This window comes from Marmota monax, unplaced genomic scaffold (genome assembly GCF_021218885.2).
Source record: "Marmota monax isolate L192 unplaced genomic scaffold, Marmota_monax_Labrador192_F-V1.1 WCK01_AAM20220418_F8-fsc00375, whole genome shotgun sequence".
In the NCBI taxonomy this organism is placed as follows: Eukaryota; Metazoa; Chordata; class Mammalia; order Rodentia; family Sciuridae; genus Marmota; species Marmota monax.
The window spans coordinates 466,781-538,869 of record NW_026694675.1 but is presented as its reverse complement, the minus strand read 5'-3'; the positions used below and the strand labels follow the sequence as shown (position 1 = coordinate 538,869).

The following is a 72,089-nucleotide window of genomic DNA, read 5'->3' as shown; positions in this document are numbered from 1 at the left end:
AATATATCCACATCACAATCCCCTGAAGCTATAAATGATAGTTTATATGCCAGAAAAGGATATATTGCAGATGTGATTTAAATTAAAGATCTGTAGATGGGAAGATTATCCTGATTTATCTGTGTGAGCTCTAAGAGCAGTCATGTTTCCTTGTAAGAGGGAGGCAGAGGGAACATGCAGAGGATAGGAGCAGGCAATACAACCGTGGAGGCAGAGATTGGAGTGATGTGGTCACAATCCAAGGGATGCCAGCAGTCACCAGGAGCTGGAAGACAAGAAAGGATTCTCTTCTAGAGCCTTTAGAGGTTTGATTTTAGCTCACTGAAATGGATTTTGGACTCTTCTTTCTTTCTTTTTTGTTATATAGGATCTCACTAAGTTACCTGGGCTGGCCTTCTTTTGAGGGGTGGACACTGGCAATTGAACCCAGGGTCAATTTACCAGTGAGGTACAACCCCCACCATTTTTTATTTTGAGACAAAATCTTGCTAAATTGTCCATGCTAGCCTCAGACTTGTGATCCTCCTGTCTCAGCCTCTCGAGTAGCTGGAATTACAGACACATGCCATTACATCCAGCCAAATTTTGATTTCTAAACTGTGAGAATGTGTAATGTGTGTTGCTTAAGAAATATTGGGGGGATGGAATACTGGGGATTGTACCCAGGGGTACTTTACCACTGAGCTACATCCACAGTCCTATTTATTTATTTTTTATTTTCAGACAGGGTCTCGCTAAGTTGCTTAGGACCTGGCTAGGTTGCTGAGGCTGGCCTTAAACTTGAAGTCTTTCTGTCTCAGCCTCCACAGTCACTGGGCTTACAGATGTGTGCCATCATACTTGGTAAATGTATTGCTTTAAGCCATCAGGTTTGTGTTAATTTGTTAGAGCAGTCACAGATGCTCCTTGACTTATGAAGGAGTTACATCCCAATAAACTATATAGGTTGAAACTATTGTTGAAAATTCATTTACTACACCTATCCTACCAAACATTATAGCTTAGCAAGACAGTACCTTAGAGTATCATTTGTTTGTCTTCATGCTCATGTGGCTGACTGGGAGCTGCAGCTGGCTGTCCCTGCCCAGCATCATGAGAAAGTCATTTAAGTCTTTTACTGTTTGTTAGTCCAGGAAGAGAGCAGAATTCAAAATTCAAAGTATGATTTCTAGTGGATGTTCATTGCTTTCACACCATCATAGAATGGAAAAAATAAAAGTTGAACCATTGTGAGTCAGGGACTGTTTATACAGAGTACAGAACACGTTCAGGCAGTTTTAGGTTTTGCACATGCTCTGACACCAACATAGATTCCAATGTAGATTATGTACTGTGAAGACAGATGCCTAGCTTCTTTCTACTACTTCCTCATCTCCCCTTTAGGGTTAGAAATCCGAGGTCATCTGTCTTGTCTCCATCCATTGTTCCACAAAGAGTATACAAATCTGGCAGTGGACAAGGCTGAAGAGAAAGTGGGCAAATGGGATCTAGCTTACTTGACAGTGTCTGGGAACCAAGGCTCAAGTAGAATTCAAGACCAGCCCACAGCACACAGTAGACATGGAAATTGATGAAGAGAGAACTGCACATTGTGAGGTCACAAGAGGAAGCCAGCTGTAAAAATCATGTGTCATGAGACCCAAGCCCAAGGTGATAGATCATCTGGGCAAAGAGGCCAGCTACTGGGTGCCTGGAGTCCATTCAAAGGTGGTGATAAGCCTGACCCTATGCTGCACTTCCTCTCCCCTCTAGTAAGGTCAGGATGTGTCCCTCAGGATGTGTTTGGAGCAGAGCCTATAGGAAACAAAATTGCTAACACCACATAGCATTTGATGTGTGTCAAGCCTTGTGGTAGGGTGGTTTCCACATTTTAACTCATTTAAAACTCACCACAGCTTTATGAGATAGTACCATTGTTATTTCTATTTCAAAGATAAGGGAAGTGAAGCTTGGGAGGATTATATAATTACTTTAAGGTCACATACTTAGTAAATGGAGGAGACAAAATTCAATCTGTAATTTGAAGTCAAGAGGCTGTGTAGCTGTTTTCAGGGCCTCCTTTGCTATTTTGCCAGTGAATCTCAACCCCAACTAAAATTAAAGCTTTTAAAAAATACTTCCATCCTGGCTCAACCTCAAGAAATAGGTGACGCTTACTCTGTTTGTTATTGTTGTTGTTCTAGGGATTGAATCCAGGGGCACTCTACCACTGAGCTACATCCTCACCCGTTTTTATTTTATTTTTTAAAATTTTTATTCTGAGACAGGGTCTCACAATTGCCCAGGCTAACTTCAAACTTGTGATCCTCCTGCCTTAGCCTCCTAAGCAGATGTAATTATAGGCCTGTGCCACTGCTACTGGCTTATACTGACTGTGTGTGTGTGTGTGTGTGTGTGTGTGAGAGAGAGAGAGAGAGAGAGAGAGAGAGAGAGAGAGAGAGAGAGAGAGAGAGAGAGAGACTGGGGATCAAACTCAGGACTTTATACATGCTAAGCAAGTACTCTACCGCTGGGCTATATCCCCAGCCCCCTATACTGACTCTTGAATGAATAATAACTTCTCCTTTGAATTCTTCTCAAGCTATTTTCTTGTTATTGAAATAAATCTCTTCTGGATGGAATTTCAGGCCAAGTTGGAAGACATAATAATAACTACACTGATCATGATGACAATATTAATAACTCTTTATAGTTGGACAGGCCTCAGCATTTACAAAGGACTTTCAAACACATTCTCTTCCACTTAATCCATATAATGATCCTCTGAGGTAAGAATCATGGTTTCCACTTATGGAGTATCACACTGAGGCTCTGGGAGGTTAATGAACTTGCCCCAGAGATCACACAGTTAGTAAGCAGTGGAACGTCAGTCTTTTGATTTCAAATTCCTGACTCTCAACTTCAGCACACATACAACCTCTCCGGGTGACAGATTGGCAGAAATAGGTGCAGGCAGATAATAGCTACATGCATTTTTCAAATTGACCCTTTCTTTTCCATGCCAGCAGCTCCAGCCCCAGCCTCAGTGTTCTTTCACCTGGGTAATGTAATTTTGTGGGATCCCCACCTCTGGCAGCAGGACTTCGTCCAATTTTTAGTCATGGTTCAGTTTGTCTTCCACCTATCAACTTTATTTTCTCCTTTGTAATGGCATAAACACTATCAACATAAATACACAGAAAAGAAAAATAATAATTTACTGACAATCCTGTCAGTCCGATGAGTCATCTGTTTTCATTTTTATACTCCCCTCTCCAGGGCTTGGCCATATGCATAGATCATTTTTACATACTTGTAATCATAGCATACATGCAAATTTGTATTCTGCTGGTGTTGCTTAGTATTATATCATAATCATTCGCTGTATCGCTACAGTGTCTTCATAATTATCATTTTAATGGCCACATAATATTCCATTGAGTGGGAGCACCATCATTTCCATAAGTATTTCCAATTATTCACTATTATAGACAATGCTGTAATAAACAACCTTACACATAGAGCCATTTTCTTCTTTTAAATCATTTCCTAAATTTCCATATTAAATATACCTTTTGTCTTTTAGTCATATATTTATACAACCATTGATTCAGTCTACAGACATTGTTAGGGCATGGGGCATAGGCACAGAAGGATCAAATAAGGGCCCTGTGCTTAGCCTACTGGTAAGACAAACACCTCAGCAAATAATTATATTATATTCTGAATGCTGTAGACATCCAATGGAAGGAGTGACAAATTCTGTCTCTTGCCCCTAGGGTGGATTTTCATTGTTCTCTTGCTAGGACTTTGTGTCCTACCAAGAAGCTGCTAGCTAGCCTCATTTGTCCAGGCTCTTCTTTCTCCCTTGGCTGGCTTCTCAGTGTCCTTTACCCAGTATCCCCTTCCTTTGGGCAATCAGCCTCAACTCAACCCTGGAATGCACAACTCCCACAACTCACAAGGTTGTTTTCTCCCTTCATTCAAATATGTCTGGCTGACACTTCTTCCTAAGAAGACATGTCAAAGGTTCCAAAGTGTGGCCCTTAGGCCAAATTGGGGCCTGCAATTTTGTTGGTTGGGCGAGGTGTTTTCAGTCTTGGAGTTGGAATGCCTGAGGACTGGGCTCGCCTCTCTGTTCCCCCCCCCCCCCCCCCCCCCGCCAGGCCCTTCATTTCTCACCATCTTACACTACATCAACTTCACTCGGATATTTTTCCTGTCTGGTCTGAACTGGCAACTCCAGCTAGGCTCTACTCCACTGAGCCCGGGACTTGCATTATCTTTCCTTACTTCCTGGCCTCTTTATGTAGGAATTTAATTTCTCCTATTTTCTAACGTTTACACATGCTGCTATTTTTAAATATAAGTCAATTTGCTTCACTAATTTATTTAGTTAGTGACTAGTCAGATAAGGGACCCATGATATACTGTCAGGTCTTCTCCTGGGTGTTGGACATACACAAATGAATGCTATGTGGTCTTATCTGTGGTGGAATTCGCAGTCTGATATCTCCATGTCTTTCTTGGTTTTAGACTGTAAGATCCTTTTAAGGAAGAATCGAAGACAAAGATACAATTGGTTAAAATACATTTTATTTAGTGTCCTGCATAGAAAACAAATCATTAAATATTTTTTGTTTGTTTGTTTCTTTGTTTTTGTTTTCTTTTGGGTATTGGGGATTAAACCCAGGGGTGCTTAACCACTGAGCCACATCTCCAGCCCTATTTTGTATTTTCTTTAGAGACAGGGTCTCACTGAGTTGCTTATCACCTCACTAAGTTGCTGAGACCATCGTTGCCATTGTGATCCTCCTACTTCAGCTTCCCAAGCCACTGGGATTACAGGTGTGTGCCCTCACACCTGGCTTATTCAGTGTTCTTTGGTAATGATGCTGTCAAAGTAAGTGGTATTTTCTTTCCAGGAACATTCTACTTCAGGAGTATGCCCCACTGATGTTTAGCTTTGTGGGACCAGCAAGCAACAGAATCCATATTCCTTCTGCTCTAAAATGGATCATCTGGAAAAGACTGGATGATTATCCTAAGATTTCTCCTTACTAAGGATCTTGTCCCTTTCTTCATCTAAACAAGCTTCTGTTTTATTCATCTGCTCCTAAGCTTTTGTGTGAGTACACATGCTAGTCAGCTTTCCACCATCATGACAAAATATCTGAGACAATAAACTTAATAAGGGAGAAATGTTTATTTTGGCTCATAGTTTCAGTTCATAGTCACTAGGCTCCATTGCTTTAGGCCTCTGGCCAGCACAGTATATCATGACAGTGGGAAAACATGGTGGAGGAGAACTATTCGCCTCATGGCATCCAGGAAGCAAAGTGAGAAACAGGAAAGGGCTGCAGAACCAATATCCTCTTCAAAGACACATTTCCAATCACCTGACTTCATTCAATTGGGCCCTTTGCCTAAAGGTTCTACAATCTCTCAGTAGTGTCACAGGCTGGGGACCAAGACTGCAACACACAAGCTTTTTTGGGACATTTAAAACCCAAACTATAATAGTACAGGCACTCAGGCCTGCATATGAAAGGGCCAGACTCTCCTGCCTTCTACAGGGACCAGAGCTGAAATGTCTCTTTATCTAGAGAGCAGAAGAAAAGAGGATGAAAGAAGAAAGGAAGTCTATCTTTTACATGGCTCATCCCTGGCATCTGATCCTTATCTTGGAACCCTCTTTTGATCTCTTATTTCTATGCATCTGCCCCTATACTTGCACTTGGTTATCCTATTTCTGTGACTTCTCCTTTAGTTTCCTCTGAGGGCCTTTCTTTTTCTGCCTATCTTTCCCCCTATATTTTAGTAACACCTTCATGGAGACATAACATACCATGCAACTCACCCATTTAAAGTATATAATACAGTGCGTTTTAGTGTATATACAGAGTTGTGCTACCTTCAGCACTAATTCCAGAACATTGTAATTATCCTAAAGAGAAGCCCTCTTCCCCTTCCAATCATCCCTGAATTCCTCAAACCCTATCAGCTGTAAACAGTCACTAATCTACTCTTCTGTCTCTCAATTTGCCTATTCTTGACATTTCATATCAATGGAAATATACAATTTGTGTTTGGCTTCTTTCATTTAATTTTTCCACATATTTTTTCATTTCTTTCACATATTTTTTCAAAGTTCATCCATATTATAGCATGTGTCAGTATATCATTCCTTCTTATGGCTGAATAATATTCCATTAAATGGATAAACCACAATTTATCCATTCATCCTTGACAGACCTGGAAGTTGCTTCTCTCTTTGGCTCTTGTGAATAGTGCTATTATGAGATTCACATGCCAATTTTTGTGTGGACATGTGTTTTTATTTCTCTTGAGTGTATATACTTAGCAGAATTGCCAGGTCAAATGGTAACTCTATGTTTAACCTTTTGAATCACAGCCAGGCTGTCTTTCTAAGTGCCTCTGTGCACCTTTAAATATTGCCATTCTTCTTTTCCTCTAAACTACCAATGATATTTTCTAAATTTCCATTTCCATGATAGATTCTGAGCTGCCTATGAACATTGCCACCTGGACATCCTGCAGACGCTTTGATCTAACATTTCAAAATGCAGCTCATCATCTCCTCCTTGCCTCACACTATGTTCCCTTGCCTGTCCTCGTTGCCTATCCCAGTGTGTTATGATAATCTACCAGTGGCCCAAATACCAAAGTAGACTCCTCCCCACATTCTCCATATCTAATTAATTTCTAAGTCTTGAAAGTTCTGTCTTAATTTAAAACAATATTTGTTCTTTTTAGGTATATATGACAGTAGGATGTATTTTGACAAACACACATACATGGAGTACAACTTTCCATTCTTGTGGTTGTACATGATGTGGAGTTACACTGGTCATGTATTCACGTATGAACATAGGGAAGTTATGTCCGATTGATTCTACTGTCTTTCCTATTCCCATCTCCACTCCCTTCCCTCCATTCCCCTTTGTCTACTCCACTAAACTTCTATTCCCCTCACCCCTGCATACTGTGAGTTAGCATCCACACATCAGAAAGAACATTTGGCCTTTGAGTTTGGGGGATTGGCTTATTTCACTTACCATGAAAGTCTTCAGTTCCATCCATATACTGGCAAAGGCCATAATTTCATTCTTCTTTAAGGCTGAGTAGCATTCCATTTTGTATATATACCACATTTTCTTTATTTATTCATCTGTTGAAGGGCACCTAAGTTGGTTCCATCAATATTGCTTCAGCGATATTGAATTAGGCATGCACTCTCCTCCCCTGTACCCTACATGTGCTGTTTCCTCAGCCTCAAAGTCTCTTCCCATGCTCATCCACTGGGCAAATTCCTACTCATTTTTCAGAACCCAGATCAAATGCAACCTCCTCTGTGAAGACCACCCCCCAACTCCCTCCATATTCCTAGTGAGTCTATGCACACACCCCTTTACTAGAGACTTTGTTGTAAATGATGTTTCCTTGACTATGTTCTTTTATAGGCTCCATGATACTCAAAGACAGGGGTTTTATTATTTCATCTCTGAATATCCAGCCCTTAAGCACAGTATATGGTATAAAAAGTTGATATGTAGAGGAGGGGAGGGTCAAAATAAAAAGTGAGTAAGCTTTATTTGCTTTATGGAATGCTGATCATTTGCTCTGAGCCAAGTATATTGAACACTGTATATTATCTCATTTAATACTCACTTAATATTCTCTGATATCTCTGTGTCAAGATGAGGAAATTGGGGCTTGATGAGATCAGGTAACTTACACAATGTCATATATACAGTCAAAGGCCAAGGTGAGAGATAAAAAAATGGACTCTACCCTCTGGGGTAATCTTTTGTGTGTGTGTGTGTGTGTGTGTGTATGTGTGTGAGAGAGAGATACTGGGGATTGAACCCAGGACCTCACATATGCTAAGTAAGAGCTCTGTCACTGAGCTACATCTCCAGCCCTAGGGATAGTCTTTTCTCAGAAGGGCTCCAACTTGAATCCTCACCAGCCTGATCTTGTCTTCAAGCCCAAAGCCTTCAAATAATGTAAGATATATAGCCCATATTCATCTACATTCCCTTAGTAAAAGGTAAAAGTCCAGAAAGAAGTGTCATCTCTAGATTTAACTCAGCTCCATCTTTTCAGTCCAAGGTTTCAACTGGGCCCATCAGAGTCTCCTCCCCTCTGGGTGCTTGATAATCTCCTAGCCAGCTTTATATTTCTATGTCCCAAGAAATATGTTTCACTTGAATTGATCTAAGACAACATGAGGTTTTCAAAAGGAACTTTTCTTAAAAGCTGAGGGGAATACAACTACTCTTTTAAAATTACAAAACCTGAGAAATAAATGAGTTTACATAACCCTGATTCTTTTTCCTAATGGATCTCAGATCTTTCCACTGATGGGCCTGGCTGGCACAGATTATAGGGCACTCAATCCCCATTCCTATTCTTGGCCTCAGTCCTGTCTGACTTGGATGCTCGACCATGCTACTCAGATTCATTGCCTGGAAAGTTTGGGTTGGTGCCACCATTAGGGCTGGTGGGATTCTCTGTCCTTTCCAGAATCTGCTTTACTAATTTAACTCTGCAAGGGGAGGAGAACAATAGGGAGGGGGGGAACATTGCTAGATTCCCTCCTGGTCCTGGGAAAATCTACACTTGTCCTGGATGGCTTTTTGAGCTACCCTGGATCCTGGTCCCATGCTCAAGAAGGCATGGCCTTCTCTACTTCAAAAGAGGTCTTTTTTTTGCACTTCAGGCTGCCTAGTAGGTACTTCTGTAAGTCCTCTGAGAGGTCTCCATGGTTCTGGTCTCTGAAAAGCCCACTTCACCAGTCAGTTCCTCTGGATTTCCTGGGGTTTTCCTAAAGCATATTAGGCAGACACTTCCTACAGTGGTGCCTGGCTCACAACACCCCTGTGTCTGTCACTGCTGATTATATATCCAGTAACGATTCCCCCACTCTTTAGCAAATCAGACGGATGTATACTGGGTCCAATCCTAGGACTCCCTCCCCATCCTGGGTATCTTAGTGACAAAGCAATGGATTTCCCTGACAGGTTGAGTCACTTCTTGATGTGAGTTCTATTACTTGTGGCCAAAACCATATTGACTTGTACTCAATGGGAGTGCCCCATTCATGTACCTTGTGGCCAAGTCTGCTCTACGCTATATGAACATGTCCCCTCTCCATCAGTTATTGTTTTAAAATTTAAAAATCTGTTCTAGATTGGTCTAGTGGACTTCATCCTCCAGGGAATTTAAAACTAGTACTAAGAGACACAAAGTGTGGTATCCAGTCATTGAAGCTGAGTCTCACAAGTGACAGTGCTCATTAGAAGAGGGGCCACCAACTTCTCTTCAGGTCTGCAGAGCAGTCCTGGTTCTTGCTCTTCCTCAGAACAGTTACTCTTTCTGTTGCTTATACCCAAAAGAGCTTTAGATAATGGTATCTAACCAACTAGATATAAAGGCTACAAATGGTTCCTCGATTTATGATGCTTTGACCTACCATGGTTCAACTTAACGAAGTTTCAGCTTTTTGATGGAACAAAAGTAATACACATTCAGTAGAAATTGTACTTTGAATTTCCAATTCTGATCTTTTCCTGGGCTAGTGACCTGCCATACCTTACTCTCTTGTGATCCTGGGCACTGTTGTAGTTCTGTCAGCCAGGCCATCACAAGGAGAGACAACCAATGTTCCACAGTGTACTGTGTGACTGAGCTATTGTTCAGTAGGACAGATGAATTTAATGCATTTTTGCTTTACAACATTTTCAACTTACGATGAGTTTATCAAAATGTCACCCCATCATAAGACAAGGAGCACCTGTAATCCTACCCTTCTATGACACAGCTATTATTCTAGCCTTAGAGATTGTTTTCATTTACCATATCAATGCTGATCCATTGTTAGTGGTTGCCTAAGTGTACTCTGTTAAGGACTTTGAGGTAGAGTCAGCACTGAAGTTGTGGTGCAATGTCCAACACAGGCACAGGAATGGGAAGTGCCATAAAGTTTGCCAAGTATCTTCAGACCCTATTGGAGTAGACACCTGAGACTATTTTCTTGGGTAGCCTGTGTGGCCTCTTTCTGAAGCCTCTTTGTCTGCCTAGTTCATTAACTCTGTGACCTTGGACAAATTATTTCCTTTTTCTAATCTCAAGTTCCTTGAGCATAAAATAAAAGGTTGGATCAGATGATCCTTTCTACTTGGGAGATTCAGATCTGCTCCCTTCAAAGAGCAGTAGCAGACTCCCTGTCTCTTCCTGTTTCACACTCACTCCATTTCCCTCATTATACCACTCACTGAGTTCCAGTGTCTTGTGGGAGGAAAGGCTCCAGTTCCCGGTCCATTGGCCCAGTAGAGGGGATTGACAGATCTTGAGCCCAATGAATCATCAGGCCTTTCCCAGTTCAGGTTATGATCTCCACCCACTTCCCCAGGGTTTCTCTGATGATTCATTCAGGTGCCCCTCTCCTATCCTTGGGAATGACCTTCCAGAATTTTATCTCTCCAACTTTGCAATAGAAAAATATTTCACATGCTGAGTGATGGTAACAGACAATATCCATCAACACTCCCTCCTCGGTCCCTGTCTCTATCATCATCCATGAGGTATGCCACCTCAATCAGGCACCTCTCAGCTGTTGCAGGCCCTCCCCTTCCTCTCTCCCTTCAGACCCAGCCCTGCATTCCCCAGGGTTACCTCTATTAAGCGCCAACTGCCTGTACCTCTCCCCTTTGCGCTCACTAGGCTCTGGCCTTCTGTGGTAACCCAGGCTTTCCCTCCTCTCCACCCTGCCATGCAGCTCCAACCTCATTGCCCCCCTCATGGGCCTCTCCCTCTGCAGCTGCTGCACTCTGAATAAGCACACAAACATGACCACATGTATTAAAGTGAAGCTCTTGTTGGACAACTGCAGATTTCCTTGGGCAGCACTTCAGTTTGATTTTTCTCAGGGTTCCTATGGAGCTTGAGTTCCTGCCCAGACTCACCCCACCCCCACCCCAGATGTCTAGCCCTATAGGGAACCAGAGCCCTTTGCTTCCCTGGTCAGTCCTGGAGGACCAGCCCTCCACCCCACTCCTAGAACTTCCATGTCCACCAGTTGGGGATCTAAGGAACAGAGAGGGCAGAATGAAGATGCCCAAAGGAGGCAGGGAGATGGCAGTCCTCCCCATGCGGGGTGTGTAACTCAGAAATGGGGACACTGAGGGCAGAAAGCCAAGCTCCTCCTCACTAAATCAGAAACCAATCTTGCAAAAAATACATAAACAGATTACCAGTGAGTCAGGAAGAGATGCTAAGGGGCTGGAGAGCTTAGCTGTCCTGGATCCCACTCTGGGTACTTCTCTCAAACCCCAGGCCCCAAGGTGTAACCAGGAGGGCCTGGAAGAGAAACTGGATCTCCATAGCCTAAGCCCCACTCAGTCTTTCAGTTGCTGAGCTTGGTCAGTCAGGGGACTCTCACTGTTACCCACCTCCACTCTCCACGTGGACTCCCACTCCAGCTCGTTTTGCTTTGCAAGCCTAGGTTTGTGCCTATCTCCCCCGAGTACCTCTGCCATCTCTTCCCAGTCTTTCACCCATGCCCAGACACATTTCCAATACCCCCCAAATACACTGGCCACCCTGTCCCTCCCTCTCTGGGCCTCTTTTCCAAATGCCCACTAGGAACATTGAAAATGGCCCCAGATTACATTCACTTAACCCCTCCCCAACCTTATTCTTTTTAGAAGCCAAGGCAGATCTTTCAGTTTAAGTCGTTTGGGCCTCAGCCTGTCCCAAGATGCTGGGAGCCCTACTCAGTCCCCTGGAGACTATCTATTTGCTGTGGACCAGAATTGTAGCACCCAGGTTCTGGGCCTCAGAGAAGTTCACTCAGATGTACCTTCCTATCTTTGTCCGTTGCTGCCATCACGAGCACAACCATTAGAAAATTGCAGAGAGCATTCAGATACCTAGAAGGCCCACAGGGATCCTCATAACAGTCACTAAGTTCCACTGGAGGTCAGGTGGTCACAGCCTCCAACCTTGATCAGAAGGAGGAAATACTGGCCCAGTCCCTGGACCAGAATGGAAGTTCCACCTATCTATCTGTTTTTTAAACTGTATTCTCAAAGCCTACAGTGTCTGGCACATAGAAGGCACTCAAAAATATACAAATATGTTCATACAAAAATATCTACATGAGTAAAGCCGACAGCAACAAATGTTTAGGGCCTGTGATAGAGCCTCCTCATGTAACAAAAACCCCAAGGTCCATGTGTTAGTTTTCTAGGACTGCTGTAACACATGAACACACACTTAGCAGCTTCAAATAACACCTATTGATTAGCTCACAGTTTGGTAGATCAGAGGTCTGGGTGGGCTCAGCTGGCTTCTGCGCTCAGGGCTTCCTAAGACTAAGATCAAGGTTTCATCTGGCCTGAACTCTTATCTGGAAGCTAAGAGTCTACTTCAAAGTTCATTTAGGTTGTTGGCAAAACCTACTTCCTTGCGGCTGTAGGTCTGAGGTCCCATTTCCTTGCTGGCTGGCACTGGGGGTCATTCACTGCTCTGAGAGGTCACCTGCATTTCTTTTCTCATGTGCTCCTCCATCTTCAGCACCAACGCCTCCGGTCTTTCACATCTCTTTGTCTTTCCCTTCTGTCTTCCTTTGCTGCCACCAGTTGGAGAAAGTTCACTGCTTTTTAAGGGCTCACGTGATTGGATTAAGTCCATCCAGATAATCTCACTTTTTTATTGTGGCAAAATACAGAAAATATACAATTTAACTCTTTCTGAGGTACAGTTCAGTGGCATTACATACATTTATATTGTGCGACTATTGCTGCTGTCTGAAGAACTTTTTCATCCTCCCAAAGTGACACTTGAACCCATTAAACAATCACTCCCCATTTCTTCCTCCCCTAGTTCCCAGCAACCACTATTCTACTTTCTGTCCCTGTGAATTGAACTATTCTTATGTGCCTCATATAGGTGGAATCATACATTATTGTTTTTATGACTGGCTTGTTTCATGTAGCATAATGTTTTAAAGGTTTACCGATGTTGTAGAATGTGTCAGAATTTCCTTCCTTTAAACGATTAAATGATATTCCATTGAATCTCCCTTTTATAAGGTCAAATGAGCCATATAACATAACAACCATGGAAGAGAAAGCTCATTCCATTTACAAGTTCCAGGAATTTGGATGTGGAATCTTGGGGTCATTCTTAGAAATTCTGCCTACTGTGGCCTCCAATTCAGGGATGTAAAATAGCTCTTTTTCTACGCAGAGAAAAGAGGATCAATGTGTGCAGCAGCCAGAGCATGCACTGGATGGGGTGAGAGTGACTGTTATGGGGAATAGCCTTAGAGGCCCAGTGGAGGAGGCCACTAATCTTTATTGCATACCTACTCTGTGCAAATGCGAATAGGTGACCTTATATGTATTATTTCCTTTGATTCTTACAATATCCTTGATAAATATGTATTATTTTCTCCATTTGACAGATGAGGAAACTGAGGCTTGGAGACTTACCCAAGGTCTCACAACCAATAAGAAACATGCTTGACACCAATGTCTATGCTCTATGTATGCTGTACCCCCTCTCAAGACTGAAATGAGACTGCTGAAGTCTATGAGGGGGCATGACCAGTTGTCTCTTGCTTCCACCTCTCATCAATTCTGCCTGCCTATCCTGGAACAGAATTTGTAAATGCTGGTGGCATGGTCGAGGATAACTGCTATGGACTGAACTGTTGTCCCACCCAAATTTATGTGCTGAAGCCCTAACACACAATGTGACTGTATTTGGTGATAAATCCCTAGAGTAGGTATTAAATTTAAGTGAGGTCATAAAGGTGGGACCCTCATTGGGTAGTACTGGTGCCCTTATAGAATAGGACACATCAGAACATTAAGATGAAACATGGAGCCAGAAAGAAAAACTTCACCAGGAACTGAATCAGTTGGCACCTTATCTTGGACTTCCCAGCCCTTAATGGGAATAGGAAAGACAGTAAAATGAATTTGACATAACATTCCTGTGTTCATAAATGAATACACAACCAGTGAAACTCCACATCATGTACAGCCACAGAAATGGGATCCTGGGCTGGGGTTGTGGCTCAGTGGTAGAGTGCTTGCCTCATTTGTGTGAGGCACTGGGTTTGATTCTCAGCACCGCATATAAATAAATGAATAAAATAAAGGTCCATCAACAACTAAAAAAAAATTAAAAGAAAAAAAAAGAATGGGATCCTAATTAGAATAAGATTATATCTATAAATATATATCAAAATACACTCTACTGCCATATATATCTAAAAAGAACAAATAAAAAATGTTTAAAAATAAAATATTTTTGAACAAAGAAAAACCAGAATTGTGAGAAAATAAGTTCTGTTGTCTAAGCTATGCTGTTGTTATGGTAGTTGTTATTGTTTGTTATGATAGCCCAAGCAGACTACTACAATGACCATGATACATTGTGGCAGAAACCAAGATCAAAAGAAAACTCCTATTCCACTTGTGCAATTCTGCTGTATATTTTTGACCTTTCTGCCATTCACTGAGAGCCAATCAGGGTTGGTCCAGATACTGGGGCCTAGAAGAAAGAGGCAAAAGGCCAGTTTCTGAGGCTCAAGCTGGCTCCACATAGCTGCCTGTCAATTGGGTAGGGCTACAGGAGCAGCTGGGGCCCTAGGTGCAAGGCCATCACCCCAAACGAGGCCAAGAAAGTTGCAAAGGGAATTAGCTACAGCTGAAAATCTGTGGCAAGATGCAGGGCAAGTACATAGTGCCATCAATGTGCAATTCATTTGTGATTGTGAACAGCATATTTGGGATGTGACAGCAGACTGCAGGGTCAAGCAGCCAGCAGAGCTGGGTTGGTTTGGAGGCAGTTCAAGACTCTGAACTGAAAATCATTTTTTGGGGGAAAGACCATGAGCATCTGTTTCAACTCGGAGACCAGGCTCCTCTCTCCCGATGTTGTTGCTTTCTTTTGTCAGACTGTGGTGAACCCAGCTGTGGGCCCTGGAAGCAAAGCTCCCATTCATTCAATGGCATCTCACCCTCAGGGTTGCGCATTAGTTATCTATTGCTGTGTAACAAATTACCATAAATTGAATGGCTTGAAACAACACTAATTTATTATCTCATGGTTTCCATGCGTCAGGACTCTGGCCACAGTTTAGCAGGGTACCCTGCTCAGAGTTTGACTGGATTGAAATCAAGGGTCCACAGGCCTGCAGTTCATCTGAAGCTTGGGCTTCCCTTTCAAGCACACTGGTTGCTGGCAAAATTCAATTTCTTGTGATTGTGGAATTTAAGCCCTCATTTTCCTGGCAGCTATTGGCCTGGGATTACTCTCAGCTCCTAGAGGCCAAACTGAGGTCATTGCCATATGGCCCTTTCCATAAGCGGTTCACAACATGCTTGTCTGCTTCTGCAAGGTCAGTGAGAGACCAGCTGCTGTGGCACTCCCCCACTTTATGTTTAAATAATTAGAGAATCATAGCAAGTTGCTAAGATAGTGCAGAGGTCCCACATATCCTTCATCCAGTGTTGCCCAATACTTACACCTTCTATAATTACAGAAAAAGATCCACTCCAAGAAGCTGATGTTGGATCAACATATGTGCATATTTCTATGTCATTTTATCACGTGTAGATTCCAGAAACCACCACTGCAGGCAAGATTCAGAACTGTTTCATAATCTCAAAGATTTCCCCAGTAGTACCCCTGTATAGTCAACCTCCCTGCTTCCCTCCCATCATCCCTAGTTCCTGCTAAATCTCTAATTTTGTCATTTAGGCAATATTTTATAGCATAAAGTGCGTGACCTTTTGCAATTGCCTTTTTCCCCTACTCAGCATAATGCCCTTCAAATCTATCCAAGCTTTTGCATGTATCAATAGTTCATTCCTTATCTAAATCTTTAAAAAAATTAGTTCATTCCTTTTTTTATTGCTGAGTGGGATTTCATGGTAGCAGTTTGTTTAACCATTCACCTAGTAAGGACATTTGGTTGTTTTCAATTTTGGCTATTACATATAAAGCTGCTATGAACAATTGGGTGCATATTTTTGTGTTAACATAGATTTTTCACTGTCCTTGGATAAATGTCCAAGAATGCAATGGCTGGGTTATATGGCAAGTGGATGTGCAGTTTTAGAGAAATCATGATACTCTTTCCAGAGTGGCTGTGCTATTACATTCCCACCAGCAAGGAATGAGTGATGCACTTTCTCACATCCTCACCAGCATTTGGTGTTGTCACTATTTTTTTCAGCCTTTTGGATAGGTGGTTTTAATTAGCAATTCCCTAATGGCTAATGATGTTGAACATCTTTTCATGTGCTTACTTACCATCTGTATGTTCTCTTCAGTGAAATGTCTCTTCATGCCTTATTTTCATGCTTATTTTCTAATTGGATATTTTTTTTTACTATTGAGTTTTTTAAAGTTTTTTTTTCTACATTTGAGATAAATGCCCATTGTCAAAAACGTGGTTTACAAAGATTTTCTCCTAGCCTGTAGCTTCTTTTCTTCCTCTTAATGGGATCTTTCACAGAGTAAATGTTTTTATTTTTTATTTATGTATTTATTTTTCTCTTCTGGAGCATGCTTTTCATTTGAAGTCTAAGGATTCACTGATTCCTAGGTCCCAAAGATCTTCTCCTATGTTTTCTTCTAGAAATTTTATAGTTATACATTTTATTTTTAAGTGTACTCCGCTTTGAGTGACTTTTTTCCTGTAGCACTGGGGATTTAACCCAGGGGTGCTTACAAATAAACGTGTACTCTACCACTGAGCTACACTGTTCAGCCCACTCCCCTGTTTTGGTTAAGTTTTGTAGAAGGTATGAAGTTCAGGTCAAGTTTTATCATTTTGCCTATAGATATTCAAATGCAGCTGCACTATTTGTTGAAAAGACTTCTCATCTATTTAAGAACTCACCTGATTAAATTAGGATAATCCTCATTTTAATAGACTCAAAGTCAACTAATTATGGACATTAGTTACATTTGACACATCCCTTTTTCCATAGGTCAGCATAACTGTGAGAGTGATAGCCCATTATATACACACACACACACACACACACACTAAGGATTGAACTCAGGGGCACTCGAACCCTGAGCCACATCCCCAGCCCTATTTTATATTTAATTTACAGACAGGGTCTCACTGAGTTGCTTTGCACCTCGCTGTTGCTGAGGCTGACTTTGAACTTATGATCCTCCTGTCTCAGCCTCCCCAGCCACTGGGATTACAGGCAATAACCCATTATATTTACTGGCCCTATCCACACTCAAGGAGAAAGGGTTAATACAAATATGCAATTGTTAGAGGAAGGTTTATCCTAAAATTCTGCCTATGACAGGCTGTGAACTTTCATCCACACCCATTTTTCCCTCCTCCAGATTTGAGAAAGACTGCCCAGCCCTAGGGTATTGTCCAAATGGGAATGGGCTAATTTGGAAAGTTCCACAGGGAGCTGCGGATAAGTAAGGGTGCATATGGTCATGCCAAGGCCCAGGCAAACTATTATTTGACTGTTCCATGCCAGGGTTAGGCTCAATAGCTCTGATGGTAGAATGAAGAATGGATGGGATGGGGACAAAGCACTATCACATGAACCTTTTCTTTGAAAACAGAGCTTGGATTAGGCAACTCTGAGCAGAAGCCTGTCCTAGGCCCAGTTAACATAGGAAATTCCCATTCTTTGGTGAACTGTTTTTCTCACCTTCAATCAACTCAGTGTTCTGTCACACTCAACTAATAAACAGTATCTGGAGCCCAATGGTGAGATTTCCTTCAACCGTGACTACTTTTAGCCATGGGATTTTTCCTGTTCCTCTGAAATATTCTCTAAGACTTCTACTACAACATATCATCTTTGGCCTGCAAAAATCAGGAGCAGTGCTTGACCAGAGCCTTGTAGCCAAAGACTCCAACAGCTTTTCTGAATATGTAGACCAGCCACTACCATGGAGGTCCTGGGCTGATTCTCTGAATCTTGAATGGAAGGTGGCATGGTGAAATCAAGTCACAGTGACTTTCAAGCTGGGGCCCACACAGAGAGGAGTAAGTGGCTGAGGAAGTTGAGAAAAAGAAAAAGGAGAATGAGATTGTAAAGGGAGACCATTAGAAGTGGCCCACTGGAGATGATTGTGATTCCACACCTGTTTGTTAATCAGTCTTTCATGAAGCCAAAGAAAAATCTGAAGGAAGAATGAGAAGCACAGAAGTCTCATATGGTCTCAAACATTCCCCTATTCTTTCACCCCTATCCTGCCCAAGCCTTTCTTCTTCACTAGCCCCATCATTCCCAGTGTGAATAGGATCCCAGTGTGAATAGGGGCAGAGCAGCATGACAGCCCTGATTCCAATGTGTGCATGGAAATGCCACTCTATGTCAGCAAACTCCCATCTACTCATGAACTCTTCTTAGAGTCATGCCCCACCTCCCACACTAACTGCTACAATCAGGCTCTTCATGGGCACAATGCTTCCTGCACAACTCAGCTCCTCCTCCCATATTGCACCAGCACATCACCTTGAAGTAGGATCTGCATCACCTAAATCCTAATGGCTGCTTCCATACCATTGCTCTCCACTATTCCTCCTTTGGAACATGTTCCATCTGGTATTATCATCCTCCATCCTCCTCTGTCCACCACCAGGGTCATTTATGTTCTCTTCATTGTCAGATGATTCTCATCCTCCTGGTTTATATAAGCTTGCTTCATGTCAATCCCTGTGGCTACATTGACCAGTTACTACATTCATGTGGATGATTCCACTCATATCTGTATCCCAGCTGTTCTTGACCTGCAATCACTTGGAAAAGTTTTAAAAAGCGCTGATGCTTGAGGCCAGCTCAAACCAATTGAATCTGAGTCTCTGAGGATGTGGTGTGAGAGTAGATATATATATTTTAAGTCCCCAGGTGATTCTAGTGTGGCAGGATTGCAGTGAACTTTTTAAAGGGTTTCCATTGCTACATCCATCAAAAACCAGGATGAAGGACTACTTCTCGTCTCCCACATCCTTGATACCCTCAACCGTAAAGACTTTTGCCTCCATTACACTTCAAAAAACCAACTCATTGTCATACCTTGAAATCACCTAGAATGTCTCTATCTCTAAATTCTGACATGCTAAGAATACTACCTCAATCTCCCAGCTTTCCCACTTCCTTTCTTATCTCTTCTGTTTCATTATAACTTCAGGCCTTTGACCGTACTATTCTTTCCTATTTTTTTTAAGCAGTCCTCCATCTTTGCTTCTTTCCTGAGCCATCTTGTCTCCCTTGATTGATCATTCTTGCAAGTGACTTCACCATCCAAGCTCTCTTTCTTGTTTGTGCTCTCACCTTACAAATCCCAAACTTCAAATAAATAGGGAAATCTACACCCTTGTTCTTCTGTTAGGACTTCTGGAGAAAAATTAGATGCCATTTAGATGGGTGTTCCTATAAATATGTGGCTTCTCATTTTAGTTTCTAAACACTATGGATCCTTTGACTTCTATTTACCTCTCTCTCCCATGTCCCTTAGGCACTATTCTAAACCTTTGCTCCTTTTTGGAGACCATGGGATATAAACTTCCCTTCCACAACTACAGTCTTGTTTGCATCTCTTACTGTCCTTTTCTCTTTCTTTTGCTTTCTTTCCGGCACAAGGTCAATTATTCTTTCTGGGTTTGATCCTATCATCATATCTCCTTTATTGAATCTTCAACCTCTGCCAGCTGCTTCCCCTGAGAACATGCACATGTACACACACACACACACACACACACGACATGTGCACAGACACACATATCATGTCTGTCCCGTCTTCTAAACATTAGCTTGAACTTTTATTTTCCTCCGATTACCATCTGCATTTGTTTGATCTCAGGTAAGCTTCTTTAAAGAGTGGTCTACTTAATTGTGTCTATTTCCTCACCCACAGTTATTCCAGTACCCACAGCTATCAGGCACCACCATTCCAGTAACTACATGGGTAATGGTCATTGCAGAATCCATACAGACATTTTCAGATGTTTCTTTTTCTATACCAACTGTGCTAACCACTTCTGCCTTTAAAAACCTACCTTGGCTTTCATAATTCTCTTCTATCATGACTCACTACCTCTCTGATTGCTTTCTTTTTCTAAGTCCTCATTACCATATTATACATAGCCACTTACATGCCTTTTAAAGATTGGAAAATTTGAGGGTCCTTTCCTGGGGTCTCATCTTTTCCCTATACATACCTTATCCCTAAAGAGACTCATATTGAGGACTCCCCAAACTCTTAGTTCTCTCCAAGCCTCTAGCTGAGTTCTGTACCTGCATATCCACTGTCTATTGGATCATTTGTCCTCCACCTCCTCAATTTTTACACATTCCAATGCAAGCTCATTATCTTCCAGAGTCTTCTTCCATCGAGCCACAAAACCTGAACCCTGGTTTGCTTATCTTCATTGGTAACACCATTATCCATTCAGTCTCTCACAACAGAAACCTAGGTGTAGTCATCTTACAGTGGCTTCTCTTCCTCAACCTTCACAATTAATTAAGTCCTATCAGTGGTGTTTCCTGAAGAGTGTCCAAGGTATGTACTCTTCTCCATTGCTACTGCCTTAATTCAGCATTTTCTCTCTTACCAAAAACAGTGACACAGCCTCCTAATTTGTCTCCCTATCTGCAATTAGGCTCCTCAATTACTGCTTCCACCCAGCAACCATAGGGATAGAAACCCCTTAGAATAGTATCTGGCACACAGTAGGTACTCAGTAAAGTTTTGTTGAATGGGTGGATGTGCAGATGCCTTCTGAATTGACAAAGCCTGTTCTCATTTCCGGCCTCATTTCCCCCTTGCAATTTAAATTCTAGCTGATGAGTGCAAGAGAAGATCTCATAACAGGTCTGATGCCAAGTTGTAGTGTTCCTTTAACGACAGCCCAGCTGCTTCCCTTTCAGCCTCATTTTGTGGAAGTCTTAAAAGCCTTCTGCTTGGGAACATTTGCATACAGTCCCAACTGGAGGCAAGAGGATATACAATATGACCTCCCCTTTTCATTTCCCATGAGAAAACTCTGTGAAGGAAGGGGGGTAGATTCTGCAGAGGCTGAAAACATGGGAGAGCTCAGACCATACTAATTCATTCATTTACTCAACAGATATTTACACAGTGCCAGGCTCTGTGCCCAGCCTGAGGGTATAATGGTGGGCTCCCTGCCTTTAGCAGAGTTGATGGACAGTGATAGGAACCTCTGACATGGAAGAGAGTAGAAGGCAATGAGTCTGTGGAGCATGACCTCAGTGGAGATGGGGACAGAACATCTTCCACATCTGGTGAGAATGACCTAGAGCTGCTCCAGGGGGTGTCCTGGTTCACTGTAGTACTAGGGTGATGGGAAGTCATGAGCTGGTGGTCAGAAAGACAGTCCTGAGTCTGGAACAAAATTTTATTGCCTCAGTCTCTCTCTCCCTGCTCTAACCACCTCTTAGAGAAATAATTATCCCTAGATACTTAGGATGGGGCCAAGTCAATTTTCCTGGCAGTGGCCAAGATGGATGGCCACATAAACTTCTTTGGGAAGGTATTATTATAAGGAATTGCCAAGGATTCTCCTCAATCTGAGAACCCCCTCCCCATAAATCTCTACTCTTCTCTGGCAACCTAGGTGTTTCCAAAAAAGGTTCTTTTATCCAGAATCCTGGAACTTTGACAGTATTTGAAAAACCACTTTATATGCCAGACAATTGCTGCCAACATGGTTGGTGGGGAAGGGTTGGCCCCTCACACAGTTGCTGACCCACAAAGACTAGGGCAGGCACAGAGATGATGGCTGCAGAGCTGGGTGGTGGTGGAATGTCTCTACTGTGACCCTGTGCCTTCTCCTCAGGGGTCTGCTGGGCTGGACTCCTCTGGGCCCTGCCCCTCACCCCCTCCCTTTGTGGGCAGGGCTGTACGAGACCAAGAAGACACTGCCCCAGGGGCTCATAATCTGAGCGAGACAGTCCAATTATCTACAATTTATGGAGCTCAATTGGAGTGAGTTCAGAAAAGAGCAACCTGAACAATTAAGGGACCGGAGGGCTCGGCTTCTGGGGCAAGATAAAAGGCAAGAGGTCTCAGGCAGCTGTAGTGGTTTCAGGGGGGAGCGGTGACTAAGGGGGGAGGGCCTGCAAGGATGTCTGCCAGCAAGAGAGTGTTAAAGGGGGCCAACACCTGGGAGGAGGGGGCAGAATGAGCAGAAACAAGGCAAGCGATGTGAGTCCCCAGGAAGTGTGGGCAAGAGGCTTAGAGCTCAGACCCAGCCTCTGGGAGTCAAGCCATGTTGAGCAAGTAGTAAATTTTGGCTCTCCTGGCCCAAGCCCTGGCTTAAGGGAGCCCCAGGAAGCCCCAGAGAGGAGAGCAAGCAGCAGCAGGGTGGTGCCTCTGACAGAAAGAAGCCCGGACCTGAGACCTACTGAAAGCTCAGGCCCCCTAAGATTATGTGATGAAGAAAATGGTTGTTGGTTGAGTTCCAAAATGTCCTGGAATACATTGCAGCCCTTCGAAGATCCCAGAGGGAAAGAAGTCCTCAGTTCAACCCAGCTCTTGATTCAGACATTGCCTTAGATACTTAAGACATATACAGGTTGAAAGGAGCCCTGCTTCCAGGATAGGTATTTCCTCTGTCAGACTGTGTTATCTTGGGCAAATTCTTTCCTTTCTCTATGTCTGTTTCCTCCTCTGTCAAACAAGGGGACCTTTTCACGTGGTTGCATTCTTCTGCTTTTAATGAAATCTAACACAGATAAAACACTTACACTATATAAAACAGATAAAAGTAGTGCTTTATTAATAGAAATATGTTCATTGAGTTCAAACTTGTCATTTGCTTTATTATAAAGTGAACCTATTATAAAGTAGGACCTTTTTCATCAAATCAGTGGTTTGAAATCCAGCTTTTGGTTGCCGTCTAAAACCTGCCAACATGTCTAATGTTTGCAGTACTCCTGAAGTTCCTCTAGAAAGCCCAAAGGCACCACAGAACTCTGGGTAGAAGCCATCACCTCAGTTAGAGCCCCAAATTCCTTCCAACTCAGAATTTTCTAGAATCCAGACTGTGTGTCCCTAAAGAACAGGCACTGTGTCTTCTTCACCTGTGATCCCAGTATCTGCGCTGGGACTTTCCACAGAGAAGTTTCATTTGAAAGCCTATCCAATTGAATTGGGGGCATTTTGTCAGGTAAAGGTGGTGGGCTTTGGTTGGGAGTGTGCCCTGCCCAGATGAAAGTGTTCTGCCTCCTCAGATGATGAGGAGAAGCACTGTAGCAAAGGAAGAGGACTAAAGGCCTGGTTTCTGGGTGCACTGCTCTTGCCCAATCCCCTTTCTTTTTAGTTGAAATCTCTAGAAGGTTTCATTTCTGGGTCCCAAGGAGGGAGCCCAAACCAGGATTTTTTAAGAGGTTGAATGAAATCCACCTGACCAGGGGAGATGGCCTAGGCAAGAAAGAGCAGAGTGAACCTGATTTAAATTCACTTAAACTCTGTGCTTCCTGTGTAAACGACCTTGTGTAAATGACCTTGCCCCCGGGAAAAAAAAATATTTGGGAACTATAGTACCAGGTTGTTTCCTATGCTGCCTTCCATGACTAGCAGATGACTTTAGGTCACCTTGGGCAGGATATTGGAGAGGATTTATTAAAATGAGACATAATCTTACTAAGTTCATGGTGCAAAGTTCAAGAGGAATACAAAGGTATATCATGAAAAAAGTATGTCTCCTCTGCCCAGTTATGCCATTCCTTTCCCTAGAGGAGCCATAGCTACCAATTTCTTTATCTTTCCAGATATGTTAGTTCTACCACATTCACATATCCTTCCAGAAGCATTCTATACACATACAAGTAAATGTGTGTGTTTATATTTTCCATTCCCCCTTTCCATAGAAATGAAGGTATCTGAACACACTACTTTTTACATTTGTTTTAATGACAGTATAGTACTCCACTACACACACACACACACACACTGAAATTTATCTAACCAATCTTCTATTGATGGCATTTAGATCCCTTCTGATAGTTTATATTATTCATAATACTGTAATAACCATTGTTGTACATACGAAATTTTGCAGAGGTGTCATATCTTACTATAGAATTCTTGAGCCAGATTTGAAACACAATTGTGAGAGAGAATGCTCTGGAATGTCATGGCCTCATTTTGCCTCCTTTTGCCATTTCTGCTGTTTTCCTTGACCTGCAAGCTGGTGTGACTTAATGGCATTCTGGTACATTAAGGAGAAGGTAGGCAAAAGCTTCTGACTGGCCTGATAGAGGGTCTCTTGAAATGTCCCCATTGGCTAACAATTTCTGCTTGGTGACATTTCTTGCAACTTGAAGCATTTAAGCAGTGGCCAGAGACGACATGCTTGTTTTAGAGTCCAGGCAGATAATGAAAACCCATGAAGCTAGCTGTATGTAAGATGATAAATATCAACTGACACCTGGTTTCAGTGTCAGAGACCAAATGGGAATTTGTAAGGATGGTGCTGACTGGGAGAGGGTACACCCCACCTCAAGAAATGGATGGCGTTGGAGAAGAAAATGCTAAGTGAAGTTAGTCAATCCCCAAAAAACAAATGGCGAATGTTTTCCCTGATATAAGGTGACTGACTCATAGTGGGGTAGGGAGGGGGAGCATGGGAGGAATAGATGAACTCTAGATAGGGCAGAGAGGTGGGAAGGGAAGGGAGGGGGCAGGGGATTAGCAAGGTTGGAGGAAGGTGATGGACATCATTATTCAAAGTACATATATGAAGATACAAATTGGTGTGAACATACTTTGTATACAACCAGAAAGATGAAAAATTGTTCTCTATGTGTGTAATAAGAATTATAATGCATTCTGCTATCATATATAAATAAAAATTATTTTAAAAAGAGGGCAGATTCCATTCCAGCTGGCAATGGGGGCCCAGTACTCTCAAATATTTTTGGAAAACACAGAAATTTGGCTTTTATATGATCTCTCCCCAATTTGTACATAATAGTCAATAACAAAAGTTGGACACGGAGGAGCACATCTATAATCTCAGCTGCTGAGGAGACTGAGGCAAGAGGATCAGGAGTTTGAGGCTAGCATTCACAAAATAGCAAGATCCTGTCTCAAAAATTATAATAGTAATAAACACCTACATAGAACCTACTATGTGTCAGGCACTATCCTAAGAGCTTGAGAGAGAACTCAATATTCACTGTAACCCAAATGAGGTAGAGTACCTCCATTTTACAGATAAGCAAGAGGAAGCACACAGTTTAAGTAGCCTTCTCATAGTCATACAGAGCAAGTGGCAGAGTCAGGATGCAAAGTTAGGCTATGCTTAATGACTATAGTGTACAACCTTTATTAAGCAAATTTATAAACTTAAATACTGCTTTTATCAACACTGCCAAGCCAAACAAAATGCCTCTGGAACCTTCCAATTGGAGACCTCTGCTTTAGAGGGGGTCTGGCATGATGTTGCCTTTTGCTCTGATGGTCCTACCAACCTCAACATTCACTGAGTTCCTCTGCTGTCATTCCTACCCAGGAAAGTATGGCCCAGATGAAAACCCTTTACCTGGCTTTAGTCACAAAGCAGTTATCTTCTTTTTCATTTTTTTTTTGTACCCAGGATTGAATCCAGAGGCACTTAACCACATCCTCAGCCCTTTTTCTATTTTTTTTTTTAAGAGACAGGGTCTCACTAAGTTCCTTAGGGCCTCACTAAATTGCTGAGGCTGGCTTTGAACTTGCAATCCTCCTGCCTCAGCCTTCTGAGTTGCTGGGATTATAGGCATGCACCACTACACCTGGCTGTGTCACTCTTGAGAACACAGTGAGTTATGGAGCTGGAGCCAGTTGGCCTAGCTTTGAGTCCTCAAGAGGTCAAAAAACTGTGGGTGGAATGGTCTTAGAGTTGTAATTCTTAGCTTCTAGTTCTGGCCTTCTATTCTGTGGTTTGTTTGGGGTGGGTGGATCTTCTGGCCTCTCAGCCTCAGTTTTTTCATCTGTAAACCAAAACCAATAATCCCTACTACACAGGGTTACCGTGAGGATCAGCAGGACACTGTGTGCACATGTACAGTACAAATAGAAGATATTCTTAGCAGTAGGGCTTGTTTGGGGACAGGAAGCTGTCATTTCCCAGGGAAAGCAATCCTGAGATAGAGTCAGGGCAGATGAGCTGTCTTCCTTGTCATTGCACCCTTGTCAGGGCTGCATCTTTGATCCAAAGTTCTTTTGTTTACCAGGTCATTTCTATGGGCATGAATGGGCCATACCTGGCCCAGGGCATTGATCCCTGGAGTCTGAGAGCCCAGGGCCTCTTGAAATTCACTGTAAGTGCAATAAATCTGCTTTTGCCAATTTTCTCATTTACTTGTAAGATTTTTATGTTAATTTACAGGTGTGTATGCTGGGTTCAACAAAGCTAAGTTCATATATACATAGATGCATATTATATATGTATAGTGTGTATGTATGTATGTGTATATATATATATATATATATATATATATATATATATATATATATATATATATATATATATTTCAAAAAGATTTTCTCCCAAAGAACTACATGTAGTCTTAGAACCCATGAATATTAGGCTCCTGGAGGAAAACAATAAGAAAACAACCCAACTGCTGAAAAATGAGACTCAACTTTATGGAGAAACCTGGTTGTGCATGTCATCAACAACTCTGTGACAGGATGGTGTGCACTTATTGAGAATAAGCCTCCTGCACCAGCAGGAGGGGGACAAGGTGGAGGGGAAGAGGGGACACAGAGATGGCAGAAAAGGAGAGATCCAGGGGACAGGAAGAATAAGAGAAGGGTCAAAGGGATAAACCTGGACTTGTTCCAGTGCTCTAGGGAAGTCAGGCACACATCCTCTGCATCTCTCTGTCTTATGACAATGTGCTCATGAATGAAGGCTGTTCAAATAGATGCCTGTAGAGTTCTGCACAGAGTCCCAATCTAGCCTACCACTGTGTTCAGTTTCTGTTCTAATTTCCATTCTACTCAGGGCAGCCCACCAGGGGTAGGCCTTTGACTCCAGATATGAGTTAGAGGTAGCCAAAATGGTGAGGTCAGAGTGTAGAGGGCCTTTTATGCCAGCTTTCGCTTTTTTCAAGCAACAGGAACCATTTCAGGGGCAGGATGCCAGGCCAATGCTCCAGGAGACTCCTGGCCCTGTGCCAGAGTGTCTGGGCTGCAAGAGCAGGAGGCTGGAGGCAGGGAGGCCAGTTGGGAAGTAATAAGGACCTGGGTAGACAACAGCAGCCATGATGGGGGAGAATAATTGTAGGATACTAAACACACATACACATAGATGAGAGAGAGAGAGAGAGAGAGAGAGAGAGAGAGAGAGAGAGAGAGAGAGAGAGAGAAATATCTGGGTCATTATGGTAAGAGAGTGGCAGAGGTCAAAGAGGGAGACCCGGATGATTGACTTCTTGCTCCAGGAGCCAGGAGGAAAGGCAAGGTTATTAACATAAACGGTGAATTTGCCCCTTAATGGCTCTGGTCCCTGTGCACCAAAAGGCTGCCTCTGCAACACTGAGCTCCTTTCAGTTGGAGCCTGGCTGGACGGGGCGGGCTGGCTGGCTCTGGGATCTGGGGAACTGATCCTGGGAGGGATCTGGGGGTCCCGGGAGGCCTGAGGCCTGCAGACTGAAAAGCGAGGGCGCTGCCCGGCGGGCCCGGCCCCTCCTGAGCCCCGCCCAGGACCCCGCCTCTGGCCTGCCTTTGGCCTGGCTGGTCTGAAAGCCATGGACTACCAGAGGCTAGGGAGGGCAAGCAGCGGCGGGGGGTTCAGGTGCTGGTGAGGGCAGGAAATGGTCCCGACACGGGGGAAGCGTGTGAAGTGTGAGAATAGAGCCGACCAGGAAGAACCCGCTCGGCAAGCGCCCACCGACCCCCGCGCCAGGCCGGGTTCAGCTGCGGCGCCTTCGCCTCCCTGGCGCCTCCAGACCGGGTAGGAGGAGCCACAGCGCCACCCAGCGGCCGGTGTCGGGGAAAGGCAGTCAGGGCTCTTCTGTGACCCCTGAAGAGTCTGGGAGCTGGGTGGAACCTGGCGGCGATGGAGAGCCTAGAGGAAAGCAATTGCGAAGGCTGAGCACGCAGTGGTTGGTGGGCTCTTAAACGAGATCCTCCGTTCAATTTGCCCACCCATCCATCTGGCACATGGAACTAGATGAATCTTACTCTAGATCAGCTGATAATATGCCTCTCAAGCTCAACAATCTTCCATGGCTCCCAGTGGGTCACCCTGTAAAGCCTAGATTACCTGGTTTGACCCTCAACACTTTCCACGTTTTGACCTCTGACAATCTTCCATGCTCATCTCTTGCCACCTACTCTACACTTCCTAAACCACTTTCTCCTGCCCAAATGAAACACTCGCTTCAGCATCCACATCCATTCATTCAGTGGACATTCACTAAGGCTTGGGGAGATCGTTAACAATGACAGATGAGGTCTTTGTTTGCTCAAAGCTTACATTCAGATGGAGAGAAAACCAATAAACAGGAAATCCAATGTAAAAACAAGATCATTTCAAATAGTTACAAGTACTAGTTCATATAAAAACCAGGGAGGCACACTAGAGTGTCTGGGGCAAGAAGGGCAATGTTATACCTAGAGCCATTAAAAAAAAGTCTTTGTGAGAAAGTGACATGTGAGCTGAGAACTGATAATGAAGAGTCAGTCTTGGGAAAACCTGGTGGAAGAACATTTGGGGCCAAGAAACAGCATGTACAAAGGTCCTGAGAAAGGAATAAGCTTACCTTAGCAGAAGAAAAATAGGGCAGGATGACTGGAGAAGAGTGGAGAAAATGTATTGGGTGAGACTGGGGAGGAAGAGCAGTCACAGGTTGTGTAAAATGCTGTGAGCCAGGGTAAGGAGTTTGGATTTTATTCTGATTGAGATACAAGACTGTGGGAGAATATTAGCAGGGGAAACAGATGATCTGATTTACATTTTTAAAAGATCCCTTTGGATAGAGGGTAAGATTAGAAGCAGGAAGGACAGCTGGGAGGCCATTGCAGTGGTCCAAGAGAGTTGATGATGTCTTGGACTATGTGGTAACAATGGGGGTGGGAGAAATTCCATACTCTACAGGTAATTTGAATGATTTCTGTTCCACATTTTCTCCCCAACCTAACCAGGAACTTCTTGGGGGCAGATGCCATGTCTGAGTGATTTTTGTATTCCCATTCTAAATCCCTAAGCGTTAAGCCTCCTAGGTGTTCAGTGTTGAGTGATTAGATCTCAGCAACGTGCCACAGTGACTAAGAGAGGAGGTAATGGCAATAGAACAGAAACTTGAGCCTGGGACATAAATTCTGGGACTTCTACCTTTTTCCTTCTTTGTCCCTCAGTGTATCCTAAAATAACCTAAAATGTTTGGGAGAGAAGGAAGAGCAGGAGTTACAGAGTTGCTCTTCTGTGCTAGCAGTTGGGCTCAGTGCCTTCGCATATATTTACTTCATTTGAGTTAACTATTTAATCTTTATAACAACATCTAATCCTCTCCCTTTGTTTCACAGATAAGCAGATTAAACACCCAAAAGGAAAAAAGGGACTTTGTGAAGTTGAGTAGAAAGCAAAAGTTGTCATAACATATTCACTATTTGGAGTCTCACATAAGCCCCTCCTCCCACTTTAATACCCCAATACTGTTTATCCACAATCAAGGTCTCTTTTTGTCTCCTGTTAATTGATTTGCACAATGCAAATCAATCTCAGAGTAAAACTGCAAATCTTGAAAAAGATTCAAGATTTCATGAAGTCAATGAAAGTGATGTTGGAGATCATCTCAAATGTCATATAAAGACCTTGATAAATGGGGATTTGGCAAAGACAGACCAGTTACCACTGGCAGAAGAGAAAATTGACCTGGGTAATGACAGGATCAAGGCTTCAAAGAGAATGATTCAACTCTCAAAGGATTACAAGAGGTCCTTGGGATAATTGAAGAAGTGCTCTAATTTTGGAAAAACAAAACAAAAACTCTGCTTACGACTGTGCTGCAAAAGTCAATATTATGCTCTCATGCACTTTGGTCAGGAAAATTACATTATCCTCCAATATTTGATTCACTCTTTGTTCATTCTAAGAATTAGTCCACATTTGCAATTATTTAACATTATAAATGGAAACTAAAATATTTTATATATTTCCAATTTTATTTCTCAAGATAAAGTCTTATGCAAAGCTTTTCCCTCACTCTACTGTGAAACATTTGTCCCCATTTCAAGTGGATTTGTTGTGAGTGGCCTTTTTTCTAGCACCACTTATCCTGAAATAACAAGGACTTCATGTAGCCCCAGCTTTCTCTTCACCTTGTGGTTGCCAACCTGCCTGCATACTAGAATTACTTGTGAACTTCATTAAACAATATCAAAGCTGGGACCCTCTCCCCAGACTAATTAAATCAGAGTCTGTGCTGGTAGGGCCCTGAGCTAAAACTTTCCAGGTGATACTGAGGCACTACCAGGACTGTAAGCCACTGCAGTCCTCTTCATTCATGTTGGGCTGGAAGAGACTGAGGCTGGCTGCAGGTTGACCAGTGAAAGTGCCAGGTATGGAAAGTGCCAGGGCCTAGGCCTGGTTAGAGGGGGAGCTCAGACAGGCAGTTTTGGGATGATACTAGCTCAGCTCAAGAGTCAAAGGGACTGTAAGGCTGGTGGAGCTACTTCTGTGTCACAACCACTATGCCCTTTACTCCCTTAATACTGTGGAATGTGTAGCCCCCTCTGCTTTTGTGTGTAGTAGACAGACCTTCAATCCCTCATATGTCTTTCCCATACCCAAGGTGAAGAGAGCCTGGCCCCCTCGTCATGGACATGCAGTGAAATAAAAATGTTTGACTACATTTTAATTTTTATGTATTACTTACATAAATTTTATATAATTTTATATTTTATTTTAAAATAATTATTTTAGAATTATTTTATATTTTACTTTAATGTTAGTGTGAGTATATTACGGTTGTCTGACGCATAGGTTCCTGCTATCTTGTGGATCTGTAATGTGTCTGTGCCTTGCTGTATTCCAGCACTTGGCACAGTGCTTGACATATTGTAGTTGCTCAATAGGTATATTTTGAATAAATTAATAAGTTGAAATCACAAAGGATGTCAGAAGTACCATGATTAAGTACTTTCAAAGTATCAAATTAGAGGAGAGATTGTTTCAAGTTGGGGAGAAGGGAGGCTGTGGAATTCTTCAGAGCAGTGCAGGTATTTGTGCTAGACTTTGAAAACTGGGTAAGCCAGTGATGGGCAGAGCTGAGGTGAGGGCATTTCAGTCAGAAGAAACCATTTGAGCAAAGAGCAGGAGATGAGAAGGTACAGAGCTCATTCAGTCAACAGTTGGGAAATGGCTGAGAGGTGAGTGCATGAGGGACTATGGTGGATGATCAGATTTGTAGGACAGGGTTAGGAAATAAACAGCCTTGAGTGTCATGCTTAGAAGTTCCCACATGATTCTACAGGCAATGTGGAGCCATCTGATTTGCTGTGTGTGTGTGTGTGTGTGTGTGTGTTTGGTGTTTTTGCTGAGTGCAATATGTTTGCTATAGGAAGATTGGTGGTGTGTTCTTTAGGAAACTCAACCACGGGGGGAGTTCTTTCACAAAATATCTATGAAGTGCCTCTAAAGTGTCTGACACTTTGATAGGTGGAGGATGGATTGGAGCCAGAGTAATTGGACAAGAGATCAGTTGGACAATAGGCTATTGTCATAGTCCAGGCAAAATATACTGAAGGCCTGCAGTGGTTTAGTGGGAGTCAGGGTGGAAAGGAGGGGAAGGATTTGACACACAGTGGGAGAATGACAGAATTTGGTGACCGTTTCAGATGGGGGTGAAGGAAGGAGAAGATTGAATGACTAATGATAATAATAATTATTGGCATTTGAGTGGCTCTTTTGTGCCAGCTGTTGTGCTAAGTGCTTTATGTACATCATTTGATTCTCACAATAACCCTTTTGATAGATGAGGACACCAAGGATCAAAGAAGTAAAGGAACTTATCCAAAGTCATACAAGTAGGAGATGATGGTGACTATGCTTTAAAGTCAGAGTCTGGCTCCAGAGACCTGCCCTAGCCTTCATGTTATGCTGCTTTTGGGGAGCTTAGAGAACTTGTTTTCTTGGCAAAGCATGCCCTCGCTCATGGTTTCATTTCCCCCATTTATGTGAAAGAGAAATAGCGGTGGAAGGCCCTTTTTGCTGCCCCTCCAGCAGTTCTTCCTGAGTGTCCCTCACTCATATGGTGGGATGCTGGGTCTAGTGTAGTGGTGTGGAGAGATGTGACCTGAATCAGAGGCTACAACAAAGGTGGGGAACTAGTGATCCCCAGGCTAGGCAGGGCCTACAGGTGTTTAGCCCACATGGAGGTAGGTTGGTTTGTCAGCTGGTTTTTAGACTTGAGCCATCAACATTCAGGAATTAGGGAGCTTCACAATAAAACCCTGAGTCCTAGCTTTCCTTGAAGATTAAGATCTGGCAACACTGGGCCCACTTTTCCATGCGACAGCCCTGGGCTTGAGCTATCCCTCTGCATGTCCTGCAGCTCTTACCACTCCCAAGTCTGCACTTTTCCCCAGATCAGCCAACTTCATACTTTAAAGTTATCTGCCTGATCCCTGCAGGTGGTTGGCTTTATGACTCCTTGTCTAGAATAGCCTACTGCAGAGTGTATGATTTTTTTTCTGATATTTGAGCTGAGGGGTACCTGGCACAGGGTCAGCATCCTCTGGATCCACCCCCTCTCCAGGTCTTGCACTGTTTCCTAGGACACCATAGAACAAGCCATGAAGGGAGGGTTATCATCAAGTCTTACCATTTATTTATGGGGTTAAACAAGGGCAGAGAGGCCTCTGCCCCACAATGCAACAAAACAGAAAGCAGTACACATACAGAGACTCTCACTGAAACACAGAGGCAGGGGTAAGAGGAAGGGCAGAGACAACTGAATCATAGCCAGGTAAGGGAGGAAGGGAGGGGGGACTACTAGGAAACCAGCTTGGAGACTCAGTCATAGGAACTAGTGCAAGAAAGTCCTACTGATGAAGCACAGTGTAGAAAATGGCATAAAAAAGCTGCCCAGCTCTGCTGCCTGTGATAGACAGCAGGGGCAGCCCAAGAGGTGGTGGAAGATTGGGTTGGTGGAGTGAATGGGGACAGTCAAATGACTCTGAGGTGGAGCGTGGTGCCCCTTTCCCCTGCCGCTGGGCAAGGCCTTGGGCTGGTCTGAGCCAGGGGTCTCCTGGGCACTTGGTGAGGGGAAAGAGAGGATGAGAGTCTCCAAGGGTCCATTCCCTGGGGCCATAAGGCCGCCCCCTTTACTGCCCAGTCCCGTTTCCCCTCCTGAGGATGCAGGTGTTAGAAGGCAGTACCTGGGGTCTCTCTGGAACCCAAGCACCTGCCCCTTCACTTATACATAAGCACGTCTGGAAAGATGCCAGCACCTCTTCCCCTCCCCAGCTGAAAAGAGCACTGTAGGGATGGGGTATGTGGCCAGGCCCAAAGTGCTGAGGGCCAAAAAGGGGTGTGTGTGGGTAGGGCATGGGGCAAGAGGGAACGGGCTGTGAGAAATGAGAAAACTGTCAGGGAAGGATTCCTCAGGATCCCCTGAATGATTCCTTCTCTAATAGGGAGGCCTTCCATTCATCCCTAAGCCAACAAAGTTCAACTCTCCCTCCATACCCCATCTTCTTGGTTGCAGCTTCTTCTGCTGCAGCTCCAGGGCTACCCCTCTCCTCCACTCACTAGCCTCACATCATATGATGCAGGCTTTTCTGGCACTGGAAGGCCCTGGCCTGGCCCACAGAGTTCTGGCTCTGGTTTTTGTCAGCTTTGACTGGCTTTGAGATGCCCTAGGCAATGTGGCCTCCCCCTCTCAGATGACCAATATAAGGCTAATAGCGCCCACAGGGAACCCAATATCTCTTTTCTCATTCAACCCTCTAGCCTGACTAAACATTCAAGTCTTATAGCCAAGGGAAAACAGCACATTATCTTTAGTCAAAAGGTCTTCTTCCCCTACTCTGGACTTTCTCCAGCAAGGGACAGGGGTGACTGGAGTAAGGGACCCACTATAGGGTGAAGAGGAGTTTGGTTGTTCCACAATTGGGATAATAGCCCATGGGGGTAGGGATGGGAAGGGATGAATACTCTTTGGTAGGCTGGGGAAGGGGACAGGGTGGGGACAGGGAAGGCTCATCTCTGGAGAGTTCTGGGGCAAGGCCTCCAGGTTCTCCTTCATGGAGGCCTGGGCTAGGACAGGATGGGGGAGTATGAGGACCCAGGCCAGGCCTGACCCACTTGGGTTCAAGTCCCTCCTCCCCATGGAGATCGGAAATGAAAGGTCTTTGGCCCCAAGGCCAAGATCTCCAGGGCAAGAGTGGCCCTTGGGAGTATGTGCACCTTCTGTAAGATATGGCCCTTCAGACAGCGGCAGTCCTACTACATGCCCTCAGCCTTCTGATTTTTGGCCCAACAACTCAGTTCCTATGCTCTTTCTCCAGAGGGCTCCTTCTGCAATTCTCTCTGATTTGGGGATCAGTTCTGTATCTGTCTCGTCATTAATCATTCACCTCCCCAAAGCCACCTGGCAGTAGCCCATTTGGCCATCTCTCTAGGCCCTCTGTAAGTGTCTCTCCTCTCCTCTCCTGCTTCCCTATCTTCATTCTCTTTTACCACTTATTCCATACCCCATTCCTACCCCTCATTGCCTAGGGTGGTGAGGCACAGCTTAACTGGGGCCCCAACCTAGCTGCAACTGTGTGCACCTCATGTCCCAGCCTGGTATTTCACCTGTGGTGGCCCCATGTGGGGCGAGGTGCACTGTAGTGGCAGGAGGGCCAATGCACTGTCTGCCGTCGCCTGTAGGGATATGGGCAGGAGGGAATTAAGGATCTTGGCAACAAAAGGAATGTGGAGGGGGGGAAAAGAGCTTTTCCCCTCTGTGCCCCCCAACATTCCCTGCAAGGCCAAGGCTGGGTGAGCAGCCTCCTTCCCTGGGGTCAGGGCTCTCAGCAGGGGTGGCCAATTCCAGCCCCTATTCCCCCCCATTTTTTGCTAAGCCTCACAGATGGGGCTTGGGAGGGGGCACCTGCTGCTCCTATCTTTTTCTCCCGGATGAGATTTGCAGCTCCCTGGGGCCCTCTGGCCATTCTGTTGGAGCTACTTTTGGGGTGGGGGTAGGTTGGGGGGATGTGTGGTCCCCCATTTCCCCCCCGCCCCCCCCACCTGGTTCTATACCTCCCATGGGAGGAGCTCCCTCCCCCCCAGTGGGGGAGCTGGAGCTGCTGTAAGTATGTGATGGAGGTCTGTCCTCCCTCCCTGCTTTCACTCTTCCCGTGTCAGGCCCTCCTCTAGGGCAGGCAGTGTCTCCAGCCCCAGTACTCCACCACCCTGATTGCTGGAGAAGGACACCATGGTATGGAGGAGCATGAGAACAAGGACACAGAGCCGGATCCTGCTGGGGCTGAGGCGGGATCCCCCAGAGACCGGCAGCAGGGAGGGCTTGTGGCTAACGCGGCCTGGGGGATCGTGGCGGGGGTGGTAGTGGTGATACTGTTGGTGGTAGTGGTGGAAATAGGAGTGGTGGAATTGCTGGTGGTGGGTTTTGGGGGCCTCAGACTCCTTGAACTTCTTCTTCTCCGACTCACAGGAGACCCACTGCACGTCACAGCACTTGGTTTCCGGCCGCTTTGGTGAAGTGTCCAGCAACCCTGCCAAAGGATAAGGAAGGCATGGTGGGATGCTCAGGGGGGGCTGATGTCTCTCTGTCTTACCTGGAGAGGATGTTTCCTAAGCCAGGACTTCTCAGGTAGTCCTAGCCAAGACTTCTTCCTTTTTGGCCCTCAGCACCTTCCCTTTCCAAGCCCTTCTTTCCCAGGGACCCCACCCAGTTTCTCTGAGATGAATCCTTGGCTGGATATATTCTGGTCTCTCTTTTTTCCCCTATTCATTTGACTATATCTCAGCCTGGGAACCTTGTTGCCCACTCCTCCAACCATTGGGGCTTTTCTAGCCTGATTCTCCTGTTGTCCTCTCTGCTTCCACTCTTGACGTGCGTAGTGCCTGCCCTGGGCCCCCAGCCTCCTCCCTCTTCCCCAGTGCCCTGCCTTTACCTGTACAGATAAAGCCAGGGAGCCCTCCGTACACCATTTCCTCATTGTCGGGGAGGATAAAGGGGCACCGGGTCTGCACCTCCAGGCAGTATTGCTTGCAGGGCACCCAGCGCTGGCATTCCTGCTGGGTCACGCTGAAGTATTCTGAGCACAGCCAGGCCTTGTAGACAGCCTGTGGGGAGAGAAAAGAGCATCAGCCCATGCGTCAGCCCCTTCCCACCTCAGAGTAGAGGAATGGGGAAGGCCAACATGTGATCTCTCAAAGGAGCCTCGACAACCTAACCCCAGCACTTCAGAGATAGAGAGGAAGAAGGGTTTGGGTCATGGCCATTATATCCTACCCTAAGATCTCCCATCTCATAGAGCCAGGGCACCCAAATTTCCCAATCTACAGTTATCCAAGACTTAGAATCTGTTTGCTGGCAGAAATAAAAATTACTCCTGTCAGAGTGGAAGGAATCTTACCAATCATCCTATCCGACCCTATCATTTTATACTTGGTTCAAATAAGTGTCTTGACTTGTACAAGGTTACCTATATATAATGAGGCAAATTTCAGTTCTATTCCATTTGGCAAACATTTTCTTGGCTGATGGTGTCGAGTATCTAAATTCAAGAAAGGGATGGGGAAAATAATCCTTGTTCTACCTCATTAGGGTACGGTGTGAATCAAATAATATGGCATATATGAAAATGTTTTTTAAGCTCCAAAGGTCAATACAAATGTGAGGGTTTTTTTTTATAAAAACAGGAATCTGTTTTACCAGGCACCACATGTGCCTTTGAGCTCTACTCAATCCATGCTATGTCCTGTTGGCTTCAGCCTTGGTACGCAGCACAAATCACAGACACTGCTACACTTTTTTTGAAATCTTTCTTTTAAGTTTCACTTCATGGGCATACTTTCTGTCCCTCATCTAGCCCACCATTACTAGGCAGCAAGTCCTAGCTAGAAAGGTCCCCTGCTCAAAACTCTTTGGCTCTCATTAAGCCAAGGGGTTCTCAAAAGCAGCACTACTGACATTTTGGGCCAGATAACTCTTTGTTGTGGAGGTTGTGCTGTGTATGCAATGTAGGATACTGAACAGCATCCCTGGCCCCTCTACCCACTAGATGCTAGCAGCATTCTCCCTCCCTTCCCTTATTATGACAACCAAAAAATGTCTCCAACCATTGGCAAATGCTCCCTGGGGAGTTCCATGGCCACAACTTTGTGCAGGCCATCATCACCTCTCACCTAGTGACAATCTGTTATCTGGCCTCCCCGCCTACATTCTTGTTCTTTCCAATGCACTGTCTGCACAAGAGGAAAACAGGCCTCAAGTGGCAATGGGATTATGTTATTTCCTTGCTTTTTAGCTTATAATGCTTCACAAGAACTGCTGTACTGAAAATCACTGATCTAGACCTTTGCTGCTCAAAGTGTGGACCTGGATCATTAGCATCACTATCACTGAAGAGCTGGTAAGAAATGCAGAATCTTAGATCCTGCCCTGCTCTGCTAGGTCAGCATCTGTTTTTAACAGGATGTTCGGGGGGTGCTCACACATAGAATCTGAGTCCTTCCCATACCCAGCCTGGGTATCTTCAGCAGCACTTTCTAGGTTCACTGTTGCTCCTCATAGCAGTGGTTCTCAGACTTCAGTGTGCCTCAGAATCCCCAGGGGCACTTGTTAAATATGCATATGCCTCCTCCCAATTCAGTTTCAAGAAGACTGAGGTGGGCTCAAGGATCTGAATTTTTGAACAAAGATCCAGGTCATCCTATAGCAGGAGTCCTTTCAACCATACTGAGCAACATGGTCTTGGAAACACTTGGTCACAGTTTCTTACACTTATTTTAAACATTTTCACTAAACTACAAATGACTCCACTGTAAACATGGGCTTTGGCAATAATATCTCACATTGGCCTTAACCAAAGCAGGGGCAGGGATGGCAGGGGGTTGTGATGCAAATCAGGAACAAAGCATTGCTTGGGACTTTGGTATCTCACAGGCATCTGAAATTTAAAATGCTCTGAATTTTAAAATGTAGTACTTACTTTTTTAAATTCCAAGTACACAAATCTTGACCAGCTCAGCAAGTGCTATGATACCTAAGTGTCAGCTTCCATTCCTCTTTTTCCCTGCACCCTCCATCCAGTCCCTCTGAAAGCCATGTCAATTCTAGCTCCATGGCCACAGCTCTGTATAGGACACCATCATTTCTTATCTGAAAGGCAGTCTCCTATCTGGCCTCTCCACCTCCACTCTTGCTCTTTCCAATTCACTGTTCACCCAGGAATAAGAGAGGTCTTAAACTGTAATTGGATGTGTTACTCCTTTGCTTCAAACCCTTCAATGCATTTAGACTAAAGCTAAAACTTCTGAACAGACTTCAAACTTCTACATACTTTGTCCCCATCTCTCTCCAACCTCACTTGTCATTTTCTTCTCTCCCATCAAGCTCATCATACTCCACAAACAGGGATTTTCTTTCTTTTTATTGAATGTTCCCTACTTCTTCCCAGCTTAGAGCCTTGGAAAATGCTGTTTTCTTGGACTAGAATGTTCTTTCCCCCACTTTTGGCATAGATGGGTCCTTTTCATCTTATTTTCCAGGTCTCAGTTTAAATGTCAGCTCCTCAGAAAGGGTCTTTGCAGTAGGCTGACCACTCTCAGCAGAGGATGATGTCCTCATTATTCTATCCTTTCCTTACTTGTTTCTTCACCACAATTATTGCTTTGTCTGCATTCTTGTTTTGTTTTACTATCAACCCTACTAACATGAGTTGCATGAAGGCAAACATGAGTTTGTCTTATTAACCATCGTGAACTCAGCACAATATACATAAAATATCCATTGACTGAGTGAACAGGATGAGAAAATAACAACTGGTTCCTACTTCCACAGACATTACAGTTTCACAGATAGATAAATCTAACTTGAATCTGTGGTATATGACCTAAAGTACAGGAGAAGTCAAACTATGGGATTGTTGGAATGAAGCAAGTAGACAAGTTGAGAAAGATTCCAGTAAGGGAATAAGAGTTGAGCTTGGACTTCATGGATAGGATGGGTAGAGATGAGGCAAAAGGACATTCCAGGATGAGGCAACGGCTTAAGCAAAGGCACAGAAGTGAGTGAATACAAGATGCACTAAGAAGACAGAGAAAGTTTCATGTGAGTGGAATGGAATGGGTACCAGTCCCTTGCTCATGGACATTTAAGTTGTTTCCACATGGTCACTAGTTACTATGTTAAATGATGCTCCATTGAATATTTTTGTACACACATCTCTTATGCATTGTCTTTAATTTCATTTATGTAAATTCCAAAAAAATGAAATTATGAGGATAACAGGTACATGCAAAGGAGTGAGAAAGGAATGCAAGGAAAGTGAAAAAGAACAGGTGAAAGTAAGGGGCTAGGTAAAAAGTGCTTGAGTGGTAAAAGAAGACAGTAAAAGAGAACTTAAAGGGTAAGAGAGGGTGGCAGCAGAGTAAGGAGTTTAAAGAGAAGAGGGTGTAAGAAAGAGAGAGTAAGAAAAGTGGGGGGTTTGGAGGGTAATCAATGGTGGTGATCATGCGGGTAAGGAAAAGCAAGGCTGGGGAGAAAGAGCAGGGGAATAAGAGGTAGAAGGTGGAAGGGGTAAAAGAATGGAGTCGGGTGAAGATGGGAAAAGAGAAGAGTAAGAAAGAGTAGGGAGATAAGAGCTATAGTTGGATCTAGAGTGCCCCACAAGGGCTCATGTGTTAAAGGTTTGGTCACCAGCCTGTGGTGCTACCGGGTAGTGGAACCTTTAGGAGGTGGGGCCTGGTGGGAGGACCTTAGGTCATTGGAGGTGTGCCCTTGAAGGGGATATTAGAAATCTGCCCACCTTTCCTCTTTCTGCTTCTATGCCACCATGAGATGAACCATGCACTTCTACCATGATGAACTGTACCACCACAGGCCCAAAGCACAGGGCCTAAAGCAAGAGTGCTTTTGGTCCATGGCTATGAACCAAAACCTCTGAAACTATAAGCCAAAATAAATATTTCTTCCTTATAAGTCTATTATTTCAGGCATTTTGTCACAATGATGGAAAGCTGACTAACATGGAGTGAGTGGGGAACATAAGAGTGGAAAGATGCAGGTAAGAGAAGGCTACTGAGAGGAGGAGTAAGAGAGAGGAAGAAAGGGGAAGGAGTGAACAGGCGGTGGACAAGAAGAAATAAGGGGAAAAGAAGGGAATTTTAAGAAAGCCGGGGTAAGAAAAAGGGGTAAGAGAGAAGAAAAAAGTAGGAGAAAGAAACAGAAGTAAGACATGAAAGAAAGTGAAATCACAAGAGGGAAGGGAAACAGAACCTTGTAGTACCCTCTTCATATTTTTGGCCCCAAGTGCCAAGATTTGTGTCTCTGTCCATAGCCTCTGTCCCATCTCTGCAATCTGGACCTAGAGTCTACCTCACCCTCATCCCAAACCATACAGAATCACCACCACTCCACTGCTGGTGGGACTGGGGCTCGGAGGCCCCTGTAAGATCTCTGTGGGGTCTTCCAGTTCAATGTTTCTGCTCCTAGGTGAGAAGGCCTGAGTGGTGATCCTTTCCTCCTCCTCCCAGTAACAGGAGATGGTAATTGGGCACTCCCCTTGTCTGCTCCTAGAAGGAGGGAGAGAATGAGGGAGGGGAAACAGAGGAGGGGAGAGGGGTGGCCTGAGAGGAGTGTGGCCTTTCTCCTTAATTAGACGACCCCCCCTCAGTCCCTACACCCCCAACCAGAGTCACCATGGCAACAAGTGGGTGAGCAGATTGCCTGGGGAGGACACCAGGCCTGTGGGTGGTGAGGCAGGAACAGACAAGGAGCTAATGAGGGGAATGAGGAAGAAGAGCCACACAGGGCTCAGGGGTAATCCAATTCCTTGGCCACACAGTCAGCCAGCTGAACCACTGTTGGCCCACGTGTCAGTGGTGGCCTGGATCCTTCACAAGTGAAAAGTCTGGTTCTCAGGCTACCACCTAGGCCACAAACCTGGCTTAGACTCTGCAGTTTCATTCCTGAGGCAACTCTTGGTAGTTTTCCCTACCTCATCAGTGTGAGACCTGAGCCAGGGGGGCTGAGTTGCATGGGTATTCTTAGGAGGTCTGAGCACTCATATATGAGGATAGAGAAGGGCCAGGAGGGCCAGGCTGAGGAGAACTGTGGGGTTTGCTGGAGGTGGGATGAGCAGGGGAAAAGAAGAAATGTCTCAGAACCAGATGAAAGTCAATTAGGAGAACTGTGGAGATCTTTTGCTCTCTAGTTTCTCAACTTTGCCTGCATATTAGAACCACTTTGAGATCTTTTTAAAAAAGATTCCTACCTGGCCCATATCAAACCCCAGACCTACAAGTAAGAATCCTTGTTGGTGAGGCCAACATATCTGTAGTTTTACAAAACATCTCAGGCAATTTTAATATGCAGGCAAGCTTAAAAGAACTAACAGTTTAGTCTCACTTTATCATTTCATAGATGGGAAAACTGAGGTCCAGAAGTGAGGTAAGGACTTGTCTTCAGCCATATCAAATAGTGGTAGAGGGAAGAATTCAAAGGCTGATTTCCAGGGTTTTTCCTACTGCATAATCAATCCTACCAGTGACTGAATTATAAACTAAGGGGAGCAGGACATACGTAGGGGAGGAGGGCTGAGGAGAACCAGGTCTGTCCTTTAAACTCCAACCTGTCAGAAAAGGCTTCTCCATCACATCCCATCATCTGAGCTGAACCATCCTAGACCCTTGAGGTAGCAGCAGGGGATGGGTGGGGCAGGAAGCCTTGACTTGGCAGTGCCCTCCTTTCCCCACCTCAATCGGGCCACTGCTGGGCTCAATCAAGTTCAGGCTGCTACAGCCCAGTTGCTATGGGAACTGGGAGGGGAAGGAAGCAGTGAGTAACTAGAGGGAACACCAATTAACCCAAAAAGGAAGCTGAGAAGGCTGTCCCAGCCCTCCTCCCAACTGGGTGGAGATGCCACTCCTGAAATGGGAGGGGTATGATAAAGGGGATCCCCACCCCCCTGGGCTCTGCAGTTGCCAGCTTACGGAGGACTGGGAGGACCTGGATGGTTTGCAACCCTGTCTGGAGCATTCTAAGCCCTACAATCCTCTGGGAAAAAATGCCTGGCTTCTCTAGAGTGCTGCATGAATGCAGACTCCCACACCTCAAAGCAGGGACTTAGGGGCAGAAGGCTTAGAAAGAGAAGGTCATCCTAAACTCCTTGGATTGAGGGCTAGAAAACCCTCCAGGGAGGAGAATCTCAGTTCTTGCCAACCAGGAAGTAAGCAGTTGCCTTAGTGAATTCTAACTTGCTTCCCTCCTTAGGGCCTGTTTCCTCATCTAAATCCTCCCTATAGACCTTCTCTTCATGGCTGCTTATCTTGTTAATGTACCCCCTGGGACCCTTAGCCAGGAGCTACAGCTGCAGAACTTGTGGAAGCAAAGCAATAATGTGGGCTGGGCTTAGAATGAAAACTACTGCCTGCGAACACTGCAGTATATAAGTAACCACCCCACCCCAGATTTTACTCATGGGGAAACTGAAGCCCAGAAAAGGGGATTGCCTTCACCAAGTAAGAGACATGTAAGAAATCAACTACAAGCCAAGGAAGCACTCTTACTGTTAACCCAATGCATCCTTGCACTACATCCACTGGCACACCTACAACTCTGTAAGGGACTCGGTTGGGCAAAGTCAAAAAGAGCCAAGTGTTCCTATTCTCGACTCTAGGCATTCAAAGAGTTGGGGCAGAGTAGGGTGAGGTCAAGGTCAGTCTCCCCAACCAGAGGAAGGAGATCATAGCTGTAACTCTGTGGACAGCAGTAGTTCATTGGGATTGGCAGATTCAGAATGAGATTAGAGGCATTATAGGGCAAATCTGGGTAGATGATAGGGCTTTACCTAAATGCTATAAAAAAATAAGCAACAGCTATCCTGCTTCTCAGAATGAGCAGTCATGAATCAAAGTGGCCTCGCCTAAAGGAATAGTATGGGAGATGGCTGGAGAGGTGGGTGAAAACCTAAAGTCAACCCAGTTTCAGGGGGACCTTTGTACCTTCAAGTCTCTTAGGCCATCTGCTCCAAGGCAGGGGCTAGGTGGGCCCAGCCTGGTTATGGGTGGCCTAGAGAAGTAGTGTCCCTAATACAGTGGCAGTTCTGAAGGGACCTAGATGACTCATGTCAATCAGGTGAGCAGAAGAGGCAGGTTCATGACCATACCAGAATGGAAACCAGAATGGAAATGACTGTGAGAGTCATTGCTCCACTGCCCTACCTTCTGCTGGAATTTTCACTCTGACATCCCTGCCAAGTTCTGATTGTAAACTTTGTCTCAGGAAGCTCATTGTTTCCTAGGTTTGCCCCTATTTTTAGATAACTCCAGCAGTTAAAGAAGTTGGCCTTCTTTGGAGCTGAGATAATGCCTCCCTATTGCTTCCCTCATGTCTTTTACTAGCTCTTCTAGGGCCATACAGAACAGTCAGTTTGGACAGTTTCTGTCCCCCATGCCAGCCTCACAATTATTTGTAGACTACCTTGAATCTGGTCTTCTCATTCATTTGCTAATGCAATGAACACATTCCCAATACCTTTTGAGTGCCTGCCCTGTGCTGGTAGCGACAGATAATAGTAATAAGACAAGAATGTTGTCCTTAAGGAGCAGGGGAGACAACCACATGAATCTATCAGTATGAACCGCTGTGATCAGTAGTATGTACTTGGTACAGGAGTAGCATAAACTGAGAAGTGATCAACCAGGTTTTGAATACTGAAGGACAGGGAAACGTGTGGGAGAAGCTTGAGTTTGAACTTGGGGGAAAAAGGCATTGAAGTTCAGTAGGTGAGAGGATAAGTATATTTCAAGCAAAGGAATTAGCAAATGTAAAGGCGGGGAGGTGTGAAATAGTTCTGGCTTCAGACTCTATAGGTAGTTCAGCATAGTTTAAAGGTGCAAATGGGGAATATGAAGCTGCACAGAAAAGCCATGGCCATATTAATATGCTTTGGATGCTGAGGAGGAATTGGGCCCCATTCTATAGGCAATGGAGAGCCTTTAAATAATTGCATAAAGATTATTTATCACTTCTGTGACTAACTTTTCTAACTTCTGTCTGAAAGTGTGGAGGATGGAGTGTAGACATCAAGGCTGGAGGTAGGGAGGCCATTTAGGGAGACTATTGCAATAATCTGGAAGTTGATGAGGATCTAAGGCAGTAGCAGAATTTAAAAATGGGGAGGAAGGGGTGGATATGGGAAAAATATTATAGAGGTGAAATTAACAGGATTACTTAAAGATATGGACAATGATGGAGAAGGAAGGGTCTGAAATAACTATCAGGCTCCTAGCTTGGGTGACTGGATGAACAGTAGTTTCACTTATTGAGGAAGGAAAAATAGAAGGAAAAGTAGGTTTAAAAGTGGAGAAAAGTAGTTTTTGGTCATGTTGACTCTTATACATAGGTCAGCTATGTGTAAATGTCTAGGAGGCACTTAGACATAAAAATAATCTGAACACAGACTTAGGGTCTGGATAAAGGCTTGGGAGTCATCAGGAGTCAAGGAGTTAATCTTGGGAACACAGTAGAACTATACTTTGCCACGTTTTGAAGTTAGGCATGGCCATATAATTTTCACAGGCTAATGAAGTGTGAACTGAAGTGACATGGATCACTAGTGGAGAGAAGCTGTAAGAGCTGGTATATGATTTGCCACATTCTCTTCCCTCTTCTTCTTACTATAGAAGCAAAGTTGAGATGGACCCTCTACTACCTTGAGTATTTTGGTGATTATTGTAAATAGATGCTTCCTGCTGACCTATTTTGGACATGTATCATGAGCAAGAAATAACCACTTGTGTTAAGTTTCGGATCTTTGGTGTTTACTTGTTACCACAGCATAACCCAGCTCACCCTAACTGATCTATACAGCAATAGTAGAAGCCAAGGGAATGGATGTTATTGCCTAGGGAGATTGGGAAAAGAGAGGGATCAACAGTGGATTTCTGGAAAACACTAACATTTTCATAGTTGGAGATAGACAGCATGCCTTTATTTTATTTGTTTATTTTTTATGTGGTACTAAGAATCGAACCCAGTGCCTCACATGTGCTAGGCAAGTGCTCCTTCATTGAGCTACAGCCCCAGACCAAAACACTAACATTCAAAGGGCAGGTGGAGGAAGGAAATCATATGAAAATGGAGGAGTGCCTTAAGAGACTGGAGAAGAAACAGAAGACAGTGGTATTCTGTAAATTAAGGGAGAAGAGAACTTCAAAGAATAGGGAATACCCAGCAGATAAGGTTTTACATATATAATTCCACCAAGCAGTGTGTTCTTTTTTTTTTAAATACTTTTACTTTTTACTTATTTATATGTGGTGCTTAGGATAGAACCCAGGGCCTCACACATACTAGGCAAGTGCTACCTCTGAGCCACAACCCCAGCCCCAAGCAGTGTGTTCTGAAGAGGAGGTCTCATTATGGTCAGAACAATTTCAGTGCAGCAGTAGGGGAAGAAAACAGACTGTAGTAAATTGAAAAGGGAACAGGAGGTGAGAAAAATGGAGATCTTGATTACTCTTCCAAGAAGGCAAACATTCCCAGGTTGTTTTAACTATTTCAAGGGATATAATTTCCAGTCCTATCTTCTATTTGATTGTACACCTTCAGAAAAGTCCCTGTTTTTCTGTGTCCTTTGCAAATGAACACAATCTCTGGATAGGGCTTATCAACACAAAGTAGAAGCATCAGCCCTCCTGTCCTAGAAACAGTTTCTGTTAACGCAGCTTACAATCACATTTACTCTCGGGGGAATATATCAGACTCCGCCAATAACTTATTGGAGATGGAGAAGGGGAAGCCTTCCTGGAGTGTGGGACCAAAGAAATGGCCTACTTCAAAGTCCAAGAATGGAGTCCAATTCTTCTGGTGAGATGTCTGCATAATTAAACACCCACGAGACTTTAGGCTCCCCTAAGACAGGGACTCTATCTTACTTATAAGTGAACTGCTCTCAATATCTCAACAGGGAGTTGAGAATCTAAGTAAGTGGAGGATATATACACATGCAAGTGTTTGCCAAGTACTAGAAAGCCAGGATTCCAGTAACTATCCCAGATTGGAGGAAGGTGGAGAGATGAGAAAAAAATGAAAATAATGGATTATGGATGTGATTTCATGGAATTTTATAGCTAATGAAGTAACTGGGAATATGTTAGCAAAAAAGCCATAGAAAAAAAGGAAAAAAGAGAGGCACTTATTAACTCCAAGAAAACAAGTTGACCAAGGAAGGAAATGTAATCGCCATATTCTACACGACTCAGATGTGAACAATATTATCCTAATAACATAAAGATGAATACTGTTAAAATCAGAAGCTGTGATATGCCAATATTGGGTGTATGATGTGAGGGGAAGCACGTGTTCATGCATGGTGTTGCTGGTAGTAAGAGAGCTAAATCCTCCTCTAATCAGTCAATAGTCATCTAAAACAGAAAAAGTAAGAAATAGGATATTGACATGCCATTTAGAAATGTGCAGGTACATATCAAATAAAAAACAGCTATGAGAATTGGAAGTATTTAATGCTGAAGAGTGAGATTCAGGGTGAAACAGACTACTGTTTCAATGATAATGCATATATATATATATATATATATATATATATATATATGTATGTATATGTTATATATATTAAAACGTGTAATTTAAAAGACATATATATAAGGATATATATATGATGTACATATGAATATATATATACACAGAGATTTTTTAAACAGAAAAATAAAAAATAGTAATATTTGATAACATTTAGAAATGTTGAGGTAAACATCAGAAGAAACACAACAGTTTCTATGGTTTAACTGAACAGTAAGGCTTAGGGGTGTATGTGCACATGTTCATGTATATATGTAGCTTCTACATGACTTTGAAAATTATGAACATATAGTACTTTTATAAAATGAAAATTAAATAAAAACAAACTGATGGGCTGCCATGAACCTCAAAAACACAAAGCAAATCCCCAAGACTTGACCATCCTCATCAACATAGCTCACACTACTCTGCCCTGCTCTGGATCATCTACTCCATCACCACTGTTTGGCCCACGGATTTGGGCTAGGTGAGCCTAATAAGCCAACAGAGATAGTGAGGGACTCCACAGCCAGAAAGGGGAACTGAGAGGAGGGCAGTTTTGGGGGCTTCTGTACGCAACTGTTGTGCAAGTCACCATATGAATGGTGTTAGTGTGACAGTGACAACCATAGCTTCCTTTGGAACTGTACATACTCCCAATCCCAGACCCAGAAAGCCATCTCCAGCCTTCTGCAGTGATCCCTCTGAAGTGGGCTTCCTGCTTTTGCCTCACTTCGTGTCTCAAATGCTATGCTTTGCTAGGTAGATAAGAGGCTGGGGGAGAACAGAGACCTACCTGATCAAAGGTGACATTACAGGTGGACTTGATATCTGGTTGTGAGATGAATCAAGGACTTTGGGATCTGTCTATCTCCCTCTCTGTCTCTTCCCTCTCCCATCTAAGCATATCTTCATGCACTCAACTTGCTAGAAACTCTCCAGTTGCCTTCTAGCTCCTGATCCCCCATCCCCACTCTGACACATCATCTCCTGTTCCAAAATCACTTTTCCCTACTCCTAAGCTGCCCACCTCAATATTGTAAACTTCAGATGGGTATTAAGCAATCATTTGGATTTAACACATCTAATTAAGATAAGAACAACAGCTACCATTTATTAAGTGTCTACTATAAGCCAGGCTCTGTTTTAAGCACCTGACCCTGAAATTTGTTAACTCACTGAATCCCCACAATCACCTCTTGAATTAGAGACAGATTTTTACAGAGGAGGATCAAAGAGTTTAAATAAGTTGCCCAAGGCTCACAGTAATGGTGACTAGCATTTTCTTGAGCACTTCCATCTTGGAGGCAGTGTTCTCTTATAAGATTATCATGATTCATGTCCTTTAATCCTCATAATGACCCTGTTTCTTAGTTTTGAAGGTGGAGAAAGTGAGGTTCCAAGAGAGATTAAGGAATACATTCAAGGGCTCACCAACAACTCTACAGAAAAGACAGATTTCAAACTAGAATATGAAGCCAGGTCTACCTGACCTTTGGTGCCCAAGCTCTTTATACCATACCACCTTTGGGATTGTTCCTCTAACTCACTACAACCGTTGAATCTTATTACTCAAAAAAAAAATTCCTCTTGATGGAATTTCAGGTCAAATTTTGGAGAGATCTCTAGGATGGAGGGGGTGATCTACCAAAATCAATCTATTCAGCCCATTTTCTTTATGTGGGAAGAACATCTGATACTAGGAACTACAAAAAAGTCACTCCCATTCTCCTCTCAAAGCATTTATTTCCCCCTTTCTATAAGCATGTGTGTGTGTGCGTGTGCACACACACACACACACTGCTTTATTTCTTCCACACCCACCAGCATCCTACCCAGAGCCCAAAGGTCTAATCTTTGGCAATGGTGCAGGGGAGGCTGCCCCAGTTGAAAGGTTTTCTTGCTCTAGGGCCTAAGTTCTTCTGTCCCAAGTTCTACCATCTGGGGGGCTTCTGGAATAGCCTTGATCTAGAAGACACCAATGCCAGGCAGGGTCCATTTTTTTGAGAGTTTCAGGGCATCCACAACATAATCCTTCTCCACAGCTTACCCCATGAATGTTCTTTATCAAGAAGCCTTTACTCTAACCAGATGGAGAGAGTCAGAGCCAGGTTCTGATTCTGCTTCTGCCATTAACTAGATGGGCAAACTTGAACAAGTCACAGTAAGGAGGCAGGGACATGGCAACTAATTTGCTATGTGACTGTATGCCAATTACTTTCTCTCCCTGGGCCTCAACTTGGATCTAAGAAGATGTCCCTCAGAAGGCAGTATTTGTGGTGGGAAGGCAGGGTCAAACATCTTTAAACTCAAACAGTACTGCTGTCAAGAAATCCCCCTCCCCTGCAAAAAATTAATTAATTAATTATAAATAAATAAATAAAAAGAAATCCCAGGTGTGCTCTTAGTGGTTATAAAACCTCTAAGTCAACTTACTTGACTTCCCTGATGCACACTTTCCTCATCTGCAAAATGGAGATAACAAAAGAAACTTCCCTAACTTTTTGTAAATTATCTGTGAAGTAACTAGCACAAAGTTTTTACCTGTAGTATAATTATACCAACACAGATTTGGAACTACCATTATCTGCTGGCATTCAAATCCAGGCTCAAACTCTTACTAGATGGAGGACCCAGAGCTAGTCATTTGACTTCTGAGTCTATCTTCTCCACTGCAAAATGGGGACTATATTATGCACTTCACAAGCAGAAGTAATAAGAGAAAGGATACAGAATGTTTGGAATAGCTCTCTTCCTTCTCAGTCTATCTTTTCAGCTCTAAGATGGAAACAGCAAAATTTTTAAATCTGACACAAATGTGATTAGAAAAAGGTTAATATCATTAATACATATAAAAGAGTGCACTCAAGGCAATAAGAAAAAACACAAAACTCGTACTGACAATTCACAAACAGGCAATACAAATGGCCTATAATCAAGAAAAACAAATGTCTCACCAAAGAAATGCAAATGAAAAACTAGCACTGCTATACCATTTTTCAAGTAAATTAATCTCACACTTTTGGTGAGCATATAAACTAGAATAATTTAGTAATTTGAAAAAAATTTTAGTAAGGTATGTCAAAAGCATTAAAAAGGTTAATACTCTTTGATTCTGTAAGTCTAATTTCAAAACTTCATCCTGCAGAATTAATGTTTATGTTCCCATTTATATGCAAAACAAAGAAAAGAAAAAGTCATTTTCTGTGGAGGTGTTTATGTATGTCTAGAGAGAGGGGTGGAAGAATACAGAAAAAATTGTTAACATCCGTGACCTCAGGGCAGTGGACTCAGAGGGAGTGAACAGGAAGATTATTAATGTTTTCTTTATAAACCTCTGTACTGTTAGATTTTATACAATGAGCATGCATTATTTTGTGATTTGAAAACTTGGCAGAGAAATAAGAAAAAAATGATTGATATAGCATTTATTAGTAAAAAATGGATCTAATACGTATTTGTGAACAAAGTTATTCGTGAACAGCTTTACTTATAATAGTAAAAAGTTGGAAATAATATAAAAATCTAATGATAGGAGATCACTTAAATAAATTACATTTATTCATGTGACATAATATTGTACATACATCATGAATGATGTTTATGAATAATTACATGGGAAGATACTCAGTGTACCAGTATGTTAAAATGAGCAGGGTGAAAAAAATACATCAACCATGGAAAAATATATACTCACATCAGGATGGCTATTATTTTAAAAGCCCTGAAAATTATATGTGTTGACAAATATGCGGAGAGACTGGGAAACTTCTGCATTGCTGGTTTGTATGTAGAATGGTGCAGAACATAAAATTTTATTTATTTATTTATTTAATAATACCAAGGATTGAACCCAGGGTTGCTCAACCACTGAGACACAACCCCAATCCTTTTTATTTTATTTTTTTAATTTTTGAGACAGGGTCTTGCTAAGTTGCTTAGGGCCTCTCTAAGTTGCTTAGGCTGGCCTTGAACTTGTGCTTATCCTGCCTCAGCCTCCAGAATTGCTGCATTACAGTCCTGTGCCACTGCGCCCAGCAAATGTAATGTAATTTAAAATGATACCGCTGCCATGGAAAACACAATGAGAGTTCCTTAAACGTTAAGCATGCAATTATCATATGATCCAGAAATTCCATTCCTAAGTATACCCCAAAGAACTGAAAGCATGGATTCATACAGATACTTCTACACTGAAGTTCATGGCAATATTATTCACAGTAGCCAAGTGTTAGAAATAATCCAAAAGTTTGTCAACAAATGAATGGATAAACAAAATGTAGCAGATGCACAAAGTGGAATATTATTCAACCCCATAAAGGAAGGAAGTACTGATACATGCTGTGGCATTGGTGAACCTTGAAAACATGGTAAATGAAATAAGCCAGACCAAATTTTTTTTTAAAAAAGGTAAATAATGTCTGACTCCACTTATATGTGGCACATAAAATAATCAAATTCATAGAGATAGAAAGGAGATTGATGGTTATCAGGAACTAAAGGGAGGAAAGAATGGGAAGTTATTGTTTAATGGGTACAGAGTTTCTGTTTGGGAGGAAAAAAATGTTTCAGAAGTGGCTAGTGGTGATATTGCACAACATTACTAATGTACTGAATGCCACTTACTTGTACATTTAAAATGGTTAAAATGGTAAAAACTATGTTATGTATATTTTAACATAATGAAAAGAGCCTAAGTGCCTCTGGGCCCTTTTTCCTATTATAATTCTCTTTTCTAAAATTTCTCCAAGATCATTTTTTGTAATTGAGAAAAGCTATTTTCAAAAGATTCTCAGTCTATAACTATAAAGCACTAATAAAACACTTTAAAAAATAATTCCTAGTGTATAATAATCCTGAAGGATTAAGTTGGTCAGAAGATTTAGTTGGGTCCAACTCTAAACAGACATGTTTACCTTTCACAGATCAGCCAGGTAGCCATACTATCTGCATAAAGCCAAATAAGACAGGAAATATTGGTAACCCTTACACCACCAAACATCCTTGTCCAGGTAGAACTTGATGGGTTGACAGGAACTTCTTTGAACTCTTGGGTGCAAGAGAAGCCTAGGCATCTAAGGCTGTGGGCATGGGAACTGAGTATCCAAATCCCAGGCCAGGCCTCTGCAGACTATGAGGTGATGAGGTTTCTCTGCATTGTTTTCCCTTCCAGATCTACCAGCACCTACGGGGTGGGGCTCAGGTCTGTACTTGGTTTGCTCAGGGCATCTTCTCCCTTCCTGCTCTGACTAATCCTTATAGCAATTGGGGGCTGAGAACAAAACAGAGATACCTTTTCAAGCAAGAGGAGAACAGCTTTTTACTCCTCCCTTGCAGAGCCTGCAGAAAATGGAGGGAACAAATATTTCCTTCATGCCCATCCTCCTCTTACTGCCCCAAGAGGACACCAGTGATGGTTACTGGGTCTCAAGGACAAAGACTGGAATCCTAAATAAAGAGGATATTAGTGGGTCCTCACTGTGGATCTGAGCCACCCCAGAGGGTCCCTAAGCTTCCAATAGGACTGCTGAGCCTCAGCTCCAGTCCACCCAGCTTCTTATCCCAGCCTACCTATAGGCAGTGAGGCATTGCCTCTAATAGCTGTAGAAAGCTATTAACATCATCTTTATACATCTGTGTTCTAGGGAAAGAACAGTCGGACCTGGGTTTATATCCCAGCTCTTCTACCTTTCAACTACATACCTTGGGGTGGTTGTTTCCCCTTGCTGAGCCTCAGTTCTCTCGTTTGAAAAAAAGGGGATTATAATAGTACTTGCTTGCTAGGATGATTGTCAAGAATAGATGAGTTAACGGGCATATGTAAAGCCCCTAGTATCTCTTAAGTACTCAAAAGCTTGCAGTTTTCTTTTTTCCATTCCCCTTATTATCCCTTTCTTCTTTGGAGCCAGTTGGCCTCATCTTCTGGCCTAGAAACTTGTGGCTCTGGTTCCAACTCCCTTCCCCAGAATCCATTCAAGCAAGAGTTTGGGTCCTGGCAATCTCTGTTACTTCATAAAAACTATTTCCCTTCCCTTGTCATCCCCTCTAAGAACCTACCCAGCTCAAGGTCTCAGAAATTCATGATTTTCTGAAACCTGCATCATGTCCAGGGACAGCATCCCTGGCTGTGGGCCTATGCACCTGTAACCACAGGGATGTGTATATACCTATACCCCCAGAGACTTGTCAGGCCAGCACTGGAAAATGGTGCTTCTGGGGGCTCAGATTTGTCCAGACACCCAGAAGAAGAGGCTTCCTCTGGCTTTCAACTAATACCTGCAGCTAGAATCTGCATGTGGTTGAGAGAGGAACTGGGGAAGGGCAGCTGAGATGTCCAGTCTGCATAGGCACACAGCAGGTAAACAGCCTTAGAAGGTGGGGAGCACAAAAGAACTGCTCAGAGGAAGAAGTTTTTCTAGGTCAAACTTCCCATCCCTGAGTCTGAGGTGTCTGGCCTACATGCCCACCCACATGAAGAAGAGTGGGTTAACCCTCTCCCTAAGTTACTGATGTCTGTGGAGAGGATCCGCACACATCCACATGGCTTGGAAGCACCTCTCATGTTTGTGAAGTGTTCAGAGATCCTTGAACCTCCCTTGATCTAGGCCCCACCCACTGTCTTCCTTTTCTTCACCCCTACCTCCACTATGTTCAGAAGACTCTTCTAGCCAGACCATTATATTGGGTGGGAGGCTGCTGGGCTCCCTTCTTTCCCTTAACTCCCCCCACCCCCACCTTCAGGAGATACCAGTATATCCTTCCTGGAGGTTCCCGTTGCTATGGTGACTATAGTAGTCAGGCACCAGCCTGCGGGAAGGATGGGAAGTAACCATGAAGACTGGGGGATGTGTGTTTGTCTGTGAGTGTGTCTGTGTGTGAATGTATGCACACACACACATGTATACCCTGAATGGGGAGGAGAGAAGGAAGGGATGGAGGAGAAAGAGAGCAGAGAGGGAAAGGAGGAGGGAAGTGCAAGAGGGCAGGAGAAGAGAGGACCAGAAAATGAAAGGGGGCAAGAGGAGAAATGAAGATGAGGGAGGTGAAGTGTGAGTGGAGTGTGAGGGATGTGAAAGGTAAGGGTGCATGGAGGTATTGAGGGCAAGAGGTACAGTGCCAAGGAGGTGAGTTAGGTAAGCCAAAAAAGTGTGTGGGATCTAGAGTAAAGTTTGGGAAGGTTGGAGTGTGATAGAAGGGGCTGACTATTAGAGGGAACAGGGTGGGAAGAGAGGTAAAGGATCAGGGTGGGAGGGCAGAGGTAAGTTTTTTGAATAGTAGAAGAACAAAAACATATAAGTAAGGGTTAGAGAATGAGGTGTGGGTGTGGTTTGGGAAGGGTCTAGGGTACTAATAGAAAATTGGACAGGTTGTAGGTCCTTGGTATATGAATGAGAGCGTTGGGTATAGACTAAAATGTAGGAGGAACATTGGGGTGGGGGTGGGTCAGGATGGGGGTAAGAGGTCTGGAGAAGTGTGTTTCAGCAGGAGGCCACTTTCCAATTCCCAGTCTTAATCCACTATGTCCTTGTCTAGTCTTTAAGAATTGCCTCTTCTCTGTCCCTGTTCCAGGATTCCTGATTCTTATCCCTTCGCAGAACCCCATGCTCACATTCCTTGGTAATGCGATGAACTCCTGTGGATCTGGAGGCCCATCCCCCAGGGCCAGCTTGGTCATTATTCGCAGGAGGCTGTTTACTGATGGCCTCCCCATTCCTCCACCCCCAAACAGGGACCAGGGAATCTTTTCTGGGTCTATGTCCTGATTCAGGTAGGATGTCTATGAGGCAATGCTCCCTGCCTGTCAGCTTGGGTGACAACAGGGATCACTGGCCAAATGGGGATCCCTGCCCTTTGCCCAGTACCCTAAGCTCTCAGCTCTAAGGACCCTTTATATTAAGCATTAGCCCAGGAGTCCTGCTTGGCAGGAAAGCTGTGGCAGGTGGGAGGAGAAAGGAAGGCAGTGAGGCAGAAACAGCTGCCAGCCGGAGTGGAGGAAGAGCAGGGCCCCAGTGGGTATGGGCAGAAGGCAAGGCGGTGGCTCTAGCAGCCCCCCACCCTCTCCCCATGTGTGGGTGTCAGACCCAACCTCCTTTCCCAGCCCTCCCCTTCCAATGCTGCTGTTCAGGAAGCAGGCTCTGCTCATGGGCCTAATCACTGGGCTGAAATAGACCTCAGAGGTCATCTGGCCCAACTCCCCTTGTAATGTGATGCTAGAGTCAGCTCTAAAGCACTTGGACCCAAGGTTCTACTTATATCAGGCCAGATACTTTCTGGGAGCAGTCTGTTTCTTCTTTTTTTTTTTTTAAAGAATTTTTTTTTTTTAATATTTATTTTTTAGTTTTCGGCGGACATAACATCTTTGTATGTGGTGCTGAGGATCGAACCCGGGCCGCACGCATGCCAGGCGAGCGCGCTACCGCTTGAGCCACATCCCCAGCCCCAGTCTGTTTCTTCTTTGGAAGGAAAAAAATCTGTGAAATGAGTGACTGATGTGCCAGGCCTAGATACTGTACAGACTTCTCATTAATCACGACATCACAGAGCTTTCCTGAAGAACTAGCTCCATTTTACAAATGAGAAAAGTGAGGCTGAGAGAGTAGAAGTCCCTAGCTCAAGGTCACACAGGTAATAAAGAAGCTAGGTTCAAACCTAGGACTTTGGTTTTTGATTGTTTGTTTTGGGTTTAATTTTTTTTTTTTGGTACCAGGGACTCTCTAGTCCTTTTTTAAATTTTGAGACAGGATCTTTCTGAGTGGCTTAGGGCCTTGCTAAATTGCTGAGACTGGCTTTGAAGTTGCAATCCTCCTGCCTCAGTCTCCCAAGACACTGGGATTAAAAGCATGCACCACCACACCCAGCAGGACTTTCTAACTATAAAGTCCCTCTGGGACCAGCAGGACATGTGTCTTCTTTTGTACTAGGACAACTTTTATAAGGTGTGAAGTCCAAGATCATTTCTCTTGATTCTCCCCTTTTCCAGGTCAAACTGTTTGTAGAACTCTTTCCAGAACTTGAGTTACAGCCCCTTTCTTAACCTGGTCAAAGTGATATCTGGCACAAAACACACAGTCGGCCAGGTAGATTTGGGCCAATTCAGAATAGAACAGAACTATCACATCCTTCCTGGGCAATAATCTGGATCAATGCAGCCCAATGGGCAATAAGAGAACTGAGACTATCCTTCCCTTTGGCCTGCGGACCTCTTAGATGAAGAGCCATGAGAAAAGAAGCCAGGGGTTTGTGCCCACCTTCACCACTCCCCTGAGTCTTAATGTTCTTAATTGAGATCAGGAAAGAGAGGGGAGAGACAAACAGAACTAGGTGGGGGCTTGGCAGGATTGGGAGGGTGGAGAGGAAGGTGGAGAGATGGGTGGAGACTGAGGTGGTTGTCCAGTAACCTTATGCAGAGTTAAGGGAAGGACAGAGCTTGGGGGGTGCACAGGGAGATAAGGTGGAGTTGGACTTGGCCCCAAGAATTGGGAGAGGCCAGGGTGGGGATGGGCATCAGCCTGCCTGGGTTAACATCGCCCTGCTGTGCAAGAGGAAGTCAGTCGCACATTAAGGAAATGTTGCAGCTAGTACTAAATTGGGAGGTGTCACCGGCAGCAGTGAGCACAGGTATGATTTGTGGGGCTCTGTGGGGCCCAAAACAGGGGCAGACATTGCAGAGGGAAAGAACAGGGTTTCTGGGGGCCATCCAGAAAAAGATAGTACTAAGGTGCTCAGAACAATGGCCTCGAGGACATGGAGTCAATTGGCCTGGGAACTAAGGCTCCAGGGTTGGTTTCCAAAAGTAGAAGAACCACCTTATTCTGGCCTCAGGCTGTAGGCTCTGCACCCAAGAGCAGCTCCCAGGGTGGGGCATCATCTTCCAGGGATCCCACAGGAGGGCTTAGAGCCCAGGAGCAAGCTTGTGATTAGCAAAGAAGGATAGCAATGGAGATGGAGTGAAGGGCTGAGGAGAGATGTAGGAAGGAGAGGAACAGGGCTGTCTTTCCCCTTAGTGCCCACAATACAGCTGGATTTGAGAGCCATATGGGTCCAGGCCTTAGTTGAGGGAAAGAGATTTGGAAGAGGGGTGGGAAAGACAAGAAGAGAGCTGTGGAGCTGGCACTGCCCTTCTGCCGGCACAGCAGGCAGCAAGACAGCAGGAGTTGTTCCTTAGCTTGCAGGAGAGAGACACAAGGAGACAAAGGAGAGGAGGGAGGGCTGTGGGGAACTTGATGGGAGGCAATGACAAAAGCATGGGCTTTACACTTGGAACATATGGGTTGGAGTCCTGGCACTCCTGCCTATTGGCTGACTGACCTTAGGGCAAATGGCTTGATCTCGCTACACCTCAGTTTCCTCATCTGTAAAATGGGGGTAGTGATATTACCAACCTCCCTGGGCAGCTCTGATCTCATAAAATATGTTAAAGAGGTTGAAAACCCTAAGCATTAAATCGATGCCAGATACTAGATTCTTATTAAAAGCTACTTCTTCCCACTTAAATCTCACAAAATACCCAGAATGTGGGCAGGGCAAGGATTATTATTCCTGTTTCACAAATGAGGAAATGAAAGCTTAGAGAAGTGAAGTGACTTGCCCAAGGTCATACTGCTAACAAGTTGTACAGGTAATAAGACCTTCTGAATCAGAGATCAGTTGTCTTCTGCATCAAACTGCTTGATAGAAATAATCAATGCAGGGGATTATTATTTCATGCAGGGTTAGATGGGGCTTGGAGCCAACTCTAAGATGGAGAAAACCTCATGGGAAAGTTGTGCCATGGTTCTCATTCATCCTGCTGATTGAGAGAAGAAAAAGAAAACAGTGGGGCTATGGGATTGGAGGGAGGAACACAAAAGATGGACATCCTTTATTCCGTCTGCTAGTGAACCATGTTCCTCTGTTCCCACTGATTGTGTCTGTGGCAGACATTGAGGATATGTGTCTTTATCTCTATATGACAAAATGTGTCCTTCTTCATGTGACAGTACTTCCGCCTGCGTGTCTCTGACACCATGGGGAGATGCGCGTGTGTGTGACATGGTGTCTGCTTCCATGGCACTGTTCGTGGGTGTGACGACCTCTCCATATCTCTGTGTGTCTTTGCCCAGGGTGGTGTTGGTGGTGGTGTGTGGCCGTGTGTGTGTGTCTGTCTGTCTGTACACCTTTAAGAAGTGGAATATCTCATTTGGTAGTGTGAGTGAGGCAGTGAGTCAGCTGAGGCTGAGGGAGGCGGGAGGAGACTGCTAGGTTACGAGAACAGGAAAAGGGAGAAGGAGAAAGTGAAGTCAGGAACAAGGAGCTACCCCTTTCCTCCCCAACCCTCTTCCCCAAGTTCCTATGGAGCCCACCAAGAGCAAGGAAAACCTTGCAGAAGTCCACAGAAGCCAAGCTGGATGGAAAGGGGGGGGGCACTTTCTGCCCCTCCCCAATGCCTTGGAGGGAGATGAGCTAAGCTAGGAGGCAACTGTCTGCTTCTCTCCAGCTCTCTGCCCCTACCTTCAGAATGTGTGAGGCCACCACCCCACCTGGTCTCCTTGCTGCTTGACCCTTTGACCTTGCTGTTCTCTTTCCTTCAAAAGACAAGCCACCTGGCAAGGTATGGAGAACTGGGCAGTAGCATCAGGTCCCAAATATCTATAGCCCCCACCCACCTACTCTCCAGAACTCCTCTGATGAGGGTCAAGAAGTTTCTCAACACTCAGCTCCTCTCTAGACAGGCCTGTTCTGCAGCTGCCGTACCTCTTGAGACTCTCCTCTCTGGATGCCAGTTCCTAGCAGCCAGAAAACCAGTGTTCCCTCCACTGCCACCCTGGGGCGCTGGGAAGGCACTGGGAGTTCTGTAATGCACCAATCTTCAGTGGCCCTTTCCTCCACAAGCCAGTATCACCTGTTCCCTGCTCATTCCTTTGTCAGGGGAGAGAACCCTGCAGGTTCCCTCCTTGGAAGAAGGCAGGCACCCCTGGGCTCCACCTGCCTAGGCTCTAGCCAGCCACCTCAGGTCACATAAGGTCAACAGGGTGGTGTGTCCTACCATCGGGAGTGCACCTCCTCTCACCCATTGGCAAGAGCCAAGGGTAAAGCATTAGGTTGCCAAATATTCTCCTCCCTCTGTTGGCCTTCCCCCCCCTGCACCAGCCAGTCCCGGGACTTTCAATTTCAGCCCATGCAAGGAGTGTGGCACAGCTGGCTGGGGATGAGGGCTGGGGGAACACAACCTCTCCTTCCACCCCTTTGCCAGCCCAAGACCCCAGGACCCCTCCCTCCTTGGGCCGGGGCGGGGCGCCAGAAAGCCCCTGCCCTAAGATATTGGAACCTGGAATTAATAGAAGTTGCCCAGGTGATTACCTTGCCTGAATCCCCGAGCCCCTTCTCTAGGGAGGGGCCCGGGGTGGCACTTGCAGTGCCGCACTGGGAAGGGTGGAAGTGGTGGGGTGGGTGGAAGGAGACCTTTTTTCTCCCGGTTCTAATGTCACTGCTGCCGCTACCCAGGCAGCCGTTGTGGCCGCGGACGCCAATCCCTACCTTGCAGCCTTTCGTGCAGGACCGGATTGAGTACTCTTCTGCCTGTAAGTATTTATGCAGCACGAGGTCGAACTCGTCATATTTTTCCTGAGCATGTCGGTCCAGTCGCTGGTATGCCTCGATACAGTTGCTACATGCCTCCCAGGCCCCGGAGCCCGGGCTGGCCACCACGGCCAGCAGGTCCCCCAGCAGGGTGTCCAGACTGCAGTCCAGGCTGTCGGGGCGGTCCATGCCCAGCAGCAAGTCCCAGACCGTGTAGGTGTCGCAAAAGGAGAGAGTGAAGTTCCGAAAGTGGCCTTTGAGCAAGTTTTTTTTGGCGGAGGGGAACTCGGCCCGGGCACGGGAAGGGGAGTCAGGGGGCCGCAGAGGGGGGGCCGGGGTAGTCGGTTCGAAAAGTCTCTGCAAAGATTCCAATTTGGTGCAAGCTGCGTCCAGCCCCGTGGGCTCTGGGACGCCGCCGCAGACCTGCCCGGGGCCGGCGGCGGGGGCGGCTTTGGTCAGGTTGCTGTATCGGGGCCCGCAGGTGCCCGGGGGCGCGCTGGGCTCGCCGGGCGACGGCGGCGGCGGCAACGGCAGCACCGCACGAGGAGGCACCGGCTGCAGCTCACGGCCAGCCCCCCAGGGTGGCCGCATGGCGCTGCTTAGCTCCCTGGCCCGGGGCCGGGCCCCCGCGCACAGCCACAGATGGTCAGCGAGCAGCACGGTGAAGAAGAGCAGGGACGCCAGGGACAGTCGCCATCGCTGCGCCCGCTCGGAGTCGGCGCAAGGTTTGTCGCTCGGCCTGGGAGCCCAGCAGCAGCAGCAGCAGCAGATAGTCAGCGCGGCGGCGTCTTTCCCGGGCCACATCCAAGCGCCCCTGAACATATTTCAGGGGGGTCCGGGCTGGAGGGAGTAGACAGGAGCGAGGCCGGACGGCCGTCTCGGGCAGGCGGGCTGCGCTCCGCTCCGCGCTCCTCGGCGCCGTCCAGGCTCTACCTCGGGGGCTGCATGGTGAGGCAGGCCGGCCGGCCCGGGGCCCCACTCAGGCCAGAGTCGCGGGGCGCTCTCGTGCCGTCCCAGCGCCCCTCCCGCGCTCCCTCGCTCGCAGCCTCAGCGCCGCCGCCCGGCCCGCTAGGCGCTGCCCGGCGTCCCGGCGGGGGGCGGTGCGGGGCACTGGGGCGGTGGCGGCTGCGGCGGCGGTGCCGCACTCCTCATAGTGTCGGGCCCCTCAGCTGCCCTCGGCTCCGCGCCACTTCACTCTGCGCCGGCGGCTGCCCGGCTCACACTCTGTTCCGGCCGTCTCGGTTCGGCGCAGCTCTGCGCCCCTCAGCGCCGCCGTGCGGGCCCCACCGCCGCGCTCCGCTCTGCTCCCCTCGCCCCGCGCCGCTCCTCTCCCGCCCGTCCGCCCGCTGCCCGCTCAGCGCCGCTCCCTGCCTCGCTCGCGCCCTCCTAGGCCGACCGACCAGTCCTTCGCCCAGCCCTTCGGGCTTCGCTTGTGCTCCTGCCGTTCGCGGGGCCGGTCCCGGGCCGGCTCCGCTCTGGCTCCGCACCCGCTGCTCCCGGAGTTCCGGCTCGGGCGGTCCACCTGGCTCCTGGCAGCGCCACAGGCGCCGGACGCGGACACGGGGCTTTACTTAGTGCGCTTCTCGCTTCCGCCTCTCATTTGCACCGCTGTGGCGGCCGCCCAGCGGCACGGCCCCGTGGCTCCCGCTGGCCATGCCCCCTCAGTCTGTCGCCATCTTCCGCTGTGCGGAGAACACCTTGAGAGCCCGTGTGCGAGTGTGTTTGGGGGGGAGCGGGGCGGAGAAAGAGGCACTGAGAGGAGGAGGGAGCGGGACTGGGGCCCCGACTGCGCCTGCGCCTCAGGACTCCCCCCCCACCCCACCCCAGCCCCCGCCGGCCGCAGCCTGTGCTGTTTGGGGATGTTTCCAGTCCACCCCCCAACTCCATTCACTTCAGCGCCTCCGTTCATCCGCCCGCTCCCCGCGTGCACACGCCACACGCTGAGTCCCAGGCCCTGGTCCCCCTCCCCCATCAACTAGGGCACCCGCCTTCCTCCCCTGGGCCGCCCCACACTCCCCCGAGGGCTAGGAGACTTCTGAGGGTGATTCTTGGAAGCGGGAGGTATCTCCATAACGTCTTGCTGCCTCCCTGGGTCGCCTCCCCTGTCCCCGTGACTAGGAGACGCTGGAGCCGGCTGCGGATCGGACCAGTCCCGTGTCCCTAACTCCGCTGTCGCCCTTACTGTCCTGCCCGAGGCCAAGGCGGCCCGTGGTGCTGAAGGACAGCTCCCAGTTTAGCTTGAGAAGAGGACTGAGCTTGGAGAGCGTCCGGGTGGGGGCAAGACTGTGGGATAAGAAGGGTAGTAGTGGTGGGGTGTCGTTTTTTGCCCTTAGGAAGATTTCCAGCAGCCTCCCCCCAACCCCCGTCCTAGCTTTCTGGCTCCCCCTACAGGCTGCTGAGAATAGCTGAGCAAGAGTTAGGGAAGCTGTGGCGCCGGGATGGAACCATGTGCTTGGGGCCCTCACAGAGTCACATGGCTTTAGAAACTCGGACGTACAAACGTCCTGCCGCGCCACTAACCTTGTTTGGACTCCTCAAAATCTCAGATTGTTCCCGTGGACTACTTCCTTACCTCACTCCCTCCTACTCCTTGTAACTCTCACATTCTAGTTTTTAACCAACTATTGTCAGCAAGGATTTGCTAACATGAAAAATGACGACAGAGAAAATAGCCTTAATTGAACGCATACTATATGCTAGATACTGCCCTAGGGACTTTACATGCATTGCTCATCTGATCTCTACACCGATCTTATTAGTCTTTTACCTTCATTTGCTTATGAGGGAGCTGAGGTTTATTTAGTATGATTAAATTGCCTATGGTAACCAACCTGTGCAGCCAAGACAGAAGCCCAGATAGCATGATTCTAGAGTTCTCTAACACTCCAGAAAGGCTCTAGAAAGTTGAAGGGATGGAAGACACAGTCCTGTCTTAAAGGGAATTATAGTCTATAATGTATATTTTAAAAACCCAAATATATATATTGGCTAATGGGAGGATTCATGGACCTGAGACTTCAGATCAGATTCTACCACTGAACATGATGTGTGCCCTGAGTGAATCCTTTCCCTTTCAGAGTCTTGGTTTTTCCATGAATAGCAAGAGGAGATGCCAAGGGTTAAATGAGATGAGTGGGGATTGTTAGCACAACTCAGAGGGAGACTGGGCTGGGTGCATGAAAAGTATCTGGAAGAAAAAAGAGTTGGAGCTGGTTCCTAAAGAAGTAATAGAATTTGAATGGGTGGATGGGAAACACATTCCACATAAGAGGAATGCAGGTGAAAAAACTCCAGGGATGGGGAACAGTCTTATATATTTGTGAAGCCATGAGTGTGACAGTTTGATGCACTTGACTTAAAGAGTTGTGAAGAAATAGAGGGAAATGAGACAAGGTACAAACGTATCAGGCATTTATTTGGGAAGGCTATTAATTCATTTTTGTTCAAGCACTATGCCAGGGACATAGGAGTACTGAAGTGGACCAGACATGGCCCTGCCCTTGAGATGCTCACAGTTGAATTCAGGAGGTATGCCTGTTAGAGAAGGAATTGCAAACCAAGACAAAAAGATGATATCGAGGAGAGGTCTCCCTTCCACAGAGGGAGGGACCAAACAACTATACCAGCTTCCTTCAGAGATGATTTTGCACATAGCCACTTGACTTGGGGCATTCATACATTTATGTATTTCTCAAACATCTATTGAAGATCTATTATAGTCCACTTGCTGTAGTAGACATCAGGTATAGACTTAAATAAAATGTGTCTTTGGGCAGAGGGAGATGAATTGAGGTCTTAAGGTGTCAGTGGGAACTGGCTAGCCAGAAAGCAGGGAAAGTGATGTGTGAAGGATATCTCAGGCAAAGGGAAGTCATGTGTAAAGACCCAGAAGGAAAGCCAGGGAAGGCATGTTCAGAAACTTGCAAAGTGGTTCATTGTGACTAGGTGTGAAGTGGGAGCACTGCCAAGAAGGAGGATGAGGATTTGGCAAGAGCCAAATCATGCAGGGGCCTGGATGCCATGCTAAGTAGTTTGGAATTTGTCCCTAAGGGGTACTAAGAGCTGTGGAAAAGGTTGAAAGGTTTTCAGGAGGAGGTGACATGATCAGACTGGTGTTTTTGGAAGATTGATTTGTCTGCAGCGTGGAGGGACTGGGTTGGAGGGGGTGAGACTGGAGGCAGGGAGACTGGTTAGGAGACTAGTTAGTGGTCCAGGTGAGAGGCATTGAGCACTGAACAAAGGCATGAGCAGTGGGTGTGGAAAAAAGAAATGCACATGGGTGGGGAAATGAAAGATGCATAATTGAAAGGATCTAGGACTGGCCTAGATGTAAGAAATAGAGACAGGTTTGAAGAAAGAGGGTGAAACCAAAGGGTACCAATTAGTGAAACTGGCATGACTACTCCTGCCCAGCTAGGAATTGTCTTTTCTGAGCCATTCTTTGTTTAGTCCTTGGAGGGTTCAGTATTCTGTTTAACAAAGAAGGCTAATGGCTTACAGATACCTAGTTTAGAGCTGATTGGCAGGGCCACAGTGATTGACACCCTTGAGTGCCAATGAAAGAACAGCCTGCCAGGCGTAGGCTATCAGCTCTGAGCACCTCTGGAGCTTTCTGTGAGAAGTCACTCAGGCAAGACTCCCCTCCCTCTCCCCCAGCACACACAGGGCGAAAAGTGTCTCACAAAGGTCCATTTATCACAGGAGCACAATATAACAATAACTTACCCACACAGTATCCGCTGCACACAAAGGAGAAGTGGTAGCACACCAGCAATCAGAGGAGACTCTCATTCTCTCACTCTAGATGACATAAGAAATGGGGCTTGGGCAGCAAAAGCATAGGCATCTAATCAGTCCCTGGAGCAGAATAGCCAATGTGAGGAGAGGGACTAGAGTGGTCTGCTGCTCCCCAGAGCTGGTAGGCCCTGCTAGCCTTCTCAGTCCTTCTTATCTACCTTCCCATCCCCCCTAAGCAGAAATATCAAGGTGAGTCACTGCTGAGGTTTCCCACTGCTGGAAAAGGCACCCTCAAAACCAGGAAGTACGGAAGACAACTTGTAGTAGAGGGAGGAGGGGAAGGTTTTCCACAGTGAAACACTGACAATTTAGGAAGAAGAGAAAGTGGAAGCTGTTTAGAGGCCAATGTGGATACCAGGGAACTTTCTGTTAATCTCAGTTCTTTAAAGGTCATGGGCAAATGGTAGGAAGAATGGAATGTAATTAAGGGTGAATTGGAGAATCTGGAAGGAGAGTGCCAGGTGGCTAAAGCACAGCTTGAGCTGAAGCTTGTCATGGTCTCTCTGGGTCTCACTTTCTGTCCACTCCTCCCTCCAGAATTGGAGTAATTTTTCTCATATCTGCAGGCTACATCTGTCCTAAGATGTAGCCTGCAGATATGATTCAGTTATAGTCGCAGAGATATAGGTGGATGTCACTGGAGAGAGTGCTCCATTGATACAAGACAGGATTGAAGTAACCCCAACCTGCCTACTGGAACTCAGAAACAAGCCATCTCTTTGCTGCTTATAGGAGTCTAATCTAAAGTTTCTATTGAATCTCTACCTCATTCCCCACTGCTGATCCTTAGCCTTCTAGGCAGGGTCTCAGAATTTAAGACCCTGCCTGACCATCAGTCCCCTGTCAAAGCCTAGTCTCAGTCATGCTCTTTTAGTTTACTTTCTAGGGAGAGAGTCCTGATCTTGAACCTCAACACTGTGGCTGAAGCCTGGTGGTCTACTGATTAACTCCTCCAGTCCCAACTGCCTACTTGTATTTCTAAACACCCCCTCCTTCTGATTACTAAAGTCATGTTCAGCCTCTAGTTTTCCTGTTATAATCCTATGCCAATTAGGAATTCTTTTGGCCACAAATAAGAGACAACTCTACAACTGTGACTTAAATAGATAGATTTATTTATCTTATTCAACAAAAAACTCATTTGATAGATGGTATAAGACTGGTATAGCAGTTCACCAATGCCATTAAGATCCTGACTTTTCATCTCTACTACTCTTAAGGTAGACTTTCATTCACTTGCCTTTTGCCTCAGGGTCACAAAATAGCTGCCACAGCAGTTCTGGGCTTCAAATCTGTACTCTAGGCAGCAGGAAATGACAGAGCTGGCGAGGGAGTGGGAAGGCTAAGGGCAAAGGACCTCCAAGAAGTTTTTGTCTTTTTATTCACAATGGAGCACTCTTTCCAGTGATATCCACCTATATCTCTGTGACTGAATCATATGGACATTCCTAGCTGCAAAGGAAGCTGGTAAATCCAGTACCTTTGGTGAGTACATTGCACTCTGAACAATGTTGGGATTCTGTAAGTTAAGGACAAAGAGGGAAAATCATTATAGGCATGTAATTAGTAGCATCTGCCATGGACCCAAACCACCAATCGCTTGCCTGGACCATCTTTCCTTTATTACTACCCCCACTACTGGGCTTGGATTGCTGGAATGGACTTTCTCCTAGCAACTGCAGCTGGGTTTGTTCCTCTAGCAAAGGATAGAAGAGACCTGCCTGGTTTAACAACAGCATATTTGAAAAAGACCTTGATTTGATTGTAAAGTCTATGTGAGCCAACAGAGTGATGATGCTGCCAAAAGAGGTAATTAGATTTTAGGCTGCATTAATAGAAGTATAGAACCAGAACAAGAGAAGCAATGGTTCTGCCCTTTTCTACACTTGTCACATCGCACCTGGAGCACTGTGATCCATTCTGGAAAACCCATTTAAACTGGGATACAATGATGAAGTTCAAGGTGAGTCACTAGGCTGATGTACCAGCCTCCACATCATCTGAGAAACAGTTGAAGGCCCTGGGCTTCTTGATCTAGAGGTAAATAGACCCAGGGAAGAATATATAGGGGAAAGTTCTAAAATAGTTATTCAGAATAGGGTTCAAAGCCAGGGAAAATACAGCAAGAAGAGTAGTATCAAGTGATTAAGCAAAAGGATGGGAGAGAGAACCAATAAAAACAAATACAGTACACAATATGAAGCAAATATTGTTCTAAGCATTTATACATACTAAGTCACTCCATTTAGTCATGTATTAAGACTATGCTAGTAATTCTTTGAGGTAGGAACTATTATTATCTTCATTTTCCAGATGAGGAAACTGAGGTACAGATATGTTAAGTCACTTGGCTAAAGTCACATGATAAGAAAGTGCCTGAGGCAGAATTTGAACACATGTAGTCTGGCTCCAGGATTCAAGTCACCTTACCTCCTCTCAGAAGAGGGTTAGTGGTTCTGGGTAATGCCCTAGATTCACACACCATGTAACACTTGCAGCTTCTTTATTATTTAGCAGTCGTGGGTGAGTTGGGATAGCTGGGGCTGAAATGGTGGGCCACATTTCAAGACCTACAACCCAGGGGATTACTCCTAGATATTTTGATACTTTCTCAGTCAAAACCCAGAGAAGTAAATGTCTACATTTTAGTCCACCTTGGGCTTTCCCTCTCAGTTCCAATTTCTAATATGAGGAAGCCAGCCTCATCCCTAGGTAATTGACAGAGTGGCCTAACCCTAGGATCAATTCTCTAGGCTGCAAGGGTACAGAGATGGCCCCCTCTGGAGTCTCCACTACTCCTGAGCTTATAGTGTACACAGTCTATAGCTACTTCAGCTGCCACTCCAACCCAAATGGAAAGAGCCAGCTTTCTGGCTGTTTACCCAAGGCCCAAAGCCAACTTCCTCAAAGTTACTAGGACTAAATCCACCCTGCCCCCATCTCCCATAATCATCAGTCACCTCCCTAAATTGTAAGCCTCATCTCTGCCCTCACATTGACTCTCTCGCTGCTTTGCTGTTTTCTTCACACAACCCAGCCCTTCGGTTTTTCTCTACCTCCCAAGCCTCCACTGGGCCTCTTGAGCAGCTGCTCCCTAATCAACATTCTCAATCTCTTTTACCTAATGGATGCCTAGCTCTACCTGGAGGGCTCTGTTTCCCCTGCTGCCTTCTTATTTGAAACCTTGCTTGTGGTCTTTTCCAGTACCTTAGGTTCAGCAGGTTGGGTAAGTGTCTTATTTGCTTCCCATTGCTACTTCCAGACCATTTGCTTTTGTCCCTATTGAAAATACTCAGTTCTTTTGAGTCTCACATAATTCTTTTGAGCCACATGCCCAGCCCATTTTTAATTTTTTTTTTATTTTGAGACAGGGTTTTGCTAACTTTCTCAGGGCCTCCCTAAGTTGCTAAGGCTGGCTTTGAACTTAGGATCCTCCTGCCTCAGCTTCCCGAGCTGCTGGGATTACAGGCATAGGTCACTATGCCTGGCCTCATATCATTTTGATATATCAAAATGCTGTTGTGTACAGACCTCCCGATCATATCCCTATAGTGGGTTGAATTGTGTCTTCCAAAGAGGTGTTGACCCCCAATGTCTATTGAGGATGGCCTTATTGGAAATAGGGTCTTTGTAGGTGTGATTTAGTTGAGGTCATACTGGGTTAAAGTGGTTTCCAGTCCCATCACTAATAACCTTATAAAAAGAGAGAGCTGGGCAGGGAAGTACATGCCTCTGATTCTAGCCACCTGGAAGTCTGAGGCAGGAGGATCAAAAGTTCAAGGTCATCCTCAACAATTTAGTGAGGCCCAAAGTGAGAACCTGTCTCAAAATTTTACAAACAAAATAAAAAGGGCTAGGGATGTGGCTCAGTGGTTAAATGCCCATGGGTTCAATCCCTGATACCAAAATATATATACAAAAAAGGCTGAGTGTATGTTAGTGGTAGAGCACTTTCCTAGCATCTGCAAAGCCCTAGGTTGAATCCCCAATGCTGAAAAATAAATTAAAAAGAACAGGGGAATTTGGACACAGAAAGACACAAACAGAGGGAAGCTGGCCATATAAAAACGGAGGCAGAGATTGGATTAGTACAGCTGCAAGCCAAGTTTTGCTAGCAACCACCAGAAGCTAGGGGAAAAGCATAGAAAAGATTTTCTCTGAGAACCCCAGAAAGAAATGATCCTGCCAACATCTTGATTTAGGACTTCTGGCCTCCAGAAATATGAAAGAATAAATTTCTGGGTTTTAAAAGCCATTCAGTTTGTAGTAATTTGTTAGAGCATCCCTAGGAAACTAACACAGCCCCTTTCTCAATGAAGGCCTTGGTTTCTGACTCATGGGCCCCCACCACAAGGCCTGCCATCATCCAAGGGGATTTCAGTGCATAAATTTTATTACCCAGGCATCACCTGAATCCTAAACTTAGTCATCTCTTCCACTGTATCTCAGCTCTCTACCTCCATCACCACAAATTAGGCCTGCTCCACCATAAGTCACCAGTTTCAATCAAATGCTTCTCACTGCTTCACATGCCCTACTAGGGGCTACATTTCTTTAGTACATCTCACTCTCTAGTGTGGCTATCTACCTTCTCCCTCTTAGCAGATAACTTTGTTGTTAGGTCCCTAGACATTAGTAACTCCATTTTGATTCTGGGACTCAGAACTGAAACTTATAAACTGTCAAGAAAAAGAAACTTCAGATACTCTGTTTCCATACCCACCCCCCTTCCAAGGTCCCTACGTACAAAAATCTGTTGTTACCCAACCACCTGTACCCAAGGTCTTTTCAAGCTTGCTCTTTTTCCTTGTTAAAAAAAGATATAAAACCTCTATTCAAGTCACCCTGCCTGCTGTGCCTGGCAGAAGAGCAGCCGGGCAGACATTCCCTGTCAATAAACCTTTGCTTGAACTCAGAGATGTGTCTCTCCTGGATATTTGTGCCAGCTACCCTAACAGTTGTCACCTGTTTCACTGAGAAACTTCAAGTATCAAGCCTCCTCTTCCTGCCACCATATCTATGTATCAGTTCATCTGTGTCCTCTGTAGGATTTCCCTTCCGTAACATTGAAGGGGGTACCCTTTCTTCTCAGGGGACTGTGACCTTCACTGGTGTTTGGCAGCCTGCCCCTTCCCCCCTTCTCACACCATCAGCTATCCATTTTCTCTTTAATATTCCCTCAACTGGATGCTTCTTAGTAGCAGGTGAATTAGTCTCTCCTCTCTTGAAATAATGTCCTCCTCAGTCTTAAACCTCCACTAGTTATCCCTCTCTCTTCTCCTCCTTCAAATAAACTTCTCAAAAGTTGTCTCCCTTCATTTCTAAGCCTGCTACTTCAATTATGCTTTCATCTCATCATCACCCTGAAAGTGCTGTCACCAAAATCACCAATGATCTTCATGTCATTAATTCCAAAGGAAACTTCTAATCCTTGTCTTAATTGACTCCTCAGTGTCATTTGACATTATTGACCACTGCCTCTTTATTGGAGCAGTTTCCTTCATTAGCCTCCCTTCTTGTGTTTCTTCTCCACTCTAAGAACTTCTTATTGAGCTCCTTTGGGACCCATTTTTCTCTAGTTGGCTTATACATGCTGGAGTTCCTCAAGGCTGCCCTGTCTTCTCATTCTGTATGCTCTCCCTAGGAAATCATGTCCATATTTTGTAACCTATGTTTATGTCTATGATTATGTCTATGATTGAAATACAACTCAAATTCAATATATCCAAGAAAGAACCAAACCTATGATTTTCTCCCTTAGATTTGGTTCTCGCCTAGTTTCCCTCTTAAACTTAATGGCATCCCCGACTATCCATTTGTGCAATTTAGAAACCTAGGAGTCATCCTTGGCCACCACACCTTCCTCATATCCAATCTGTTGCTAAGTTCTTTTACTTTTCAAAATCATTTTAATCCACCCACATCTTTACTTACACTTCCAGCCATCTTCCTCCATGTTACTACCAGTTCTCATTTTATTAATTGCAAGACTGGTCTCTCTATTATACCTACACTATTCCCCTCCAACCACTTTTCTCCCCTCCCCTCCCCTTCCCTTATCCTCTCCTTCTTTCCTTCCTTCTTTCTCTCTCTCTCTCTCTCCTCCCTCCCTCCCTCCCTCTCTCCCCTCCCCCTCCCCTTTCTTGGTACTAGGGATTAAACTCAGGGGTACTCTACCAGACCTTATATTTTATTTTACTTTGAAACAGGGTCTCACTAAGTTGCAGAGACTGGCCTTGAACTTGCAATCCTCCTGCCATAGTCTCCTGAATTGCTGGGATTATAGGTATGTGCCACCCCACCAGGCCCTCCAACCACTTTTCTACAAAGCAAAAAGAATATTTTCAGGGGCTAAATCTGATCATATCATCATCTTGTATAAAAAAAAAACCCTCCAATAATTTCCTTTGACACTTGAAAAGAAGAATTATTGATGTGGGCTACAAGGTCCTATAAGGTCTTGCCCAAACTTATTTCTCCAGCCTTAGCACATACCACTCTGTCCCTAATGTTCTATGCTTCAACCATGTTGACCATCTTTCAGTTCCAAATATGTCATGCCTCATTGACCAAAGAGCATTTGGACATGGTGTTTCCCTTGCCTGAAACACTGTCTCCACTTCCTATCTCTAGTACTTTGCCTGTCTAATCCTACTTAATACTGAGCACTCCATTCCAGCATTGTTTCATTGTTTCCTCCAGACTGGGTCAGCTTCCTTCATTATATCTCTCATAGAACTCTCTGCCTTTCTTGATAGCACTTATCTTATTTGCATTTTCACCCTTCTTTGTGTAATTCCTTAGATAAGTACTATCTTTCCCACTATACTCCAAACTCCATAAGAATGGGAATCATGTGTATTTTTGTTTCTCCTTATTTCTGTAGTGCCAAGTCCAGTGCCTGGAACATGGATGCTCTGTATTTATTGAATGGATGAGTGATTGAATGAGTGAGGGGGGAGTGATTGAATAGAGCTATTTCAAATGAGACCATCCCCACTCTATTACAGAGTTATAGGTTTGTCCTAACATATCTGCTGGTATGAGAGTGTTTTAATGCCAAACAATAACCCAACATGTAGAAACAAAATAAACCTTATAACTGCCTCTAGAGAAACTGATTTCCCTCAATGAAGATAACATCAAGCAAGCATCTAACCAGAAGTTGGATTAATCTCCAAAGTTTTTGCCATCCAAAGTTTTGTGATTCTAGATTTTGGTGCATAGAAAGGGTAGCTTAAGCAAATAGGATTCAGACACTCTATGGGGAAGAAAAGCCCTGGAAGAGACCACTGTGGGATTCTAGCCTGTGAAGGTCACCTCATTCATTTCCTTCTGTTCCAACAGAAGCCTCTTTTTAAGTCCATATTTTGGACGATCATAATTTTTCCTGCATCAAAGATTGCCATGTGGTAGAGGTTCTCCAACTTTTAAAACTCTCTCAGTTCCAAGATTCATTGAAATTCTTGTTTCCAATTTTCATTTTTCCTCAATTTAATGCTATTTTCTTATGCTTCTCATGGCAAGGATGGAAGTACAGTGGTCCAGAGGTATCCAAAGAGTTTTTAATAAAAGTTATTGTTTGTATTTGTTATAGTTTGAGAGCAAGTCCCCATATTTTATAGTACAGTGCCATCTGTGACAGAATCAGTTTCCTATTATACTCTACATGGGAAACTCTTGGCATTTGGATGTTAAGGGTCTTGTCGGACTGTGGGGTTCCTAAGCATTATAGCCATACCCTTCAGTGTAGGGGTTTGGTTCCCACCTGAACTATGGGCTAATAAATGGTATCAACCACAACTGAGTCCTGAGGATCACCTGCAAATGAAATGTATTCCTTGGAGAAGGAATCAGTATTAGTGGGAAGATTCTAGGATGTTTGGGACTGAGGTTTCTGTAGTACTGACTAGGAAGAAAACCCTGCTCTCAAACCCT

The 72,089-nt window shown here is 44.9% G+C and overlaps 1 protein-coding gene across 1 annotated transcript; it reads right to left on the bottom strand.

Moving 5' to 3' along the window:
* Nucleotides 1–32,844: 32,844 nt before the first annotated feature.
* Nalf2 (NALCN channel auxiliary factor 2) lies at nucleotides 32,845–61,057 on the bottom strand. The gene is made up of 3 exons (XM_046423323.1): nucleotides 59,313–61,057; nucleotides 36,160–36,331; nucleotides 32,845–35,757 (listed from the first exon to the last, which is right to left on the bottom strand). Exons 1-3 carry the CDS (start codon nucleotides 60,174–60,176, stop codon nucleotides 35,372–35,374), a joined length of 1,422 nt encoding a protein of 473 aa, XP_046279279.1. The 5' UTR covers nucleotides 60,177–61,057; the 3' UTR covers nucleotides 32,845–35,371.
* Between the last annotated feature and the right edge of the window lie 11,032 nt (nucleotides 61,058–72,089).

Bases quoted from the DNA above. Each gene is read 5' to 3' on its own strand.
- Nalf2 (XM_046423323.1), bottom strand. From the start codon at position 60,176: ATGTTCAGGGGCGCTTGGATGTGGCCCGGGAAAGACGCCGCCGCGCTG. The intron at 36,332-59,312 runs GTAGGGATTGGC...CTCTCCCCACAG, and splicing joins CCTGCACGAAAGGCTGCAAG to GCTGTCTACAAGGCCTGGCT. The intron at 35,758-36,159 runs GTAAAGGCAGGG...ATCCTTTGGCAG, and splicing joins CCCTGGCTTTATCTGTACAG to GGTTGCTGGACACTTCACCA.